General features: G+C 43.6%; 3 protein-coding genes, 3 long non-coding RNA genes and 1 pseudogene across 10 annotated transcripts in view; all 7 read left to right on the top strand.

The window, feature by feature from the left end:
- LOC144383585 (deoxynucleoside triphosphate triphosphohydrolase SAMHD1-like) overlaps window positions 1-435 on the top strand; it is a 10,544-nt gene extending 10,109 nt beyond the window's left edge. For both annotated transcript variants that reach the window (XM_078081669.1, XM_078081665.1), the window contains exon 16: window positions 1-435. This exon is cut by the window's left edge and continues 259 nt beyond it. The gene's annotated coding sequence lies outside the window, so the exon portion shown is untranslated.
- A 9,942-nt stretch (window positions 436-10,377) lies between these two features.
- On the top strand, window positions 10,378-11,395 carry LOC144383591 (uncharacterized). The gene is made up of 3 exons (XR_013451027.1): window positions 10,378-10,509; window positions 10,654-10,840; window positions 11,231-11,395. It is a non-coding gene; the product is annotated as an uncharacterized LOC144383591 (long non-coding RNA).
- Window positions 11,396-11,909: 514 nt separating this feature from the next.
- Window positions 11,910-19,436, top strand: LOC120828925 (deoxynucleoside triphosphate triphosphohydrolase SAMHD1-like). The gene is made up of 14 exons (XM_078081733.1): window positions 11,910-12,076; window positions 13,184-13,344; window positions 13,757-13,872; window positions 13,960-14,030; window positions 14,665-14,859; window positions 14,975-15,051; window positions 15,128-15,236; window positions 15,498-15,589; window positions 15,665-15,780; window positions 16,493-16,692; window positions 16,952-17,044; window positions 17,131-17,235; window positions 17,412-17,549; window positions 18,035-19,436. The coding sequence occupies exons 1-14, from the start codon at window positions 12,050-12,052 to the stop codon at window positions 18,068-18,070; spliced, it is 1,536 nt and encodes a 511-aa protein (XP_077937859.1). The 5' UTR covers window positions 11,910-12,049; the 3' UTR covers window positions 18,071-19,436.
- A 3,376-nt stretch (window positions 19,437-22,812) lies between these two features.
- LOC144383587 (deoxynucleoside triphosphate triphosphohydrolase SAMHD1-like) lies at window positions 22,813-32,666 on the top strand (annotated as a pseudogene). Its single transcript, XR_013451020.1, has 15 exons — window positions 22,813-22,993; window positions 23,368-23,440; window positions 23,755-23,915; window positions 27,224-27,339; window positions 27,427-27,497; window positions 28,055-28,213; window positions 28,305-28,405; window positions 28,482-28,590; window positions 29,436-29,527; window positions 29,606-29,721; window positions 30,597-30,736; window positions 31,195-31,278; window positions 31,365-31,469; window positions 31,631-31,768; window positions 31,974-32,666. The product of XR_013451020.1 is annotated as a deoxynucleoside triphosphate triphosphohydrolase SAMHD1-like (transcript).
- A 7,074-nt stretch (window positions 32,667-39,740) lies between these two features.
- LOC144383593 (uncharacterized) lies at window positions 39,741-41,703 on the top strand. The gene is made up of 4 exons (XR_013451028.1): window positions 39,741-39,877; window positions 40,381-40,454; window positions 41,350-41,409; window positions 41,571-41,703. It is a non-coding gene; the product is annotated as an uncharacterized LOC144383593 (long non-coding RNA).
- A 143-nt stretch (window positions 41,704-41,846) lies between these two features.
- On the top strand, window positions 41,847-42,768 carry LOC144383595 (uncharacterized). The gene is made up of 2 exons (XR_013451030.1): window positions 41,847-42,011; window positions 42,402-42,768. It is a non-coding gene; the product is annotated as an uncharacterized LOC144383595 (long non-coding RNA).
- A 527-nt stretch (window positions 42,769-43,295) lies between these two features.
- LOC144383584 (deoxynucleoside triphosphate triphosphohydrolase SAMHD1-like) lies at window positions 43,296-59,360 on the top strand. 3 transcript variants are annotated; one of them, XM_078081658.1, is made up of 20 exons: window positions 43,296-43,522; window positions 46,431-46,524; window positions 46,628-46,694; window positions 47,069-47,141; window positions 51,616-51,721; window positions 51,861-51,927; window positions 52,302-52,374; window positions 52,689-52,849; window positions 53,261-53,376; window positions 53,464-53,534; window positions 54,255-54,407; window positions 54,830-54,930; window positions 55,007-55,115; window positions 55,379-55,470; window positions 55,548-55,663; window positions 56,424-56,617; window positions 56,887-56,970; window positions 57,054-57,158; window positions 57,335-57,472; window positions 57,959-59,360. In XM_078081658.1, exons 1-20 carry the CDS (start codon window positions 43,466-43,468, stop codon window positions 57,992-57,994), a joined length of 2,013 nt encoding a protein of 670 aa, XP_077937784.1. In that variant the 5' UTR covers window positions 43,296-43,465; the 3' UTR covers window positions 57,995-59,360. The 3 variants fall into 3 exon arrangements, with proteins under 3 accessions (XP_077937784.1, XP_077937780.1, XP_077937786.1); XM_078081654.1 differs by having other exon boundaries at window positions 43,339-43,537; XM_078081660.1 differs by lacking the exons at window positions 47,069-47,141; window positions 51,616-51,721; window positions 51,861-51,927 and having other exon boundaries at window positions 43,339-43,537.
- Window positions 59,361-61,729: the final 2,369 nt, after the last annotated feature.

Genomic DNA, 61,729 nt, shown 5'->3' on the forward strand with positions numbered 1-61,729 from the left:
ATTCACAAATGTTTTTGTTTTAGTTTTATCATTTTTAATGCATGTTTCATTTGAGAGCACGTGTAACTAATCATGCTCATTTTCTTTCAGCTTTAAGAAACTTCTGTCACAACTTTTAAAAGATGTATTTAAATAATTCGTCAGTGAACAGATTTTGACGTGTATTTATTTTTCAGATGTGTGTGATGTTGACTTATTTATAGTTCTGTTAACGAGCGGCTCAACCTAATTATTTTTAAGGTTTTTCTTTTTTTTTATGTCACTTGATGTTTTCCATATTACCAAAATGTAATCTAATGCAAATCTCCTGAGGTTTATTTTATTCTTGGCTGCTTTTGTAAAAATGATAAAAAGAAAAGAGAAATATTTTTGCGTGCAAAGGGAAACTTAAAGATGCTGTGTGGTGCTCCAAAGAAATAAAACGGGTTCTTCTCAGATTGTCCTCGTGTAATGACACTTGTTGAACACCAGGGGGCACCATGCTCCCTTAGACCAGAGGATGGTGGTTTAAGAAGAAGCCATTTTTATTATATTGCACATACAGGAAATTGTTCTCTGCATTAATCCCATCCCACACAGTGGAAGCAGCGGGCTGCTGTAAAGGCGCCGGGGAGCAGTTAGGAGTCTTGCTCAGGGGCGATCGAACCGCCTGAGGTTCCTGGCGCAGCCTCTGTACTCCAACGCGCCACGGTCGCCTCCATAACAATTGTTTTATTGAAACAAGCAGAAAACATCCAACCAACAAAGTAATGTCAAATTAAGAAAAGAGACAACAGGTTAATAAGTTGAAAATAGGCCTGTCAATATATTAAAATTAACTAATTAATCGCATTTTGGAATTCATAAATTGTGATTAATCTCAACAATGTTATTAATGAATGTTTTTTCTTCTAAAGAGGAAATCTTATTTTATAATGTGTGTATTTTAGACACAGTTGTTTAATTATTTCAAACACAACACACATTTCATCATCTTGGAGGCATAATTCCACAGGGTGGAACATGTTTATAACCTGGTTGGTTGGTGTTTAATCCACTTTATTCTCCAACTCTCAGAAGTAATTGCGCTCTCGCCATCCGGATCCCTCGTGTGACTTCTCTCTCCCCTCCGCCACTACTACTTAAATAGACAGGGATACAAACTATTCATGCCATTGAATGCAGCTGAGGCCAATTGCTCAGGGAACGGTGGCAGGTGACGCCTCCACCTGCCACCTGACATTTAAACATAAAGTTATGAATTTAAACGTAACATAACCGGTAAACAAACACCAGTCTCAGATTAAAAGTTATGAACACTCAGCTTAGTTTTACTATAGTATCTTATGTATAACCGCTACAGAAAAGCGGATAGAAGCGGAGAATTTCGTAGAAGTAGAACGGCTGACAGTCAGACAGTCAAGTTTGGTTCTGCTTTAGTTCTGGACTGTTCCTTTGTCCTTTTGTCCTTTTTGCGTCCATTTGGGAGACTTCAAGGTGGAAGGCGTGTAAACGAAACAAAAAGGAGTGAACAGGAAGTTAAACCAGCTGACGGGCATCCTTCATCATCTCTCAGGATCAGCATCCTGTTCAACAGGTTTGCTTTTTAATAAACATGCAAGAATGTTTTAATTATTAGTCATCAGTGGTGGCTGGTGGAAAATGTCCGGACATAAAAGCACATTAAAGAAGGCCGTAAGATTGGTGCTTTTCACTGTTCAAAATCTGCCCTCTTTGCTTCAGATTTCACTCATACACACTAGTGAGATGCTCTTATACACACTAGTGAGATGCTCTTATACACACTAGTGAGATGCTCTTACGCACAGCTGATCAGCAGTGGATTAAATGGCTGTGCCAAGCCAGAGTGGGGTGTTGCTACAGTGGAAGCCAGAGCGGAACCACAGAGGTGTTGGGTGCTGCCTTGAGGAGTTTCTGCGAGCCAGTGAAGAAGGAGCCGTACCCCAAACCCGTCTTCCTTTCGGAGATTATTTTCAGTTGCCTTGTGTTGAGTTTTCCATCATTAAATACCCTTTTTTGCCGTTAGTCAAGATCTCCCGGGTTTATTATTTGAACTTGTTTACATCCTCCAGCCCTAGACACTGGTGAGATGTTCATGAGTGTTTCATTAGTACGCGGAAGAGTGTCTCAGTAGTCAAGTCCTAAACGGCCCCTCATACTTATGTTTCGCTTTGGGTCGTCCTATAGTTTCCACCCTGTGTTCCGCCCGCTGCCACGCACCATGGCTCATCCCGTAGACGTTTCTCTGGCTCGCCGTCAGTCTGTCCGGTTACCAGGCTGGTCTCAGGGGCCGTTTGACTCTGCGCCCGCTCAGTCGTAACCTGTCTGCATGTTTTATTTCCCGGTCCTGCAGCGTCATCCCCGCGTAGTACCACGGAGTACACCGGTCTAAGTTCTGTGGTCTCGCTTATTGTGTCGGACCTCGGGCCTCCACACCACAAACGCCGCTCAGTCCCTCCAGACCGTGAGAGATCGGTGGAGTTTTGTGCACTTATGTTTGTTTTTTTTAGTTTGATTAATCGAAAAATAATCAACTCCTTAATCGATTATCAAAATAATTGTTTGTTGCAGCCCTACTGTCAACCTAGAGTTGTGTATTATTATTAACTTCACACCATGTAGTAAAACCAAGGGAAAAATACTGATTTATTTCAGTTGACTTTGGCTCTTTCGGGGTCCATCGATCCGGCGATCTGTTCCTTGATGAAGTCCAGATAACCAATTTAAAGTAAGAATGAAAGTGGGGTGAACTGTGTCCTTGTGGTCAGAGACAGCTGAGGTGAGAGGATTTGTAAATCCCAGTCGATCGTGATGCAAACAGTATTTAGGTTACAGTGGAGCAGATAAAATAACTTTAACAGAGAAATCTCAGGCCTTACAGACAAAAACAGGCAATTAAAGTAATTGTCTGACTTTCTAGTTGTTCACGTTCTGCTTTTGTTGGAGCGGCAACACCCTTCTAAAACTTGTAAACTCACCACTTCAACTGCGAGTCATAGAAGTTGTTTGTGTTCTTCTCCTTGACTTGATTCACTCGTTTTATTAACCTGAAAATACTTATTAGGGCAACGACAGGGAGTTTTCTGGCCTGACACGTTCTTGTTAGTTGTTTATGGCAAAGCTTCATCTTTGAGTCCCGATAATTTGAAAACCTTATGAGATCAACAATTGCTAGTTGTCCTTTTACAGTGTAACGCTTCATGACGAGTACTCGAACGTTCGGTTCTGGCCTGTTTTTTTGTCCTTTTTGCGTCTGTGGCATCGCACGGGGACAAGTGGTAGAAGGGTGCTACTTCCCCTGTAAACGCTGGCGCATGTTTCTGCGTCTTTACGCTCCGTCGTGTCGACGCACTCGTTTCACTTCCTGGTTGTAAAGTCTTGCGTGTGTCGCAGAGCGATTCACCTCCAGAACAACAGGTGGAGTAATGTGTTTTGTTGAAGACGACCTAGAGAGTCCAGTGGTTCTGGACTGTTCCTTTGTCCTTTTGTCCTTTTTGCGTCCATTTGGGAGACTTCAAGGTGGAAGGCGTGTAAACGAACAAAAAGGAGTGAACAGGAAGTTAAACCAGCTGACGGGCATCCTTCATCATCTCTCAGGATCAGCATCCTGTTCAACAGGTTTGCTTTTTAATAAACAAACATGCAAGAATGTTTTAATTATTAGTCATCAGTGGTGGCTGGTGGAAAATGTCCGGACATAAAAGCACATTAAAGAAGGCCGTAAGATTGGTGCTTTTCACTGTTCAAAATCTGCCCTCTTTGCTTCAGATTTTACTCATACACACTAGTGAGATGCTCTTATACACACTAGTGAGATGCTCTTATACACACTAGTGAGATGCTCTTACGCACAGCTGATTAGCAGTGGATTAAATGGCTGTGCCAAGCCAGAGTGGGGTGTTGCTACAGTGGAAGCCGGAGCGGAACCACAGAGGTGTTGGGTGCTGCCTTGAGGAGTTTCTGCGAGCCAGTGAAGAAGGAGCCGTACCCCAAACCCGTCTTCCTTTCGGAGATTATTTTCAGTTGCCTTGTGTTGAGTTTTCCATCATTAAATACCCTTTTTTGCCGTTAGTCAAGATCTCCCGGGTTTATTATTTGAACTTGTTTACATCCTCCACCCCTAGACACTGGTGAGATGCGCATGAGTGTTTCATCAGTACGCGGAAGAGTGTCTCAGTAGTCAAGTCCTAAACGGCCCCTCATACTTATGTTTCGCTTTGGGTCGTCCTATAGTTTCCACCCTGTGTTCCGCCCGCTGCCACGCACCATGGCTCATCCCGTAGACGTTTCTCTGGCTCGCCGTCAGTCTGTCCGGTTACCAGGCTGGTCTCAGGGGCCGTTTGACTCTGCGCCCGCTCAGTCGTAACCTGTCTGCATGTTTTATTTCCCGGTCCTGCAGCGCCATCCCCGCGTAGTACCACGGAGTACACCGGTCTAAGTTCTGTGGTCTCGCTTATTGTGTCGGACCTCGGGCCTCCACACCAGAACGCCGCTCAGTCCCTCCAGGCCGTGAGAGATCGGTGGAGTTTTGTGCACTTATGTTTGTTTTTTTTAGTTTGATTAATCGAAAAATAATCAACTCCTTAATCGATTATCAAAATAATTGTTTGTTGCAGCCCTACTGTCAACCTAGAGTTGTGTATTATTATTAACTTCACACCATGTAGTAAAACCAGGGGAAAAATACTGATTTATTTCGGTTGACTTTGGCTCCTTCGGGGTCCATCGATCCGGCGATCTGTTCCTTGATGAAGTCCAGATTACCGATTTAAAGTAAGAATGAAAGTGGGGTGAACTGTGTCCTTGTGGTCAGAGACAGCTGAGGTGAGAGGATTTGTAAATCCCAGTCGATCGTGATGCAAACAGTATTTAGGTTACAGTGGAGCAGATAAAATAACTTTAACAGAGAAATCTCAGGCCTTACAGACAAAAACAGGCAATTAAAGTAATTGTCTGACTTTCTAGTTGTTCACGTTCTGCTTTTGTTGGAGCGGCAACACCCTTCTAAAACTTGTAAACTCATCACTTCAACTGCGAGTCATAGAAGTTGTTTGTGTTCTTCTCCTTGACTTGATTTACTCGTTTTATTAACCTGAAAATACTTATTAGGGCAACGACAGGGAGTTTTCTGGCCTGACACGTTCTTGTTAGTTGTTTATGGCAAAGCTTCATCTTTGAGTCACGATAATTTGAAAACCTTATGAGATTAACAATTGCTAGTTGTCTTTTTACAGTGTAACGCTTCATGACGAGTACTCGAACGTTCGGTTCTGGCCTGTTTTTTTGTCCTTTTTGCGTCTGTGGCATCGCACGGGGACAAGTGGTAGAAGGGTGCTACTTCCCCTGTAAACGCTGGCGCATGTTTCTGCGTCTTTACGCTCCGTCGTGTCGACGCACTCGTTTCACTTCCTGGTTGTAAAGTCTTGCGTGTGTCGCAGAGCGATTCACCTCCAGAACAACAGGTGGAGTAATGTGTTTTGTTGAAGACGACCTAGAGAGTCCAGTGGTTCTGGACTGTTCCTTTGTCCTTTTGTCCTTTTTGCGTCCATTTGGGAGACTTCAAGGTGGAAGGCGTGTAAACGAACAAAAAGGAGTGAACAGGAAGTTAAACCAGCTGACGGGCATCCTTCATCATCTCTCAGGATCAGCATCCTGTTCAACAGGTTTGCTTTTTAATAAACAAACATGCAAGAATGTTTTAATTATTAGTCATCAGTGGTGGCTGGTGGAAAATGTCCGGACATAAAAGCACATTAAAGAAGGGCGTAAGATTGGTGCTTTTCGCTGTTCAAAATCTGCCCTCTTTGCTTCAGATTTTACTCATACACACTGGTGAGATGCTCTTACCTTCACTAGTGAGATGCTCTTATTCACACTAGTGAGATGCTCTTACGTTCACTAGTGACATGCTCTTATACACACTAATGAGATGCTCTTATACACACTAGTGACATGCTCTTATACACACTAGTGAGATGCTCTTACGTTCACTAGTGACATGCTCTTATACACACTAATGAGATGCTCTTATACACACTAGTGTGATGCTCTTATACACACTAGTGAGATGTTCTTACGTTCGCTAGTGGCATGCTCTTATACACACTAGTGAGATGCTCTTACGTTCACTAGTGACATGCTCTTATACACACTAGTGAGATGCTCTTATACACACTAGTGAGATGCTCTTACGTTCGCTAGTGGCATGCTCTTATACACACTAGTGAGATGCTCTTACGTTCACTAGTGACATGCTTATACACACTAGTGAGATGCTCTTACGTTCAATAGCGAGATGCTCTTACGTTCACTAGTGACATGCTCTTATACACACTAGTGAGATGCTCTTACGTTCACTAGTGACATGCTCTTATACACACTAGTGAGATGCTCTTACGTTCAATAGCGAGATGCTCTTACGTTCACTAGTGACATGCTCTTATACACACTAGTGAGATGCTCTTACGTTCACTAGTGACATGCTCTTATACACACTAGTGAGATGCTCTTATACACACTAGTGAGATGCTCTTACGTTCACTAGTGACATGCTCTTATACACACTAGTGAGATGCTCTTATACACACTAGTGAGATGCTCTTACGTTCGCTAGTGGCATGCTCTTACACACTAGTGAGATGCTCTTACGTTCACTAGTGACATGCTTATACACACTAGTGAGATGCTCTTACGTTCAATAGTGAGATGCTCTTACGTTCACTAGTGACATGCTCTTATACACACTAGTGAGATGCTCTTACGTTCACTAGTGAGATGCTCTTACGTTCAATAGTGAGATGCTCTTATACACACTAGTGAGATGCTCTTATACACACTAGTGAGATGCTCTTACGTACACTAGTGAGATGCTCTTATGTTCGCTAGTGACATGCTCTTATACACACTAGTGAGATGCTCTTATACACACTAGTGAGATGCTCTTACGTTCACTAGTGACATGCTCTTACGTTAATCAACTAATTAACTGATTAATGTTAGGTCTCTTAATAACAAATCGTTTTTAGTCAATGATTTTATTACCACTTCTAAACTTGATTTTATGTTTTTAACTGAAACATGGCTAGAACAAAATAACAGTGCAAGCATTCTGATTGAGGCAGCACCCCCCAACTATAACTTTATTGATGTATGTAGATCTGGAAAAAGAGGTGGAGGGGTTGCTGCTATATTTAAAAATATATTTCAGGGGAAACAGATGTCACTTAGTGATTTTCCATCATTCGAATATCTTTGTGTTGTATTGAAAGGTTCTCCCAGAGTTCTCCTGTTAATTATTTACAGGCCACCTAAATATTCTGCACATTTTTTAGATGATTTTACTGAATTATTTTCTAGCATCTCTACCGACTTTGACTGTCTAGTTATAACTGGTGACTTTAATTTTCATACTGACGATTTGAATGACAAGGGTGCAAAAGAACTTTTGACTATTTTAGACACATTTGAACTGTCTCAACATGTGAAAGAGGCTACTCATTGTAGGGGACACACCCTGGACCTGATTATCACAAAAGGTCTCATTGTTTCGGATGTTTTTGTGGAGCAGATGAAATAACTTTAACAATGAGATCTCAGGCCTTACAGACAAAAACAGGCAATTAAAGTAATTGTCTGACTTTCCAGTTGTTCACGTTCTGCTTTTGTTGGAGCGGCAGGGAGTTTTCTGGCCTGACACGTTCTTGTTAGTTGTTTATGGCAAAGCTTCATCTTTGAGTCCCGATAATTTGAAAACCTTATGAGATCAACAATTGCGAGTTGTCTTTTTACAGTGTAACGCTTCATGACGAGTACTCGAACGTTCGGTTCTGGCCTGTTTTTTTGTCCTTTTTGCGTCTGTGGCATCGCACAGGGACAAGTGGTAGAAGGGTGCTACTTCCCCTGTAAACGCTGGCGCATGTTTCTGCGTCTTTACGCTCCGTCGTGTCGACGCACTCGTTTCACTTCCTGGTTGTAAAGTCTTGCGTGTGTCGCAGAGCGATTCACCTCCAGAACAACAGGTGGAGTAATGTGTTTTGTTGAAGACGACCTAGAGAGTCCAGTGGTTCTGGACTGTTCCTTTGTCCTTTTGTCCTTTTTGCGTCCATTTGGGAGACTTCAAGGTGGAAGGCGTGTAAACGAAACAAAAAGGAGTGAACAGGAAGTTAAACCAGCTGAACGGCATCCTTCATCATCTCTCAGGATCAGCATCCTGTTCAACAGGTTTGCTTTTTAATAAACAAACATGCAAGAATGTTTTAATTATTAGTCATCAGTGGTGGCTGGTGGAAAATGTCCGGACATAAAAGCACATTAAAGAAGGGCGTAAGATTGGTGCTTTTCGCTGTTCAAAATCTGCCCTCTTTGCTTCAAATTTTACTCATACACACTAGTGAGATGCTCTTACCTTCACTAGTAACATGCTCTTATACACACTAGTGACATGCTCTTATACACACTAGTGAGAAAAGGCCAACAGGCAAAAACGCACACAGGAACCGGGGGAAAAAAGGCAGGCAGGAACTAACGAACATCCAGGACGATAGACAACGACGCGACAAGTGACAAGAGACATACACAGCTTAAATACACTAGGGAGGTGCAGGTTATTGAACACAGGTGGAAACAATCAGACAATGAAAGGGGATGACAGGACCAGGCAGGAAGTGAAGTTACCCAGGGAGACAAGAAGCAGAAACTACAAAATAAAATCAGGAAATAAAACCACACCGTGACACGACCCAGCTACCCAGATAGCAAAAAACATCGGCACGGCTTCTATTTGCCGCCGGCGCTAAGCTGACGGCTATAGAACATTTTTTAAAGTCCCTGAAAAAAAAGAAAAAAAATCTAAGCACATTATAAATGTTATTGATACAACGCATAGAAGGAACTGCAGCGTTTTTTGTGTTCAGAAGTGTTTTTGGCGGGGCTAAGACGGTGGTGACTTTTCCCCAAAACAAGGTTCGCCTTTTCCCCCACAGGTTATACTGTTACTACGCATGCGCAAGGGTTCTGTTCTGTGCGCGACCATCAGTGGAACAGCTAGCTAGCAAAACAACCCAGCCCGCCGGGACATGAAGTCGATGATTGTCTTTCCAGCGGGAGGGGCGGGACATGTGCATACAATCGCCATCTTTACCGTTTACGCATTTTTCTTAAAAACACATGTTGAAGTGGCGTGTCTCCTACTTGGTTCTACTCGAAGTTGCTACAGCCTTGAGTCTGAAGTCATCGACGTTGACTACCATCGTTTAGGTAAGTACATTTTTCCTTTGTGTTTAACGCAATAATATGTTTATATTCTTTTCAGTTTAATTATTAAAATATGCTGTCTGGTAGTAATCACCTCAGCATTTAGTAAAAATGTGTTTTAATCAGTAGTGTAAACTGTGGATACACGGTTCATTCGGAGCGCGGGGGTGCCGGGCTAATGCCATTGTAGTTATTATGAAGAAAAAAAAGTTCAAATGTAATATGAAGTCAAACCCTTCTTAAATATAGTTGTTTTGCCAAGTTTCGAAGTGCTGCCCTCTGTTTATCTGCACAGAAAAAAACGACGTCACCAGCCCACAACCCACCGGTTACCTTTTGGTGTTTTCTAACAAACAGATTTGTAATTCTGTGAACTGCTGTACATTTCATGTTAGGTGACAATTCAATGAAGACATTTGGAGGATCTTTTTTTCCCCCACGGCATAACAACTGATTCCTAACGTTAACAATGCGTTTTGTTGCCTTTGTTTGACATTTTCTTGCAGATACCTTGACCAGAGCATTACCGGTTATCTTCACCCAAGAGGCCTACTGTTGGACAATCTTTTTGGATTTAAAGGTAAATGCATTGTTAGTCACAATGTCTAGTTACTGGGCCAAAAGGAGAAGAATATCGAAAGGAGTCGAGATGGATAAAAAGGAAATTGCGGCTGCAAACATTGCTCTACTTGCTCTTTTTCCTGACTTTGACCAAGTAAATCCCCGTGTTAATGAACATCTACATGGAATGGCTACAACAAGCCATGTACAAACTGTAACCCCTGTAGCACAGGAAATAATTGTTGATGAGGCATGTGAAGCTGGTGAGATGGTTTCCTCAAGCACAGAAGATGAAGATGAGGAAGAGGATTGCCTAAGGACACAATTGGCAGGGTGGGATATTGACAACATGATCCCCCATGTGCAGCCTGATCTCCAAAACCTGAAAATCTTGAACATACAAATTCGTAGTGATACATACGAAATAAATACGGACTGCAACTGATGACGTCACCCTATTCAAAGTGAACGGGGACCTGCGCCCCATAGACACACTTTGTGAAGTCTAACCGTGTTGTCCAATTCAGTAAATATATGCAATAACTTGTTGTCAATTTATCCAAGCCCAGAGGGAGGAGAACCAAGCCTGGAGGGCAAGCAATGCACGAGCAGCTTCGGATGACTGCAGCTCACTTCACGAGCAGGTGAAGCAAGTTGGGACAATGATCAAGACGTTTGCTCGCACTGGGCAATCAGGTACGACTTGCAAACACCTGTGTTTGTTTGATTAATTCCCCCTGGGGCAACCTATACATGTTGTATACCAACATGTAAATATCATAGTTTAGTAGCTGAGGGACCAGGACTGACTATGTTCTTTCATTTTGGGAATCCCTTTAGGTGCAGATCAGACCCTAATGCTGCGACCTCTTGGAGAGTTTGGCGATGTTGTGCGTAGCATGGAAAACAAAATGGACACATTGCTGCAACATTTCAGTGCCAATGTGTCTGTTGGAGAGTTATCGCTGCCCGGTGGTCTTTTCCTCCCCATAAACACAGGCAGGATAGCGAGCTCCAGGAACCATTTGTAAGTGTGCTGCTATTGTTTCTAACGCTGTAGGTTAATCTAAAGTCAAATTAAGATTGTACACTGCATATTTGACAGTCTGAATTCACAGCCTGTCACGTTTGATATTTATGTATGAGACTCTTCAGTGAAATGTAATTTGGAGCACTTTTTGGGATTTTCGGCTCCGGTTTTTGGCCATCAAATGTGGGAAGGACCTGAAGACAACCGTGTGGAGAATGCTTCAGAGTATCTTCTCAAATCGCCTTTCAATTTCTACAACTTGGACTGGTGTAGGGGCTAAAGCTTGTTTTAAAGACCTGTTTCTGAAGCCCATTGTTCAAAGTAAGTTAGATATTCTCTTAATTAGATGTGTATTCAAAAGGAATGACAGATCTGTATTTTCTACAGGGGCCATACGGAAGAATCCGGCAACCCAGGATGCCACTGATGAGGCGGTCCAGGTTAATGTAATGCGTTTCCTGAAAGGAGCATCTGACCGCGAAGGTGGAGAAAGGCGCCGCACAACAGAGAGGGACCCACAGCCGACTCCTTAAACCTAGACCATAGGCTTGTTTTATATATTTATTTAATGATTTAATATATTATATATTTTTTATATAATATTTATATATAAATATATTACAGATGGCTCCGCAATAGCGTTTGCCTCCGGCGGGTAAAGCTGCGTTTGCTATAACTGCGGCGGATCGGCGGTTGACCTGCTGTCCGTCCGCGAAAGGAAGGCGGTCCGCCGACTCGTTGCTATCTGGGTTGAGGAGGACGACTGTGCCCCCCACTCACCCACAAGCGCTCAGGTTCACTTTGTATCACCTGGATACAATTTGTTCAATCAAATAAAACAAATTCACTCATCAGATCTTTGAAGAGATGATGATGCAGGACGATGAGTCGCCTGTCAGCTGCTTTAACGTCGTGTTCACTGCTTTTTGTTAGTTTATTAATAAGCAAACCTGTTGAACGGGATGCAGAACAATGTTCTAAATCAACGTCATCAAGTCAACCCAAAGCCGCGTGTGGCCCCGCCCCCCTCGTTCACCGGGACGGGGAATAAAAACCGGTGATTCTCGCCGGTCGCGGTGTCTTCTTGCCGCTTCTCCCGATCAGCTGTTGCGGTTCGACGTCGCTTCATCGCCGGCTGTGATTCAGCGCGTCTCTCTCTCACCACGCGGGACTCACCAAAGCTTCTGCCCGGTTCCCCGGTCCATCATGGCGAGCGACGACCTCCTCGGCAAGGTAACATCTGCACAGGTTCAGGGCGCAGACGTTTAGTTCTACAGATGTTGGTGCGTCTCAGCATCCTGGGCTGCATCATCAGCTTTACCTCCGCGGCTCCCGTTGCTTAGTAACCTGCTTAAGATCCTTAAAACCCGAAACACGTATAAAGTACCGATGGAGAAGACTTCTTATTTCATTTCATTCATAAAGACATGCCTCTCCTCCAGAGCACGACCTATTTCAGGCTTCAAATGATATCAGTTAATGTGCTTTTAAGTAATAATGCAATCTAATGAAGATGAAATCAATACTGTCAATAAAAACACAACAGCAAACACATTTATTAACCTGTATGCAAGGACCTGTTATTATTGTCTTGCATGTAAGAGTTATTTTAACTGTAAGATGTTAGAATATGTCAGTAGAATGTTAGTCAGCCTCTAGAACAGAAGTATTCAACTAAAATGTGAAGAGGTCCAGTTAGAGGAAAATTCTAGAAGGCCAGAAAGGTCCAGAAGATCATAATGTGACTACTTAGTGTGATTAAATAGATGAGTAGAGTTGTATCAACATGTGCATGTAATCAACACACCACTAATAACTGAATTGGATTCAGTAACGTAACAAAGAACTGAACAAATATGTGTGACTGCAAATATAAAAAATATTCTCTCAATTATCTGAATAAAAGTAGGGCCAGATAAAAAAATTAAAAAAAGAAAATGTGAAGATTTGTTCAAATAAAGTCAGTAAATTCAGAAAAAATGAAATAACAGGAAGAAAAGCTTCAACTTCCCCTTTTCTGCTTTACACTTGGACTTCACAGTCTGAGCAAGTTAAAAAATAAATAATAAATTAATTTGAACAAATATAATAATATATTTGTAAGGGGTCGACGAATGCGTCCTTAAGGATGCAGCCTGGCGACCTTGAGACAAACCCTGTATGAAGACCCGACAAACCAGTTCCCACATTTGTGTTTCTATTTAATGACATTTTACCTGCTTCTGATCTGCATCTCGTACTCTGATCCTTACCAACACTCCGGCTTCCTGCTACTTTGGAACCGGCTTTGGGGGTTAAATCTTGTTCTAGACGCGTCTCTCAGCTGCTTGTGTCTTCCAGGTGTTCAACGATCCCATCCACGGCCACATGGAGATGCACCCTCTGCTCATCAGAATCATCGACACGCCTCAGTTCCAGAGGCTCCGTCACATCAAGCAGCTCGGGGGGGCCTACTTTGTTTTCCCCGGAGCGTCCCACAACCGCTTCGAACACTCCCTCGGGTATGTCCTCCACTAGGGGCGCTGGTCTGTTGACCCGGCATCGCTCCGCTGGTCACTACCGTCATAAAGCCGTGAACCAACGAGTCCTATCACCACGTTAAGCGCCGTATAGAGCAGCGTCAGCTGGTGAGACCAGACTCCCCAAAGTAATAAAAGAAACAACGTTCTCTCATGCTGCTTTCCACAAGGTCGTCTCAGTTGAAATGTAATGTTAAAAGAAGATTTTTTAAACCGTTTTAGACATCTGTGAATTAAATGGATTAATCAATTAATCATCACTATTGTAGGAGAGGAAGGCCGTAGACCCACAAATGGATGAACATGACTCCTTGTTAGGCTATAAACGTGAAGAAAACGCTCCGATGAGTCTCTTCATCCGGTGTAGCTCATTGGTGTTCGTCCTCGTCCTCAGGGTGGCGCATCTGGCAGGAGAACTGGTCCGAGCTCTGAAACGGAGGCAGCCAGATCTCAACATCACCGACAGAGACGTCCTCTGTGTGCAGATCGCCGGGCTCTGCCACGACCTCGGTGAGTTCAGTTCAGTGTCGGGGGCTTAATGGCGGCTTATCGGGACCAGAAGTGATGGCGTGTTGATTACATCCTCTTCCCCTCCAGGACACGGGCCCTTCTCCCACATGTTTGACAGGAAGTTCATCCCCAAAGCGCGCCCAGGTCTCACCTGGAAGGTAGGACACAATGACACGTATATTTTAGTGTTTATAGATCACTTCCTGTGCATTGGGTTCTTTCCTGCAGTTTTTTTAATTGTCACAAATTATAATGTCTTTTAAAGCAGCATTAACGTGAATGAAACACAGTGTAGCGAATGGATAAATGGAGGCAGAAGACCTTATACTGTATACTGGGCCATTTCTCATTTCTACATTCTATGTTCTCATAAACTTTTATGATTCACAATTGAACTGGTGAGATTACAAGTTTTAAAAGGGCATCTCCGCTCCAAAATGCAGAATGTGAACAATCTGAAAAGTCCGAAAATGACTTCTGCCTCAGCTGGTCTGTGACCACGAAGACACAGTTCGCCCCACTTTCATTCTTACTTTAGATCTGGTGTTATTCCCCTGCTTTTAACCTAAAGATACAGTAATAAAGACGTATGTTGACAGAGGCAATTTTATATAAGCTGCCATAATTCATTTGTAATGTAATTTGACTTCATGGAACGAGATAAAGATAAGACAAGATAAAGGACACAGTAGAGTGTTTAACATCTACTCACCTGAGAACTTTCTATTTGAGTCATCTTACTTTCACCTTCACATCCTGACCATTTTCCTTTTCTGATTTTTGATGTCGCAGCATGAGAAGGCCTCCGTGGAGATGTTTGACCACCTGGTGGCTGACAACGATCTCAAGCCCGTGATGGAGGAGCACGGCCTGGTGCTGCCAGTGGACCTGGACTTCATCAAGGAACTGATGGACCCGAAGGACCCGAAGGACCCGAAGGACCCGGAGGACCCGAAGGACCCGAAGGACCCGAAGAAAAAGCTGGAGGTAGTCGAATTAAATGTTTTGGGTCTCCAGGTGGAAGAATGATCACGTTGTTCTATTCGTTCCTGACGTCACTGTGGTCTCATCTCCCCAGGGGTCCTATGAAGACCGTCCAGAGGACAAGTCCTTCCTCTATGAAATCGTGTCCAACAAAAGAAACGGCGTCGATGTGGACAAGTGGGACTACTTTGCCAGGTGGGGTCTGTACCCTGAATGTTCCTTATTCATCTGTTAACTTGGTCTTCTCACCACGACGTGTCTTCATCCTCAGGGACTGCTACCACCTGGGCATCAAGAACAACTTTGACTACGGCCGCTGCCTGATGTTCGCCAGAGTGTGTGATGTGAAGGGGCAGAAGCAGATCTGCTTCAGAGACAAGGTGCTTCTAACCCACCGGAGATCCAAAGCCCATCGGCTCAAAATGAGAATCCATCTTAGGGTTAGGGGGAGTGAGGTACAAAAGCCGTATACATTTCTGGTAGAGACCGGTCAATCAGCATGTAGCCCCCTATCCGGGCACTCAAGCGTTTGCTCTACGTTTACATTTTGTGTGCATTTATTTCAGATGTGAGTCTCTTTGAAAACACCTTGTCAGAACTTCCGTCCTCCATGCGTCCTCTAATCGGTTGTCTCTTAACAGGAAGTGGGAAATCTGTACGACATGTTCTACACAAGGATTTGTCTCCACCGGAGAGCCTACAAGCACAAAGCGGTCAACATCGTGGAGACTATGTGAGGAGCTTGTTGTCTTTTCTTCATGACCCCCACGTGTGTTACGTTTTTACAGCGATCATGTGATTTTCTCAGGATCACTGAGGCCTTTTTGAACGCAGACAAGTTAATCCTGTTTGAAGGCTCTGGAGGGCAGATTTTCACTCTCTCCACGGCAATCGATGACATGGAGGCCTACACCAAGGTGACCGGTGAGTAGAAACACGCCGTTACTTCGATTTCCGCCTAAAGTTTTTCCATGTGAAGCACAAAGTTAGACTGCTGATTGTTATCTGCCAATATCCACTGATATGTGATGAAGGGATCAGTGTTCGTGATCTCTGATCATGTGACATTGTAAGCAACCAATTGGTGTTTAGATCGACAGGAGGCGGAGCTAGCAACGTTATGTGTAATTAATACATTAGTATGGGACCTTTAAATGTACTTTCTATTTTGAAGATGTTTTTATATATATATATATATATATATATATATTAGAGATGAAATATGACGTGTTACAATTCCAGAAAACACCCAAAACAGATTATAATAAATCAGATCACCGAGCAATGAGGAAACAAACTCAAAGTTTTCAAAAGGTTCTCTTATAAAATAGGAATAAGTAATGTTCTGGGACGGAGCTTTTTGTCAAAACATCCTCACTACAAATTTAAACTACTAAGTGTAACTTGTATATGATGTGAATTGATCAATATCAAGACTCCTGTAAAGAAATAATATTAATCTATTGCAGAAACTATTTTGGTCCCTTCTTTGTAAGATTGCAATGAAGGCCACTGTGTATTTAATGTACTTTCACTTTTTTACCTTTTTTAAAAGTAACAAATATATTGGCTGGATGATCACGTGAATGTTCTGTTGTCTGTGTTTACTGCCCCCTCTCCTCCCCTTTCTTCCTAGATGACGTCTTTCAAAAAATACTCAACACATCCTTTGATGAGTTGAACGCCTTGAGGGAGATTCTCAACCGTGCAAACCCAATTGAGATTCTCAACCCCACAAACCTGGAGAACTCGAAGGAGATTCTTAAAAACGTTGTGTGTCGACATCTCTGCAAATGTCTCGGACAAGCCCTCCCGCCCGAGCACGTGAACGTCACTGTCAGTGTGATTAAAGCTCAGTTACATTCAGTTATTTTAACTTTGGAGAAGCTGGAACCAGTAAATGTTTAACGATGGAAGTGTCTTTGTTCATGTTTGGATGCAGATAACTTAAATTAAGTTGAGTTAATCTACAAAAACATGATTTACCTGAATTGTATAAAAAATAAGTAGAATGCGCATAATATTTTAGCTTAGAGGTGGTTCATATTATGGTTAAATAAGCAACCTCCACCTCCTGCTCTTTCTCCTCTGAAAGGAGGTGGAAGCGAGCTGGGAGGACGCTCTGGCTCGTCGGGCTCGTCGGGTCCCTCAGGACGTGGTTCTGAATCCACAGGACTTCTTTGTTGATGTGAGTCTTTTTAATCTGATCAGTCCTCGTGCTCCCTGCTCTATTATGTGTCTGTAGGCTTCATTAGGACCTTCTCACTCTTTTAGGTCATCAACTTGGACTATGGGATGAAGGAGAAGAACCCCATCGACAGCGTGCGCTTCTACAGCAAGGACGACCCGAACACAGGCTTCCGTATCAGCGAGAAACAGGTCAGAACCGAACCAGAAGCCCAGACTTCAGATCTCAGGACTGGCTTCAGGTTGTTTATGTCCAACTCTTCCCAATGAAGATGGAGCTTCAAGTTGAAAACGTCCCATCTTCCTACTTTATTGTGTTAAATGAAGAAAACTAAGTACATTGTGCACCTCCTTCTCCTCCTCTCCAGGTGTCTAAACTTCTCCCGCCGCAGTTTTCCGAGCAGCTGATCCAGGTTTACTGCAAGAAGCTTGACAGCAGGAGTCTGAAGGCGGCAAAGGAGAACTTTGACCAGTGGTGCTCTGATAATGGTTTCCGGGTGATTCAGGTAATCTGCACCTGCGGAGACGATAGTTACAATGTAGCAACGCAACTGTAACAAGCTGGAAAACAGTGACACAATCAGAGAAAATAAGCGCAATTCTGTAGAAGTCTGAGGAAATGACTCTACTTCTCTCTGGATTTATTCCCTCAGTAAACATTGTAAACATGAGTTTATGGTCTCAGTCTCTAGTTTCAAGTCTTCTTCAATACAGGTGATGTTTATTTGGTACATTATGGTCCATTTAGATTCAAACAGACCATAAAGTAGGGGCTGCTTTAGGGCGGGGCTACATGCTGATTGACAGGTTATCAGTGGAAGCCAGAGACATATAAAAGTAGCCGACATGAGGGATTAAAGATGGAAATAAAGAATGTGATTGTGACAGAATTATATGTAATGTAATATGTGTCCAAAAGTCTGATCCGGTGGAAGTGGACTTTTGAACCCTTTGAGCCTCATTGTCTCCTGTTGTTTGGTTCCTCACACAGGATGAAGACATGTTGCCCCCGATGAGACTCCTGTGAAGTCCAGCGGGACGACATGAAGGAAGTAAACTCAGTTGGTACTAATGTAGACAAATATAATCTATATTATAAATCTCTTTCTACGAGGTGTTGGTGAGCACAGCAAAGATTATAATATCTTTGCACCAAAAAGAGGGATGCGGTACTCAGGGCCCTTTGCTTGTGTTTTTAAACTCTTTATTATAATACTCACAAACATTTAGTTTTAGTTTTACCCTTTTTAATGTTGGTTTTATTTGATATCAAGTGTAACAGATCGTGCTCCCTTCTTCTGTCACAACCTTTAAAACATATATTTAAATGTAAGCTGCGAGCAGCGATGGACGGGTCCTCGCTGCTCTGCACACGTCGGGAATCTGGCCAGACGACTACAAACGCGGCCAAGAACGCCTGTGGTCGCCGGACAAAGCGACCGCGAGTCAGTAATGGCAGCGAGCGCCGCTGGGAAGGAATCTTTGTCAAATCTATCGTTAACATTATCAAGTTCTTAAGTCTTTTCATTTGAGAGGGATCAGATTAACCTGTAAGGAGCAGGCTGGAAAATAAAAAACATTTAACTTCCTGTTGCCACCAAATTATGAAAATGTGCAAAATAATAAGCAAGTCATGTGTAAGATATGTGTCTTGCCATATTAAGCCACACGTCTTGGAAGTTTGTTGGTCGATATCTTCTAAAATCACTGAGAAATCAACAAGCAACAAAGATTTTCAGGTGATATTGAACCAATAATGATCCACAAAATATTCTGTGATAATCGGACAGAGAATTTAGGAGAGATGGACAATAATGTGTTTTTGACTAAATTCCAAATAAGGGAAAATCTAATTCGGCGTATTTAAATGCCATGATTGTACTTTGTGTTACCCGAGAGCACATGTGTGCCAAATGTCAATCAGGCATTGGGGGGAAAATGGAGCTACTGTGATACTTCTCTCATTTCTAGGAGGTGCTACAGAGACGCTTCTTTATACCCAAATAATATATATTAATAATAATTCCTTGAAATACAATAGGTTCCTCTACGACGAGTCGTAGCGAGGACCTTATTAATTCGGCTCAAACGTTGATGTGAACAGATTTTGGCGTGTGAGTGTTTATTTTTCAGATGTGTGTGACGTTGTTGACTTTATTGTTTATTGTTCTGATACTGAGTGGCTCAACTTTAAGATATTTACATTATTTTTTTCTTCTTTATTAATGTCACCATCTTTTCCATCTTACCTAAATGTAATCTCAAGGAAATCTCTGACGGCGTATTTTATGTTTTGACGATTATGCAAAAAAAAAAAGATTATTTCTGTGTGCAAAGGGAAACTTAAAGATGCTGTGTGTGGTGCTCCAAAGAAATAAAACAGGTTCCTCTCAGCTTGTCCTCGTGTAATGACCCTTGTTGAGCACCAGGGGGCGCCATGCTCTCAGACCAGAGGATAACGGATCTGTATGAAAATAACTGTTTCATACAAATAAGCAGAAAACATCCAAAAAAGAAATTTAATTGGATGATGTAACGTCAAAAAGGAAAGTTCAAGATTTTTAAATTTGCTAAAGAAAACAGACAACCGGTTAATAATAAAGTGAAAGTAACAAATAAATGTCAGCATGAAACTTTGTTCGTTAGAAACATTTTCTTCTGAAAATATTATAAGATGCAAATTTGACTGTGATCATTTTCATACATAACCAGATTCTAAATATGAACATCGGATGAGGGAATGTAGGATTTCTCTACGACATCATGAACCAGGAAATACCGTCAACAAGCTTAAGAAACGTACATTCGCTCCACGTAGAATAGAGGAGTCTGTGGACGAGGTGTGAAGAAGCCACCTGTAGAACCTCCACAATCCAGAGGGGAACGAAGCTGTGAGTGTAGCGTCCCTTCAACTTGGAAGAAACAGGCTTGGGAGTGTTTCCAGACGGGTGTACTTTCATTCAGATGAGTGTGCATAGCACCAACACCAGCACCGTGACAACGAAAAAGGGAAATAAAGGCAATTTAGCCAGATACAAAATAGTCCTTTGACAAATGCACTTTAGCATACATGGATAACCGCATAGCAACAGTCATTATATGAAATGAATTTACATGAAATACAATGAAATACAATCACAATGAACCACATGTCCGCATATCGAAGGCTGCTATAAAGTGGTAATCCAGGGAAATCCGCCGCCATTAGCTTAATTTATTAAGTTGCTAGCTAGCTTCTCGCGTCTTCTATTGAACAAATGTGAGCGCGAGCGATTGATCACGTGAGCAGATAGTATGATGTCTATCTGTAGATAGTATGATGATAGTATGAAGATAAAAGTCACATAAAATCTAAGTAGGAAACAGGATCATCAAAATAAAAGAACACTGCTAGTGGTCATTTAGAGTGAGGTTTGGTGATGTAAGAAGTACTGAAGGAGACTCTTGCAGGTGTAGTTGTCACGTGCAAAGAGGCAGAGGCAGGACTCCAGCGCAGAGTTCATATCAAAAACTACTTTATTAAACCCAAAATACACCAGCGGACGGGACAGGCATTCCGGGTAGACCTGATGAAGACACTACAGGTGGACAGGGTCAAAGAATTTAAGAGTCGAAATCAACATGAAACGTCACCACCACTTCCGCTACAATTTTGTTATTCAGTTTATGTCTATGTTCTTATTTCAATTTAAAGGTGCTATATACGTGAATGTATTATTAGTATCTTTTTACTCTGCACCAGTTGTGAAATCAATATTCTGAACATTAATTCTGGCAAGAAGGAGAATAATATGGTCGCATAAAGGTTACGCGTTCAGTGGCTGCTCAGAGAGCATCTGTCTCATTTATACACAGTCACAACAACAACAAGCGACACAACAAGGCGATTTGTGGGTTTCGCCCTGAACCAGTTCTTCTTTATCTCTATGAAACAGGTGTAGATCGTCACTGTTATATCAAGGGTGGTATTTCTCTTCTAAAATATGCTGAGATGGTCGTAGTTGTAACCGAGCTTTTCTTTATTCATTCAGTCATGTTCACTCCTTTTTGTTGGTTAATGAAACCGAGAACAAAGTGCTGAATCAACGTCATTGGGATCAGGGCTGTAGTGGAGGATAAACGCATGTGAACGCCGTTTACGCACCTCTAGAATTTGGAAATAGCGTTTACGCACCTATAAATAGCGTTTACGCACCTCTAAGTGGCGTTTACGCACCTCAAAGTTCCCTGCGCCTTGTATAATCCGAAATAAATTTGGTGTAATTTTAAAACAGCTAAGACTACGTTTCCTATTGTTGAACATATAAACGCCGTAGTCTGAATCATGTTCATCTGCGTTGTATTACGGTCTGTGAGCATCCAATCAGCTCCTTGCGGCTGCAGCAGCGACCAATCAGGATCCAGGAGGCACATACACGCTGTGGATCAGCCCAGTGGTCCCCAACCTTTCTTACCTCACGGACCGGTTTCATGTCAGACAATATTTCGCGGACCGGTCGTGAAGGTCCGACGGGGGGACAAGGACAAGAAAAACGCCTGGTGACGCGTAGATTAAAAAACAAGTCAGTTCTCAACGTGAAAAAAACCCTGCTGTATAGGCTATTTATGATGACGTAGGTAGTACATAAGTGCTCCTTTAACTTGTGTTGTCAGTGTAATTGACAGGCTGCTTAACTGGTTAACTCTTAAATTCAACATATTTGTTCAGGCAATGAGAGGACAGGCAATGATGCAGAGAGCACAGGGAGAGGAGAGACACCAGGTCCAATAGAGAGAGAAGAAGCACAGAGGAGCCATGAACCCCAGAACACCGTTCTGGGGTTCATGGCTCCTCTGTGCGAGGCAGGACCTGACGTGGAGGACAAGGAGGCCCTCTGGGCACTACTGTAAAAAGGAGACTCCATATGTAGGTAGTTCTTAATCTGCAATTGTGTTGTTGTGTTGTGTTGACATACTTTTCTTTACTGTTTTCTTAATAAAATTAAATAATAAAATTAATTAAATAAAATGTAATAAACTACTAACACATGTATTCATTGTCATTGATTGTATATGACTTTTACTGATAACATAATGCAATATACCCAGGACAGCCTTACAGAGTCGCAACGCTTTGTGTTGCGTTGCTTCGCATCGCGTCGAGGTCTGAATGATCACAAAATTCAGAGTTTACCCACCTCTAATTTTACCACTACAGCACTGATTGGGATGTAATCCGGGGTTTATCTGTCTATAAATGTCAACCTACGTTTTCTCCCGGCGGCTTGTTGCTCCGCCCTCCTCGTCCCAGCCAATCGGAAGCCACGCCCATCAAGCTGTAGCCAAACAGCAAGTAAAGTACCGGAAGTAAGTTGTTTTACTTTAAAATGAATCCGTAAATATGTCCACATCTTTAATAGATATATAATAAATATCTTTATTATTTATTAATTTCATCACTTCTAAAACCATATTTCCAATTGATGACAATATTTATGTATTTCATGGAACAAAAAAATACATCTTTGGCGAACACTGCACGTTATCCGTCCGTCGTGTTTTATTTTGAAAACCATCCACCGGAAACGTTGCCCGTGTCGGATGAGCTTGACACACCGGTGAGGAAACAAAACCCGGGTGATTCTCGCCGGTCGCGGTGTCTTCCTGCCGCGCGGTTCCGATCAGCTGCTGCGGTTCGACGTCGCTTCATCGCCGGCTGTGATTCAGCGGGTCTCCCTCTCTCACCGCGCGGGACTCACCAACTCTTCTGACCCGGTTCCCCGGTCCATCATGGCGAGCCGAAAGCGATCGTTTCCCCCCGATAGCAGCCTCAGCGCGCCGGGGAAGAGAGCACCGGGGCCCGGAGCGCCACAGACGGACTACGCGGGATGGGGAGCAGAAGAAACGTGTCGGTACCTGCGGGCGGAAGGTCTTGCCTGGCGGATGCTGATCTGGAGAAGATGGGCTTGAAGTAAGTTTGTTGAACATGAAACCCTGAGGGTCTCACATGACGTCAGCAGGTCCATAGCTTCAGCGCGAGGGCTGCGACCTGTCAGGGGACCACGACTACCTCAGAACGCATCACACGCTATTTATTGGTACTTATGGGCTCTCTTCATGAGGTCTTACCCACCAGAACGCTCACAGGGGTTCCCCTTCATCCTGACAGGAAACAATGTCCAGATGGACAAAGTAGGTCCAGAGTTCTTACACTTGTAATCATGGTATGAATCTTCAGAGCAGAGGCCATAAACCAGGTTGGGTCGCAGAGGGGTTAACTGGGGATTGGCTTTAATGTTCCCTCACCATTTGTTTCTGTCTCCTCATGGACGGGTTCACGTCCAGGTTCCTCGGGGACCGCCTGCGAGTTCTACACAGCCTCAGGAAGCTGTGGCAGATCGAAGCGGAGCCGAGCAAGGTAACATCTGGACAAGTTCAGGGCCGAAGGGCCGATGAAGACACAATAGAGCGAAGGAGAGGAACTTGTGTGATTAACCCGAGAGGAAGTGAAGATTGTTTCTGTTCCCTTTTCCAAACAAACCGTTGAAGTCTGTGAAGAGACGACAAACCAGTTCCCACATTTGTGTTTCTATTTAATGACATTTTACCTGCTTCTGATCTGCATCTCGTACTCTGATCCTTACCAACACTCCGGCTTCCTGCTACTTTGGAACCGGCTTTGGGGGTTAATTCTTGTTCTAGACGCGTCTCTCAGCTGCTTGTGTCTTCCAGGTGTTCAACGATCCCATCCACGGCCACATGGAGATGCACCCTCTGCTCATCAGAATCATCGACACGCCTCAGTTCCAGAGGCTCCGTCACATCAAGCAGCTCGGGGGGACCTACTTTGTTTTCCCCGGAGCGTCCCACAACCGCTTCGAACACTCCCTCGGGTATGTCCTCCACTAGGGGCGCTGATCTGTTGACCCGGCATCGCTCCGCTGGTCACTACCGTCATAACGCCGTGAACCAACGAGTCCTATCACCACGTTAAGCGATTAAGAACAAGTTCTCATTTACAAGGATGAGCTGGCCAAGAGGCAGCAGCACCGTCCACACAAGTGACACAAACGGACACAATACAGTATGACAAACAAATGGCTAAAAACAACATTGTTAAATTAATAAACACTATGTAGAAAAAAGGCAGATTACTGGAAGTACTTTGTAAAAATGGAAGCGAGAGAAGTGCCTACAACAGTCAACTATGGCTCGGTGCAGCTTTTGTTTGAACATGTCGAGAGACGTGAGGGCTGTAAGTTTGAGCGTGTTTTGTAATGAGTTCCAATCATTTGCAGTTGCAAAATGAAAGGAGTTACGACCAAACGCAGTACGGACTTTTGGAATCATCAGTCACTGGATCTTAAATGGCGTTTGCTGTCCGAAATGTGCAGAAGATTTGAGCGGTATCGGGGGGTCATTCCCAAAATGATTTGTAGACCATGTAAGAATACGTGTTCAAGATTTGGAGCCCGGTCGGGGTTATCAAAAATTCAGCCGAACAACTTCTCTCGTTGTGGGAGATTTATTTGTCAGATCACAGGTCAAGTATCAGCGCTGCGTTTGCAAAGGCAGGAGCAGTTCAGGCAGCACACAGGCCGACAACCAACTAACATCAGCAAGAACATCATGTTTTGTCTAAACTGGCGTAGAGGAGGACCTTCCACCCCCCCGCATCTACTAGTTGACCTGCAGACCTTACATTCCTCAGCCAGGACATAAACTGACTCCCCATCCTGTCAGACTCGTGTCTGCCTGCTCGGCACATCCTGCTCCCCCCCCTTACCCAACTCCTAAATCAAGTCAAGACAGCGAACCCCCAACTAAGCCCATGAAAAGAACTTTTGATCATCAACCACGAGCAGCCATGTTTTAGCCGCCAGGTGTGAAGGGGGGGCCAATCCACCAAGCCAAAGATCACAGTGGTGGGTGGTGAAGGCTGCACTTGGGGATTGCTGAGTGGTGGAGGGTGTCCAGTTTTCTGAGGGTGGTCTTTGATGCCATTTTATAAATTATATTGCCAGAGTCAAATAGAGGAAGGATGGTCATTTTCACAAGTGTGAATTTGGCAGAGTGTGTGAAAGAGGCCTTGTTTCAATACAGGAAACCCCGTCTTTGACTTTAGCCAGAAGGATTTTGATGTGTATGTTGGAGTCCAACCAGTAGCAGAGAAACTCCATCTCCGATCCATCAGCACTGTAGATCTTGGGAGGGCCGGGGCTGATGAGGTTTTTCCGGTCAAACCGCATTTTATTTTAACATAAGTGAGAATTACATTAGAAAAACACAATTAACAGAATCCAGTTACTCTTGCAATTACAACAGGAAACACACATTTGCACAAAATATACAATACAAAAGAACAATATACAAATAAAATATGGAATAAATATTGTAAATAGCACAAATTCTTCATCACACAAATGTGGAAACACACTAAATACAATCGAACTGTTTCACTATTGCACTAAGAACAGAAAACACAAACAAAATCTAAAACCTGACGTTTCTGGCCTTCCTTGATTTGCAATTGAAATTGAAATCCAAAGACCGTAGGATTATGTTTATACAGCTAAAACAGCCTGGGGCCAAATTGACCCCAAACATAATATAGTAGGGTTAATTAACATGCCCTTACACTAAATGTCTTTCATTACATGCTATATTAATCTAACTTTTAGGGAGGAAACATTAGCTCCTTGGTTACAGCCTTGAATTCTATGCATGGCACACTTTTAGTTCTGACTGTTAAACAATACTTTGTCACAAAATACAGTTGTAGCAAATAGCAAATGTCCGTCTTTAAAACTACCCACAGATTTGAGAATTCCGTTGGTTAATGACAGGACCTAACTTTAAACCAAATGATGGAAATAAATAATAACTGAACTTGTAAGAGTTTTGTTGCAAAGCACATATTATGGTGAAATTACAAACCTTGTGTTTGTTGAGTTAAAACCGAATTATTGTTTTATAAGCATTAAGCAACATAGCAAAAAGGCTAACAGACGAAAGAGTTACCCCACCAATTAATGTATGACACATGTATAATCATACAGAGAGACAACATATTTGCATACCTCCATCTTCTCCTCCTCTTCTTTTCTTTTCTTTCTGTAGTGGGAACCTGATGATTTTAACCTTTTTCTGTCCATCTGTTTTTATTTGCCTCTGACGCGACAAGCAACAGATTTCCCCCCAACACTGTCAGTCACGACCAGAAGTCAAGACTAAACCAATTAACCTTGGTGACAGGTGACACATAATCGTTTTGTATTACCAATTTTTATTGGCCATTTCACACAATTCCTAAAAAACAAAAATGTGCAGGAACTAACTATTCATTTATCATTATTGAAATGTGTGTTATTTCTAAGAAAGTCGGTGTGTGACTGACTTTAGCCCACTAATTACATTAGCGTATTAAACAGTGAATCCCCGACCCCTGCCCCCCCCCCTTATCCGACCGTTCCATTTGGGTGACCCAGAGGTGAACTGCCCCCGCGCGCCCCTCCCTTTTCCCCTTCCCCAGCTTCTTTGCACAGCACCTCCAACAAGCAGGGCGCCTGCAGCCGCAGGGGGCGCCAATCTGCCAATTCCCCACACAGTGAAACGATCGATGATAGAAAACTGCTTCGCGGAGCAGAGGATTTTTTTTTTTTTTCAGCGCTCGTGCCGCCCCCCATGAGCCATGAAAAAATGCCGGCCCGGGCGGCTGACCGGTTCGCCCGTGCCCAGAACCGCCACTGCATATGGTCTTTTTGGAGTTGAGGACCGGGTGGAGGTTGTGGAAAGGATGGAAGTGAGGCTTTGTTGAATGGACAGAGTGGAGTGAGGGACCAGCTGAATATATGATGGTGTCATCCGCATACAGATGAATAGAGGAATTTCCAGCAGCTTTGGCCACATCATTAATATAAATAGAGAACAAAATAGGGCCTAAAATGGAGCCTTGAGGCACACCTTTTGAAATGTTAAGAAGTTCAGACGTGATGTTTTCCGTCTTAACCCGCTGGACACGAACAGCCATGTAGCTATAAAACCAGTTGCAACATCCACTGGACAAGCCGACGCTGGGAAGTCTTACCGTAGACCCACAAATGGATGAACATGACTTCTTGTTAGGCTATAAACGTGAAGAAAACGCTCCGATGAGTCTCTTCATCCGGTGTAGCTCATTGGTGTTTGTCCTCGTCCTCAGGGTGGGGCATCTGGCCGGACAACTGGTCCGAGCTCTGGACCAGAGGCAGCCAGAGCTCCACATCACCCGCAGAGACGTCCTCTGTGTGCAGATCGCCGGGCTCTGCCACGACCTCGGTGAGTTCAGTTCAGTGTCGGGGGCTTAATGGCGACTTATCGGGACCAGAAGTGATGGCGTGTTGATTACATCCTCTTCCCCTCCAGGACACGGGCCCTTCTCCCACATGTTTGACGGAAAGTTCATCCCCAAAGCGCGCCCAGGTCTCACCTGGAAGGTAGGACACAATGACACTTATATTTTACTGTTTATAGATCACTTCCTGTGCATTGGGTTCTTTCCTTCATTTCTTTTTTATGTGTTATTTTATTTGGAGTCTCTGCTCCTAAAAAAAAAAAGCAGAAAAAAAAAAGCACAATGTGAACAACTGGAAAAGTTACTTCTGCCTGTTTTTGTCTGTGAGGCCCTGAGATCTCAGTTAAATTCTTTTTAAACTTTTATCTGCTCCACTTTAACCTAAAGACTCCGTTTGCATCACAATCAGCTGGGATTCACAAATCCTCTCACCTGGTCTCACCTCGCCCCACTTCCATTCTTACTTTAGATCTGGTGTTATTCCCCTGCTTTTAACCTAAAGATACAGTAACAAAGACGTATGTTGACAGAGGCCTTTTTTATATAAGCTGCCATAATTCATTTGTAATGTAATTTGACTTCATGGAACGACAGTAAGTACAAGATAAGGGACACAGTGGAGTGGACTTTCTATTTGAGTCATCTTACTTTCACTTTCACGTCCTGACCATTTTCCTTTTCTGATTTTTGATGTTGCAGCATGAGGACGCCTCCGTGAAGATGTTTGACCACCTGGTGGCTGACAACAATCTGCAGCCCGTGATGGAGGAGCACGGCCTGGTGCTGCCAGAGGACCTGGACTTCATCAAGGAACAGATCGCCGGACCGATGGACCCAAAGGACATGAAGAAGCTGGAGGTAGTCGAATTAAATGTTTTGGGTCTCCAGGTGGAAGAATGAGCACGTTGTTCTATTCGTTCCTGACGTCACTGTGGTCTCATCTCCCCAGTGGCCCTATAGAGGCCGTCCAGAGGACAAGTCCTTCCTCTATGAAATCGTGTCCAACAAAAGAAACGGCATCGATGTGGACAAGTGGGACTACTTTGCCAGGTGGGGTCTGTACCCTGAATGTTCCTTATTGATCTGTTAACTTGGTCTTCTCACCACGACGTGTCTTCATCCTCAGGGACTGCTACCACCTGGGCATCAAGAACAACTTTGACTACGGCCGCTGCCTGATGTTCGCCAGAGTGTGTGAGGTAGACGGGCAGAAGCACATCTGCACCAGAGACAAGGTGCTTCTAACCCACCGGAGATCCAAAGGCTCAATTTGAGAAGCGTGCTCTCTTTAAACAGTCGCCCAAACTACACCTGTTCATCACAAGCTGTAGAATAAATATTCTTGTCAGATTTTTAAAAACTTTTCAACTATAAAAAAAACCCTAATCAACGTTATCCTCAAGTTTATCATTTATGTAGTCGCCATCTTTGGTTCTTTGCAAGCAGCGAAAAGGAAGAGCCCATATTGGGAGGAGAAGGCGTATGTCTCTGGTAAAGACCTGTATATTTTCTAAATATTTACCGGAACCCGACGGGTACCGACGGGTTGGGCCGGGTATCCACCCTCTAGTTTATAAGAAAGAAATCCAGCCTTGCAGGACCAAATACAGGGGAATTTGGGCGATTTTGATGCACAAAAGGATGTTTCCGTCTGAAAGTTGCAATTCTGTTTCAAACGGTACATTCTGCGAATCCCGTCTGTTTTCTGTTATCGTGGACATTTTCTCCCCCTGAACCACTTCGCGTACCCTTCCCCAGTCTTGGAACCGAGGTTCTACGTCATTACTTATTAAGATATTTTATATATGGAATGTTCAATGCCTTATCGATGTGTCCGAGCCCGACTATATTTTCTAAATATTTATCCGAACCCGGCCCCACCCGACGGGCTCGGGCCGGGTATCCACCCTCTGATGGGAGCAGAGGAGTCGCCCCCTGCTGGTCAGTAGGGAGGATCCGGGCACTCAAGCGTTCTACGTTTACATTTTGTGTGCATTCATTTCAGATGTGAGTCTCTTTGAAAACACCTTGTCAGAACTTCCGTCCTCCGTGCGTCCTCTAATCGGTTGTCTCTTAACAGGAAGTGGGAAATCTGTACGACATGTTCCACACAAGGAACTGTCTCCACCGGAGAGCCTACCAGCACAAAGTGGCCAAAATCGTGGAGACTATGTGAGGAGCTTGTTGTCTTTTCTTCATGACCCCCCACGTGTGCTACGTTTTTACACAGCGATCATGTGATTTTCTCAGGATCACTGAGGCCTTTTTGAAAGCAGACGGGCACATCCTGTTTGAAGGCTCTAAAGGGAAGATGTTCTCTCTCTCCACGGCAATCGATGACATGGAGGCCTACACCAAGGTGACCGGTGAGTAGAAACACGCCGTCACTTTGATTTCCACCTGAATGTTTTCCATGTGAAGCAGAAATTGATAACAACAAGTTTGACGTTATGTGCTGATATCCACTGAAACGAGGCGATGAGGGATCAGTGTGTGTGTGACACTGTGAACAACAAGAGTCGTGGGTCTCAATGAAGAAACTTCAAAGGCTCAGAGCAAACGCTTTTATTTACTTTATGAGAAAAATTCAGATTATAACAAGTTAGAGGAAAAAAGGAGAATGAAGTGTTGAACTTAGAAAGTCCGGACTCGTTCCTGAGGCAGATCTTATTCTACAGCTTCTCTCACCGCAAGAACCACCCCAAAAACCAACAACCAGCTCCAACTGTCCCTTTTACACCAGAAAGACACTAAGTGTGTAAATAAGGCTGACATTATACCTCTTATAATACCCTGGTTAAGTCTATTTTATATGTTCTCCATAAAATGGCTGATGATATTATCAACAGTGTTTGGTCTTACTCATAAGGTTAAAACATACGCACCTCAGATATATGTCCCCTTTTCCGTCCTAAACCCTTAATAGTTCTTCCTCCTTAAAACGTCAGACGACAACATTATCAATTTTGCATATCCTGCTGTCCTCTCAACACCCCCTCGCGCTAAATTGGAAATGTTGCCTCCCATATTCCATCACAATGCTAGATCGCATCCATCCCATCATCCGTGCTAATTCAGACTTCTAACAAGACAAACTCAGAAGAAACAACAAAGTGCAATTTCATCAAATAAGCCCATTTACAACTTGTTACAGATAAGAAGCATTAGAAGTACAACGTGAGTGCTACAGTCAGTGTCTTAGTGGAGGTCGAGTCTGAAGAGCTCCCTGCTCTCTTTCTAGATAACGTCTTTGAACAAATACTCAACTCGTCCTCCGCGGCGCTGAAGGACTCGAGGGAGATTCTTAAAAACGTCGTGTGTCGACGCCTCTACAAATGTCTCGGCCACACCCAGGCGGACCAACACGAGAACGTCCCTCAGGTGTGTGTGTGTGTGTGTGTGTGTGTGTGTGTGTGTGTGTGTGTGTGTGTGTGTGTGTGTGTGTGTGTGTGTGTGTGTGTGCGCGCGTGCCACATTGCTCGAGTAGCTGCATGCGCCGCTGTGTGTGTGTGTGTGTGTGTGTGTGTGTGTGCGCGTCACATTGCTCGAGTAGCTGCATGCGCCGCTTCTACGTGTACTGAGATGACAGTGACTTTCATTATCGGGTCATGGATCATTTCTGGGATCCAGGTTTTTTTATTTATTTACCAGATTGTCAGTAAAGTGAAGAATTACTGATGATTTCCAGCTGACCGTCAGTCTGAATACGGCTAAATAGAACATTTAAGCCGAGGGGTGAATGTATTATTTCAAACTGCATAAATTGATGTGATGCATCGTAACCCCCCCCCCATGGTTAAATAAGCAACCTCCACCTCCTGCTCTTTCCCCTCTGAAAGGAGAGGATTGCGAGCTGGGAAGCCGATCTGGCTCGATGCGCCTCTCAGGACGTGGTTCTGAATCCAGAGGACTTCATCATCGATGTGAGGCTTATTGATCTGATCAGTCCTCGTGCTCCCTGCGCTACCATGTGTCTGCAGGCTTCACTACAACCTTCTCACTCTTTTAGGTCATCAACTTGGACTACGGGATGAAGGAGAAGAACCCCATCAACAGCGTGCGCTTCTACAGCAAGGACGACCCGAGCAAAGCCGTCCAGATCCGCAAGAACCAGGTCAGACCCGAACCAGAAGCCCCGACTTCAGATCTCAGGAGTATAGAGGGTGACATGAAGATACTGTTGTCATGGAAACCGCGAAGAAGAAGCAGCTTTGTGGACTCTGACCGTTTTCACCTGTCCTCAAAACTAAGCCGCCTGCTTCTCCTCCTCGCCAGGTGTCTAAACTTCTCCCGGAGCAGTTTGCCGAGCAGCTGATCCGGGTTTACTGCAAGAAGCTTGACAGCAGGAGTCTGGAGGCGGCAAAGAAGAACTTTGTCCAGTGGTGCATGGACGAGAACTTCTCGAAGCCTCAGGTAATCTGCACCTGCAGAGACGATCGGTTACAATGCAGGAACAGGAAAAAAACACCTGCAACAAGCTGGAAAACGGTGACAAAATCACAGAAAATAAGCAATTGTATAAAAGTCTGACAAAATAACTACTTCTCTCTTGATTTTTTTGTCCCTCAGTAAACCGTTTATGGTCCCAATCTGTCCTGTTGTTTTGTTCCTCACACAGGACGGAGACATAATCGCCCCCGAGCTGACTCCTCTGAAGCCCAGCCGGCAGGAAGACGACGACGACGACAACAAGAAGGAAGTAAACCCAGTTGGTAAAGCCAGAATTCAGCTTTTTGAAAGATGAGAGAGAGCAGAGAATCCTCCGTCACACAAATATAATCTATATTATCAATATTTTGTGCAAAGATATATCTTTGCACCAAAAGAGGATGCGGTGTTCAGGGCCCTTTGCTTAGGATTTTAAACTCTTTGTAACGTTCACAAACGTTTTTGTTTTAGTTTTATCATTTTTAATGCATGTTTCATTTGAGAGCACGTGTAACTAATCATGCTCATTTTCTTTCAGCTTTAAGAAACTTCTGTCACAACTTTTAAAAGATATATTTAAATAATTCGTCAGTGAACAGATTTTGACGTGTATTTATTTTTCAGATGTGTGTGATGTTGACTTATTTATAGTTCTGTTAACGAGTGGCTCAACCTAATTATTTTTAAGGTTTTTCTTTTTTTTAATGTCACTTGATGTTTTCCATATTACCAAAATGTAATCTAATGCAAATCTCCTGAGGTTTATTTTATTCTTGGCTGCTTTTGTAAAAATGATAAAAAGAAAAGAGAAATATTTTTGCGTGCAAAGGGAAACTTAAAGATGCTGTGTGGTGCTCCAAAGAAATAAAACGGGTTCCTCTCAGCTTGTCCTCGTGTAATGACCCTTGTTGAACACCAAGGGGCGCCATGCTCCCTTAGAGCAGAGGATGGTGGTTTAAGAAGAAGCCATTTTTATTATATTGCACATACAGGAAATTGTTCTCTGCATTAATCCCATCCCACACAGTGGAAGCAGTGGGCTGCTGTAAAGGCGCCGGGGAGCAGTTAGGAGTCTTGCTCAGGGGCGATCGAACCGCCTGAGGTTCCTGGCGCAGCCTCTGTACTCCAACGCGCCACGGTCGCCTCCATAACAATTGTTTTATTGAAACAAGCAGAAAACATCCAACCAACAAAGTAATGTCAAATTAAGAAAAGAGACAACAGGTTAATAAGTTGAAAATAGGCCTGTCAATATATTAAAATTAACTAATTAATCGCATTTTGGAATTCATAAATTGTGATTAATCTCAACAATGTTATTAATGAATGTTTTTTCTTCTAAAGAGGAAATCTTATTTTATAATGTGTGTATTTTATACACAGTTGTTTAATTATTTTAAACACAAAACTCATTTCATCATCTTGGAGGCATAATTCCACAGGGTGGAACATGTTTATAACCTGGTTGGTTGGTGTTTAATCCACTTTATTCTCCAACTCTCAGAAGTAATTGCGCTCTCGCCATCCGGATCCCTCGTGTGACTTCTCTCTCCCCTCCGCCACTACTACTTAAATAGACAGGCATACAAACTATTCATGCCATTGAATGCAGCTGAGGCCAATTGCTCAGGGAACGGTGGCAGGTGACGCCTCCACCTGCCACCTGACATTTAAACATAAAGTTATGAATTTAAACGTAACATAACCGGTAAACAAACACCAGTCTCAGATTAAAAGTTATGAACACTCAGCTTAGTTTTACTATAGTATCTTATGTATAACCGCTACAGAAAAGCGGATAGAAGCGGAGAATTTCGTAGAAGTAGAACGGCTGACAGTCAGACAGTCAAGTTTGGTTCTGCTTTGGTTCTGGACTGTTCCTTTGTCCTTTTGTCCTTTTTGCGTCCATTTGGGAGACTTCAAGGTGGAAGGCGTGTAAACGAAACAAAAAGGAGTGAACAGGAAGTTAAACCAGCTGACCGGCATCCTTCATCATCTCTCAGGATCAGCATCCTGTTCAACAGGTTTGCTTTTTAATAAACAAACATGCAAGAATGTTTTAATTATTAGTCATCAGTGGTGGCTGGTGGAAAATGTCCGGACATAAAAGCACATTAAAGAAGGGCGTAAGATTGGTGCTTTTCGCTGTTCAAAATCTGCCCTCTTTGCTTCAGATTTTACTCATACACACTAGTGAGATGCTCTTACCTTCACTAGTGAGATGCTCTTACCTTCACTAGTGAGATGCTCTTACCTTCACTAGTGAGATGCTCTTACCTTCACTAGTGAGATGCTCTTACCTTCACTAGTGAGATGCTCTTATACACACTAGTGAGATACTCTTATGCACACTAGTGAGATGCTCTTACGCACAGCTGATCAGCAGTGGATTAAATGGCTGTGCCAAGCCAGAGTGGGGTGTTGCTACAGTGGAAGCCAGAGCGGAACCACAGAGGTGTTGGGTGCTGCCTTGAGGAGTTTCTGCGAGCCAGTGAAGAAGGAGCCGTACCCCAAACCCGTCTTCCTTTTGGAGATTATTTTCAGTTGCCTTGTGTTGAGTTTTCCATCATTAAATACCCTTTTTTGCCGTTAGTCAAGATCTCCCGGGTTTATTATTTGAACTTGTTTACATCCTCCACCCCTAGACACTGGTGAGATGCGCATGAGTGTTTCATCAGTACGCGGAAGAGTGTCTCAGTAGTCAAGTCCTAAACGGCCCCTCATACTTATGTTTCGCTTTGGGTCGTCCTATAGTTTCCACCCTGTGTTCCGCCCGCTGCCACGCCCCATGGCTCATCCCGTAGACGTTTCTCTGGCTCGCCGTCAGTCTGTCCGGTTACCAGGCTGGTCTCAGGGGCCGTTTGACTCTGCGCCCGCTCAGTCGTAACCTGTCTGCATGTTTTATTTCCCGGTCCTGCAGCGCCATCCCCGCGTAGTACCACGGAGTACACCGGTCTAAGTTCTGTGGTCTCGCTTATTGTGTCGGACCTCGGGCCTCCACAGCAGAACGCCACTCAGTTCCTCCAGGCCGTGAGAGATCGGTGGAGTTTTGTGCACTTATGTTTGTTTTTTTTAGTTTGATTAATCGAAAAATAATCAACTCCTTAATCGATTATCAAAATAATTGTTTGTTGCAGCCCTACTGTCAACCTAGAGTTGTGTATTATTATTAACTTCACACCATGTAGTAAAACCAGGGGAAAAATACTGATTTATTTCGGTTGACTTTGGCTCCTTCGGGGTCCATCGATCCGGCGATCTGTTCCTTGATGAAGTCCAGATTACCGATTTAAAGTAAGAATGAAAGTGGGGTGAACTGTGTCCTTGTGGTCAGAGACAGCTGAGGTGAGAGGATTTGTAAATCCCAGTCGATCGTGATGCAAACAGTATTTAGGTTACAGTGGAGCAGATAAAATAACTTTAACAAAGAGATCTCAGGCCTTACAGACAAAAACAGGCAATTAAAGTAATTGTCTGACTTTCTAGTTGTTCACGTTCTGCTTTTGTTGGAGCGGCAACACCCTTCTAAAACTTGTAAACTCACCACTTCAACTGCGAGTCATAGAAGTTGTTTGTGTTCTTCTCCTTGACTTGATTCACTCGTTTTATTAACCTGAAAATACTTATTAGGGCAACGACAGGGAGTTTTCTGGCCTGACACGTTCTTGTTAGTTGTTTATGGCAAAGCTTCATCTTTGAGTCACGATAATTTGAAAACCTTATGAGATTAACAATTGCTAGTTGTCTTTTTACAGTGTAACGCTTCATGACGAGTACTCGAACGTTCGGTTCTGGCCTGTTTTTTTGTCCTTTTTGCGTCTGTGGCATCGCACGGGGACAAGTGGTAGAAGGGTGCTACTTCCCCTGTAAACGCTGGCGCGTGTTTCTGCGTCTTTACGCTCCGTCGTGTCGACGCACTCGTTTCACTTCCTGGTTGTAAAGTCTTGCGTGTGTCGCAGAGCGATTCACCTCCAGAACAACAGGTGGAGTAACGTGTTTTGTTGAAGACGACCTAGAGAGTCCAGTGGTTCTGGACTGTTCCTTTGTCCTTTTGTCCTTTTTGCGTCCATTTGGGAGACTTCAAGGTGGAAGGCGTGTAAACGAACAAAAAGGAGTGAACAGGAAGTTAAACCAGCTGACGGGCATCCTTCATCATCTCTCAGGATCAGCATCCTGTTCAACAGGTTTGCTTTTTAATAAACAAACATGCAAGAATGTTTTAATTATTAGTCATCAGTGGTGGCTGGTGGAAAATGTCCGGACATAAAAGCACATTAAAGAAGGGCGTAAGATTGGTGCTTTTCACTGTTCAAAATCTGCCCTCTTTGCTTCAGATTTTACTCATACACACTAGTGAGATGCTCTTACCTTCACTAGTGAGATGCTCTTATACACACTAGTGAGATGCTCTTACGTTCACTAGTGACATGCTCTTATACACACTAATGAGATGCTCTTATACACACTAGTGACATGCTCTTGTACACACTAGTGAGATGCTCTTACGTTCACTAGTGACATGCTCTTATACACACTAATGAGATGCTCTTATACACACTAGTGACATGCTCTTATACACACTAGTGAGATGCTCTTACGTTCACTAGTGACATGCTCTTATACACACTAATGAGATGCTCTTATACACACTAGTGTGATGCTCTTATACACACTAGTGAGATGCTCTTACGTTCGCTAGTGACATGCTCTTATACACACTAGTGAGATGCTCTTATACACACTAGTGAGATGCTCTTATACACACTAGTGAGATGCTCTTACGTTCGCTAGTGGCATGCTCTTATACACACTAGTGAGATGCTCTTACGTTCACTAGTGACATGCTCTTATACACACTAGTGAGATGCTCTTATACACACTAGTGAGATGCTCTTACGTTCACTAGTGACATGCTTATACACACTAGTGAGATGCTCTTACGTTCAATAGCGAGATGCTCTTACGTTCACTAGTGACATGCTCTTATACACACTAGTGAGATGCTCTTACGTTCACTAGTGACATGCTCTTATACACACTAGTGAGATGCTCTTATACACACTAGTGAGATGCTCTTACGTTCACTAGTGACATGCTCTTATACACACTAGTGAGATGCTCTTATACACACTAGTGAGATGCTCTTACGTTCGCTAGTGGCATGCTCTTACACACTAGTGAGATGCTCTTACGTTCACTAGTGACATGCTTATACACACTAGTGAGATGCTCTTACGTTCAATAGTGAGATGCTCTTATACACACTAGTGAGATGCTCTTATACACACTAGTGAGATGCTCTTACGTTCGCTAGTGGCATGCTCTTACACACTAGTGAGATGCTCTTACGTTCAATAGTGAGATGCTCTTATACACACTAGTGAGATGCTCTTATACACACTAGTGAGATGCTCTTACGTTCGCTAGTGGCATGCTCTTACACACTAGTGAGATGCTCTTACGTTCACTAGTGACATGCTTATACACACTAGTGAGATGCTCTTACGTTCAATAGTGAGATGCTCTTACGTTCACTAGTGACATGCTCTTATACACACTAGTGAGATGCTCTTACGTTCAATAGTGAGATGCTCTTATACACACTAGTGAGATGCTCTTACATTCACTAGTGACATGCTCTTATACACACTAGTGAGATGCTCTTATACACACTAGTGAGATGCTCTTACGTACACTAGTGAGATGCTCTTACGTTCGCTAGTGACATGCTCTTATACACACTAGTGAGATGCTCTTATACACACTAGTGAGATGCTCTTACGTTCACTAATGACATGCTCTTACGTTAATCAACTAATTAACTGATTAATGTTAGGTCTCTTAATAACAAATCGTTTTTAGTCAATGATTTTATTACCACTTGTAAACTTGATTTTATGTTTTTAACTGAAACATGGCTAGAACAAAATAACAGTGCAAGCATTCTGATTGAGGCAGCACCCCCCAACTATAACTTTATTGATGTATGTAGATCTGGAAAAAGAGGTGGAGGGGTTGCTGCTATATTTAAAAATATATTTCAGGGGAAACAGATGTCACTTAGTGATTTTCCATCATTCGAATATCTTTGTGTTGTATTGAAAGGTTCTCCCAGAGTTCTCCTGTTAATTATTTACAGGCCACCTAAATATTCTGCACATTTTTTAGATGATTTTACTGAATTATTTTCTAGCATCTCTACCGACTTTGACTGTCTAGTTAAAACTGGTGACTTTAATTTTCATACTGACGATTTGAATGACAAGGGTGCAAAAGAACTTTTGACTATTTTAGACACATTTGAACTGTCTCAACATGTGAAAGAGGCTACTTACAATGGTAAGGGACACACCCTGGACCTGATTATCACAAAAGGTCTCATTGTTTCGGATGTTTTTGTGGAGCAGATGAAATAACTTTAACAATGAGATCTCAGGCCTTACAGACAAAAACAGGCAATTAAAGTAATTGTCTGACTTTCCAGTTGTTCACGTTCTGCTTTTGTTGGAGCGGCAGGGAGTTTTCTGGCCTGACACGTTCTTGTTAGTTGTTTATGGCAAAGCTTCATCTTTGAGTCCCGATAATTTGAAAACCTTATGAGATCAACAATTGCGAGTTGTCTTTTTACAGTGTAACGCTTCATGACGAGTACTCGAACGTTCGGTTCTGGCCTGTTTTTTTGTCCTTTTTGCGTCTGTGGCATCGCACGGGGACAAGTGGTAGAAGGGTGCTACTTCCCCTGTAAACGCTGGCGCATGTTTCTGCGTCTTTACGCTCCGTCGTGTCGACGCACTCGTTTCACTTCCTGGTTGTAAAGTCTTGCGTGTGTCGCAGAGCGATTCACCTCCAGAACAACAGGTGGAGTAATGTGTTTTGTTGAAGACGACCTAGAGAGTCCAGTGGTTCTGGACTGTTCCTTTGTCCTTTTGTCCTTTTTGCGTCCATTTGGGAGACTTCAAGGTGGAAGGCGTGTAAACGAAACAAAAAGGAGTGAACAGGAAGTTAAACCAGCTGAACGGCATCCTTCATCATCTCTCAGGATCAGCATCCTGTTCAACAGGTTTGCTTTTTAATAAACAAACATGCAAGAATGTTTTAATTATTAGTCATCAGTGGTGGCTGGTGGAAAATGTCCGGACATAAAAGCACATTAAAGAAGGGCGTAAGATTGGTGCTTTTCGCTGTTCAAAATCTGCCCTCTTTGCTTCAGATTTTACTCATACACACTAGTGAGATGCTCTTACCTTCACTAGTAACATGCTCTTATACACACTAGTAACATGCTCTTATACACACTAGTGAGAAAAGGCCAACAGGCAAAAACGCACACAGGAACCGGGGGAAAAAAGGCAGGCAGGAACTAACGAACATCCAGGACGATAGACAACGACGCGACAAGTGACAAGAGACATACACAGCTTAAATACACTAGGGAGGTGCAGGTTATTGAACACAGGTGGAAACAATCAGACAATGAAAGGGGATGACAGGACCAGGCAGGAAGTGAAGTTACCCAGGGAGACAAGAAGCAGAAACTACAAAATAAAATCAGGAAATAAAACCACACCGTGACACGACCCAGCTACCCAGATAGCAAAAAACATCGGCACGGCTTCTATTTGCCGCCGGCGCTAAGCTGACGGCTATAGAACATTTTAAAAGTCCCTGAAAAAAAAAAAAAAAAATCTAAGCACATTATAAATGTTATTGATACAACGCATAGAAGGAACTGCAGCGTTTTTTGTGTTCAGAAGTGTTTTTGGCGGGGCTAAGACGGTGGTGACTTTTCCCCAAAACAAGGTTCGCCTTTTCCCCCACAGGTTATACTGTTACTACGCATGCGCAAGGGTTCTGTTCTGTGCGCGACCGTCAGTGGAACAGCTAGCTAGCAAAACAACCCAGCCCGCCGGGACATGAAGTCGATGATTGTCTTTCCAGCGGGAGGGGCGGGACATGTGCATACAATCGCCATCTTTACCGTTTACGCATTTTTCTTAAAAACACATGTTGAAGTGGCGTGTCTCCTACTTGGTTCTACGCGAAGTTGCTACAGCCTTGAGTCTGAAGTCATCGACGTTGACTACCATCGTTTAGGTAAGTACATTTTTCCTTTGTGTTTAACGCAATAATATGTTTATATTCTTTTCAGTTTAATTATTAAAATATGCTGTCTGGTAGTAATCACCTCAGCATTTAGTAAAAATGTGTTTTAATCAGTAGTGTAAACTGTGGATACACGGTTCATTCGGAGCGCGGGGGCGCCGGGCTAATGCCATTGTAGTTATTATGAAGAAAAAAAAGTTCAAATGTAATATGAAGTCAAACCCTTCTTAAATATAGTTGTTTTGCCAAGTTTCGAAGTGCTGCCGTCTGTTTATCTGCACAGAAAAAAACGACGTCACCAGCCCACAACCCACCGGTTACCTTTTGGTGTTTTCTAACAAACAGATTTGTAATTCTGTGAACTGCTGTACATTTCATGTTAGAGGACAATTCAATGAAGACATTTGGAGGATCTTTTTTTCCCCCACGGCATAACAACTGATTCCTAACGTTAACAATGCGTTTTGTTGCCTTTGTTTGACATTTTCTTGCAGATACCTTGACCAGAGCATTACCGGTTATCTTCACCCAAGAGGCCTACTGTTGGACAATCTTTTTGGATTTAAAGGTAAATGCATTGTTAGTCACAATGTCTAGTTACTGGGCCAAAAGGAGAAGAATATCGAAAGGAGTCGAGATGGATAAAAAGGAAATTGCGGCTGCAAACATTGCTCTACTTGCTCTTTTTCCTGACTTTGACCAAGTAAATCCCCGTGTTAATGAACATCTACATGAAATGGCTACAACAAGCCATGTACAAACTGTAACCCCTGTAGCACAGGAAATAATTGTTGATGAGGCATGTGAAGCTGGTGAGATGGTTTCCTCAAGCACAGAAGATGAAGATGAGGAAGAGGATTGCCTAAGGACACAATTGGCAGGGTGGGATATTGACAACATGATCCCCCATGTGCAGCCTGATCTCCAAAACCTGAAAATCTTGAACATACAAATTCGTAGTGATACATACGAAATAAATACGGACTGCAACTGATGACGTCACCCTATTCAAAGTGAACGGGGACCTGCGCCCCATAGACACACTTTGTGAAGTCTAACCATGTAAAATAAACGTGTTATGATTGCATTTTTAACGAGAAATCAACGATAACTTGTAAGAATAGAATACTAACCCTAACCCCCTCAAAAAATCCAACATGGCGGAGAGACGTTCGCTCAAGAATCCGACATGTTGTTCACTCAGGGGGCATTTCGTATACATTTTTACGAACAGGTTTTGGAGATCACGTTGCCATGTGGCACTTGGTAAGCTTTTAACCATTTTGTCCAAGGATCATCCAACCCTTCCTAAAGACCCAAGAACCCTTCTAACGGTGACTTGTGTTAAAACAACAGAACTCTCAGGTGGTGTATTTTTAGTTTGGTGTGATGCTTAATTTGTGATCCTGCCACTAAATTATACCATTTGTTAGATTTTCACATTTCTGTTTCCTATTTTACAGAACAAGGTTTCTCACCAGTGGTCCAGTCTCCACTTCTAAGAGCCAAGAGTTTGAGTACAAGTAAGTGACGTTTGTCTAAAACTATTGCTTCTATTTAAGATTAGGAATCCTTTTATGCATAATCTGTTCTTCATTACGGCACTTGACTGCCCTGGGTGAAAGGTGTCTAGGTGTGTTGTCCAATTCAGTAAATATATGCAATAGTTGTCAATTTATCCAAGCCCAGAGGGAGGAGAACCAAGCCTGGAGGGCAAGCAATGCACGAGCAGCTTCGGATGACTGCAGCTCACTTCACGAGCAGGTGAAGCAAGTTGGGACAATGATCAAGACGTTTGCTCGCACTGGGCAATCAGGCACGACTTGCAAACACCTGTGTTTGTTTGATTAATTCCCCCTGGGGCAACCTATACATGTTGTATACCAACATGTATATATCATAGTTTAGTAGTTGAGGGACCAGGACTGACTATGTTCTTTCATTTTGGGAATCCTTTTAGGTGCAGATCAGACCCTAATGCTGCGACCTCTTGGAGAGTTTGGCGATGTTTGGCGACATTGCTGCAACATTTCAGTGCCAATGTGTCTGTTGGAGAGTTATCGCTGCCCGGTGGTCTTTTCCTCCCCATAAACACAGGCAGGATAGCGAGCTCCAGGAACCATTTGTAAGTGTGCTGCTATTGTTTATAACGCTGTAGGTTAATCTAAAGTCAAATTAAGATTGTACACTGCATATTTGACAGTCTGAATTCACAGCCTGTCACATTTGATACTTATGTATGAGACTCTTCAGTGAAATGTAATTTGGAGCACTTTTTTGGATTTTCGGCTCCGGTTTTTGGCCATCAAATGTGGGAAGGACCTGAAGACAACCGTGTGGAGAATGCTTCAGAGTATCTTCTCAAATCGCCTTTCAATTTCTACAACTTGGACTGGTGTAGGGGCTAAAGCTTGTTTTAAAGACCTGTTTCTGAAGCCCATTGTTCAAAGTAAGTTAGATATTCTCTTAATTAGATGTGTATTCAAAAGGAATGACAGATCTGTATTTTCTACAGGGGCCATACGGAAGAATCCGGCAACCCAGGATGCCACTGATGAGGCGGTCCAGGTTAATGTAATGCGTTTCCTGAAAGGAGCATCTGACCGCGAAGGTGGAGAAAGGCGCCGCACAACAGAGAGGGACCCACAGCCGACTCCTTAAACCTAGACCATAGGCTTGTCTAGACTACTGACACCCAGCATGTTCTCTGTGTGTATATATTTTATGTATATATATATATATATATATATATATATATATATATATATATATATATATATATATATATGTCTTTTGTTTTCTTTTTTATTTATATTTCAGTGTGCTGACAGATCTTGTTTCAATACTGTACTGAAATGTGGAATTAAAACGTCAAATAGAAATTTGTCTGGTTTGATCAATCATTATTCTAGATAAACTGCATGCTATAAACATTTTATTTATATATATATATATAATATATATATATATATATATACATATATAAATATATGACAGATGGCTCCGCAATAGCGTTTGCCTCCGGCGGGTAAAGCTGCGTTTGCTATAACTGCGGCGGATCGGCGGTTGACCTGCTGTCCGTCCGCGAAAGGAAGGCGGTCCGCCGACTCGTTGCTATCTGGGTTGAGGAGGACGACTGTGCCCCCCACTCACCCACAAGCGCTCAGGTTCACTTTGTATCACCTGGATACAATTTGTTCAATCAAATAAAACAAATTCACTCATCAGATCTTTGAAGAGATGATGATGCAGGACGATGAGTCGCCTGTCAGCTGCTTTAACGTCGTGTTCACTGCTTTTTGTTAGTTTATTAATAAGCAAACCTGTTGAACGGGATGCAGAACAATGTTCTAAATCAACGTCATCAAGTCAACCCAAAGCCGCGTGTGGCCCCGCCCCCCTCGTTCACCGGGACGGGGAATAAAAACCGGTGATTCTCGCCGGTCGCGGTGTCTTCTTGCCGCTTCTCCCGATCAGCTGTTGCGGTTCGACGTCGGTTCATCGCCGGCTGTGATTCAGCGCGTCTCTCTCTCACCACGCGGGACTCACCAAAGCTTCTGCCCGGTTCCCCGGTCCATCATGGCGGGCCGACCGTCCGACGACCATCCGCCGACCTATGTTGACGTCCCCAGCACGGTAACATCTGCACAGGTTCAGATATCCAGATGTTGGTGCGTCTCAGCATCCTGGGCTGCATCATCAGTCTACTTGAGCTCCTTTATCTGTTTCTGTTTCTGTTCATAATATGAAGTATAAACTAAATATAAAACCGTCACAGCGTCAGTAGAATGTTCAGCCTCACCCAGTGAGCATTTTTTGGTTGAAAAGACGTTTAAAAGACGTCTATGCCCGACGTTGAAAAGACGTTGCAAAATGGTTTTTAAAGTGAAAGTTGTTTCAACGTGATTTTTTATAGGGTAAAATGTCTTATTCTCTTGTGTGCTATATCATTATTTTGGAGGTTTAAAAATAAACTACGTCCACATTTGTAAGATTACCACCGATATTATAAATCACGTTGAAAACGGGTCTATACGCGAACGTCTTTTCAACGTCTACGAATAGACGTTGAAAGAACTTTCACTTTTAAACCATTTTGCAACGTCTTTTCAACGTCGGGCCACAGACGTATTTTAAACGTTAAATAAAAGATTAGATAAATTGCTCGCTGGAAAGTTACATACTTAGTCACAGTTGTCATGTTAACATCCCTTAACAAGGACAAACGCATTATGTTATTAATTTGCATTTATTATAAATATAACACTATACATATAACAACACTTTTCCTAATGAAAAACAATACAAAAATAAAATATATATTTCAGGGAAATAAACTATGGAATTAAAAGTGCAGAAAAAACATGGACAGGTTAGTTTAGAATTCTGTGTTTCTAGCCCATTTTTCTGGATCATTGGAACTTCATTTTTAGATTCTGTAACAAGATGTGGATCTGTGTCACTTGAGTTGGGATAGTATACCTGAAATCAGCTGCGTCTCCCTCATCCTCACTTGATGATTCTTTGTGTAAAGGGAGTCAGAGTGCAGAGAACACCCTTCAATTGCAGATTCCTCTGGTCAACGTGTTTATTCAATTCAAATCATTTTATTTTGTTCAGCTTTGCAATCTGTAAACATGCAAGCATGCAAGTAGGTGTGTAGAGTATGAACAACTTAAAGATGTACAGTGCTTTCAAATCCTTTGACAGAAATTATTCTAATATTGAGAGTAGTAAGCCAGGTGTAAGGCAGGACCACTGCAGGCACAACCTCCATCAGATGTAACCTCCGTCAGATGCAACCACCACCCACAGAAACCTGTGAGGAGGGAAAGCACAAAGACTTCAAGGAAAAGGCAAAGTTGGTCATTTGGGTTTATGATGACAGTAATAAACTAGTAATAATAACAGCAGCAGGTGTGTTAGAACCCTCATTCATAGATTGTTTACTCATTACATTATAATCAAGATAATTCATCTGCAACTTATGGCATTTCTGGAGTAACATGTCCAGGTATATTACACAGTATCATGCTTTAAGCAGCAGTAACTTACAATGTGTTGGCCCTCTTGTTTACAGACCACAACTTGTTGAATTCAGCCCTTCACCCTTGCAATCTGTATTTAGCCCCCATTGCTTTAAAAACGTATTTTCAATGTGAAATGCAAAAAAATTAATGGGTACGCATTAGCAACATCAAACACACAAAAAATATTCTGCGATGTTTACTTTTGGTCCAGGTCATCATGCTGCACGCTAGCATGCTCCAAGCTAGCATGCTAACTAGCAAACTACCTGCGCTAACGCTAACAAGCTTAACAAAAAGGACCGTCTTTCCTGTATCGAGTCGGCACCACAAGTGAAACAACCAGGCCCGTTTGAAGGAATTTGGGGGCCCCAAGCAAAATGGACATGGAGGCCCCCCCCAAGTCCCCGCCGCGCGCACGCAAAACCTACAGGAACCACAGCACAGCTATAAAGTTTAAGTTCACCCACACTTTATATAAATAAAAAAGGGTTTACAGTGCATAAACCTAATGTGCATGATATTTGAACATTTAACAATTTAACATTTGCACACTACCATAAAATCAAGTGCCAGTCCTGTGAGCCTCTCCTCTTCACGATGCCGGGCTAGGGTTGCCAACTGTCTGGGACGAATCACGAATTATGGGCATTTTTGATTTGTCCCGACCGTGACAGCTCCAGTTCTGTTTTCCAATCACAGCCTCCTAAGTCAATGACGCGCGAAAAACTGTTTGGTTGTTGTGACCAACAACCAGATGATGATGATGATGTTCATAAGAAGCAGTACATGGACCCAGGGGGGGTCCAGGTGAGGGGGGATCTGGGTCAGAGGTGTGAAGGCAAATCTATGTTAAAATCCGAGAGTGCAAATCCATGTGCACACAAATCAAACATTCACGAGCAAAATTCCGTCTTGTGTGAGAATCGGGATAAAAAATGAAAAACTTTTCATTTCCTTACAGGTGTATTTTTCAACAACTGTAGGCCGACTTCACAAAGACAAGTTTCCACAGTGACAAGCTTTTGAAATATGCATTAATACCACAAAACAGACGAGGTTTGTAACCAATTAAATGTAGAAACCATGGTGACTCCGCCCCTTACTGTCAAAACGGAAAACAGCGAGCGAGCAACGAACGAGGTTCAGGTTTCCAATGTTTGAATTCCGCGCGCGTGGACCTGATTTGTGCTTTTGATTCTGACATTGATTTGCCTTCATACCTCAGTTACCAACATCACGTAACAATATTATAAAAAAACATTTATATCGGTAGATATAAAAGTGAATTATATTTCTTAACGTTACACTTAAAAGTGAACTCTCACCCGCCTCCTTCCTGAATAAATTAAATCCTCATGGGCCGCACTGCATGCTGGGATATACTGGGGCACAAAGGACAGATCAGATGTGTCCTCCAAATCAGCTCCTGGAGGACAGCGTCCCTCGACTGCGTTCAGTGGAGCCGACAGAACGAGACACGACAAACTAGTTTCCCCATTGTTTTTTTCCTTCAGGAGCCACAGACGGACTACGCGGGATGGGGAGTAGAAGAAACGTGTCGGTACCTGCGGGCGGAAGGTCTTGGAGAGTGGGAGGATGCGTTTAGAGGTTGGTCCTCTTTGTTGGAAATCTTAATTATAGATGTTGATATTTATACAAAAGCTATTTTTAAATATTTCTTCTCATCTGTGTTTTTGTCTCCGGCATCCAGAGCACAGAATCACCGGGGTGGGGCTCCGCTACCTGGCGGATGCTGATCTGGAGAAGATGGGCTTGAAGTAAGTTTGTTGAACATGAAACCCTGAGGGTCTCACATGATGTCAGCAGGTCCATAGCTTCAGCGCGAGGGCTGCGACCTGTCAGGGGACCTCGACTACCTCAGAACGCATCACACGCTATTTATTGGTACTTATGGGCTCTCTTCATGAGGTCTTACCCACCAGAACGCTCACAGGGGTTCCCCTTCATCCTGACAGGAAACAATGTCCAGATGGACAAAGTAGGTCCAGAGTTCTTACACTTGTTATCATGGTATGAATCTTCAGAGCAGAGGCCATAAACCAGGTTGGGTCGCAGAGGGGTTAACTGGGGATTGGCTTTAATGTTCCCTCACCATTTGTTTCTGTCTCCTCATGGACGGGTTCACGTCCAGGCTCCACGAGGACCGCCTGCGAGTTCTACACATCCTCAGGAAGCTGTGGCAGATCGAAGTGGAGCCGAGCAAGGTAACATCTGCACAAGTCCAGGGCTGAAGGGCCGATGAAGACACAATAGAGCGAAGGAGAGGAACCCCCAAATTTCGCCGACCAGTTCATTAATTCTCATGAAAATTTGAACGATAATACCGTCTCTTTCAACATTAGGTTGCAACCAGTGCTGTAGTGGTAGAATTAGAGGTGGGTAAACTCTGAATTTTGTGATCATACAGACCTCGACGCGATGCGAAGCAACGCAACACAAAGCGTCGCGACTCTGTAAGGCTGTCCTGGCTATATTGCATTATGTTATCAGTAAAAGTCATATACAACATCAATGAAAATGGATAAATGTGTAAGTAGTTTGTAGTTTATTAAATCTAAGAAAACAGTGAAGAAAAGTATGTCAACACAACACAACAAGACAATTGCAGATTAAGAACTATCTACATACGGAGTCTCCTTTTTACAGTAGTGCCCAGAGGGCCTCCTTGTCCTCCACGTCAGGTCCTGCCTCGCACAGAGGAGCCATGAACCCCAGAACACGTGTTCTGGGGTTCATGGCTCCTCTGTGCTTCTCTCTCTATTGGACCTGGTGTTTCTCCTCTTCCTGTGCTCTCTGCATCATTGCCTGTCCTCTCACTGCCTGAACAAATATGTTGAATTTAAGAGTTAACCAGTTAAGCAGTCTGTCAATTACACTGACAACATAAGTTAAAGGAACACTCATGTACTAACTATTTCATCATAAATAGCCTATACAGCATGTTTTTTTTCACGTTGAGAACTGACTTGTTTTTTAATCTACGCGTCACCAGGCGTTTTTCTTGTCCTTTTACCGTGCACGACCAGCGAACACAGAGCGCGCGACTACTACCCCCCCCCCGCCGCGAAATATTGTCTGACATAAAACCGGTCCGTGAGGTAAGAAAGGTTGGGGACCACTGGGCTGATCCACAACGTGTGTTTACACACCTCCTGGATCCTGATTGGACGCTGCTGCAGCCGCAAGGCGCTGATTGGATGCTCACAGACCGTAATACAGCGCAGATGAACATGATTCAGACTACGGCGTTTATATGTTCAACAATAGGAAACCTAGTCTTAGCTGTTTTAAAATTACACCAAGTTTATTTCGGATTATTCCAACGGAAGAATACAAGGCGCAGGGAACTTTGAGGTGCGTAAACGCTATTTATAGGTGCATAAACGCTATTTATAGGTGCGTAAACGCTATTTCCAAATTCCAGAGGTGCGTAAACGGCGTTTACGTGCGTTTACCCTCCACTACAGCCCTGGTTACAACCTGACACATTATCAACAAATGTACTTTTTTTTAGCACGTTGATGTTTCGTTCACTTTTTAGGCGGTCTTTGACGTTCAGACCTCATTTCAACCTGATTTCAACCATATTTTATTATTTAGATTTTTAAGTGTTCACAGGGCATGTTTGACTAATCGCCTGTCAGCTGGTTTAACATCGTGTTCACTGCTTTTTGTTAGTTTATTCAGTCAGTCTCCACTCAGTCCAGTCTCTCCTTCTCCCCTGTTCAGTGGTTTGTTTCCCTTCTTATGCTTAAGTGTGTCTTTAGTTTGCGGCGGAAGATGTGAACGCTCTCTGCGGTCCTGGTGTCTTCGGAGAGCTCGTCCCACCATTTCGGAGCACGACAGCAAAGAGTGGTGATCTAGTCAAGTGTTTTGCTCTCAGTGAGGAGGAACAAGCAGTTTATCGGATGCAGAGCGGAGAGTGCGGGTCGGGATGTCGGGTTGGACCATGTCCTGGATGTAAGCTGGACCCGATCCATTCACAGCATGGTACATGAGCACCAGTGTTTAGAACTGGATGAGCCACCGGTAGCCAGTGAAGAGAGCCGAGGAGTGGAGTAGTGTGGGAGAATTTCGGAAGGTTAAAGACCAGTGGAGCTGCTGCATTCTGGATGAGCTGCAGAGGTGGAATGGAGGTAGCAGGAGACCTGCAGGAGAGAGTTACAGTAGTCCAGGTAGGAGATGACAAGAGCCTGAATCAGCACCTGGGCAGCCTTCTGAGTGAGAAGAGGACGTGTTCTCCTGATGTTGTAGAGCGTGTATCTACAGGTTCGTGTTGTCAGTGATGTTGGGAGTCAGGGAGAGTCGGCTGTCGAGTGTGACGCCGAGGTTCCTAGCGGTTAAAGTGGGCGTTAACACGGAGTTGCCAAAGTTGACAGTCAAATCCTGGGTCGGAGAGTCTTTTCCTGGAAAGATAAGTAGTTCAGTCCTGTCGGGGTTGATTTTCAGATGGTGGGCGGACATCCACTGAGAGATGTCAGTCAGACAGGCAGAGATCCGAGCTGCCACCTGGGTGTCCGAGGGAGGGAAGGAGAGAATTAGTTGGGTGTCATCGGCATAGCTGTGGTAGGAGAAGTTATGCGAGCGAATGACAGCCCCGAGAGAGTTGGTGTAGAGCAAGAAGAGAAGGGGACCCAGCACGGAACCCTGAGGAACTCCAGTAGTAAGAGGACAAGGTTCCGACACAGATCCTCGCCAGGTTACCCGGTAGGTGCGGCCGTCGAGGTAGGACGAGAGAAGGGAGAGAGCAGGTTGACTGTGTCAAATGCAGCAGAGAGGTCCAGAAGGACGAGGACAGAGGAGAGAGAGGAGCTCTAGCAGTGTGGAGTTGCTCTGAGACAGCAAGGAGAGCAGTCTCTGTGGAACGGCCTTGAAGCCTGACTGGAGGGGGTCAAGGAGGTTGTTACAGTGGAGATAAGAGGAGAGTTGATTAACGATAGCACGTTCAAGGGTTTTGGACAGAAAGGGAAGAAGAGAGACCGGTCTGTAGTTGTTTTCTTCAGAAGGGTTGAGGGTAGGTTTCTTCAGGAGGTGGTTGACTCTAGCCTCCTTTAGATAATTGGGAAAACAGCCAGATAACAGAGTATTGTTGATGAGACAGGTGAGGAAAGGGAGAAGGTCACAAGCGATAGATTGTAGAAAATGTGATGGAATGGGGTCAAGAGGGCAGGTGGTCGGACGGGCAGAGGTTACTAGGGTAAGAACTTGGTTAAGAGACGGGGGGGTGAAGGAGGAAAGTGAGGGCGATAGAGGTGAAGCCAGTGGGATGCAAGAAGTAGGAGGTGGGTTTGAGAAGGAGGAGCGTATGTCAGCTATTTTCTTGGTAAAGTAGTTGACAAAGTCACCCGGAAGAAGAGTGGAGGGGGGAGGAGGACTAGGGGGTTCGAGGAGGTTGGAGAAGATCGAAAAGAGTTTTTTGGGGTTAGAGAATGAAGATTCGATTCTGGATTGGAAGAAGGAGCTTTTGGCAGCAGATATAGAAGCAGAGAAAGAGGAGAGAAGAGATTGAAATTCAAGCAGGTCATCAGGTCGTTTATATTTACGCCATCTCCTTTCCGACGCTCGCATGGTTGCTCTCATGGCACGGACCGGTTGAGATAGCCACGGAGCCGGAGGGGATTTGCCAGTCCGTCGTGTCGTAAGAGGGCAGAGAGAGTCTAGAGAGGAGGAAAGATTTGAGGAGAGTCTCTGCAGCAGCGTTCGGATGCAAGAGTGAGAAGGAATCAGTTGAAGGGAGAGCTGATAGAACAGAGGATGCCAGAGAGGACGGAGAGAGGGAGCGAATATTGCGCCGAACAGGTACAGAGTCAGTCAATGGGGCCGGGTTGTTAGTTATAGAGTGGGAGAGAGTAAGAGATGAAGAAGTGGTCAGAGACATGAAGTGGAGTTACAGAGAGGTTAGTGGTAGATCAGTTTCTAGTAAAGATGTAGTCGAGGTGATTGCCGGCTTTGTGAGTAGGAGGAGAGGGACTGAGTGACAGAGCGAAAGAAGAAAGTGAGATGACTTCTCTGTCTGGATGTTGAAGTCACCCAGGAGGATGAGCGGAGGTCCATTTTCATTAATCGGTAGATATAAAAGTGAATTCTATTTCTTAACGTTACATTTAAAAGTGAACTCTCACTCGCCTCCATCCTGAATAAATTAAATCCTCGTCGGCCCGCACTACATGCTGGTATATACTGGGCCGCAAAGGTTGGATCAGATGTGCCCTCCAAATCAGCTCCTGGAGGACACCGTCCCGCGACCACGTTCAGAGGAGCCGAACTAGACAGTCGAGTCGCAGCGACGTATGCAGTGGACGAAAGCGTCCTTAAGGATGCACCCTAGAGCGGTGGTCCCCAACCTTTTTTACCTCACGGACCGGTTTCATGTCAGACAATATTTCGCGGAAGAGGTAAGAGGACAATTGTAAACGTGAAGAAAAACGCCTGGTGACGCGTGGTGAATCTGTCAGAGGGACGAGCGCACATAATTAGGAGAAAATCCGGTCAATTTTCAAAATAAAACATTTTTCAGAAAAATAATATATATAAGCTTTCTGTGGTGCGGCCCGGTACCAAACGGCCCACGGACCGGTACCGGTTTGCGGCCCGGTGGTTGGGGACCACTGCCCTAGAGAATTGGGACACACCCTGTGTGAAGACACAACGAACTAGTTCCCGCATTGTTTTTTTCAGAAGCCCGGAGCGCCAGAGATGGCTGGCTACGTGCGATGGGGAGTAGAAGAAACGTGTCAGTACCTGCGGGACGAAGGTCTTGGAGAGTGGGAGGTTACGTTTAGAGGTTGGTCCACTTTGTTGGAAATCTTAATTATAAATGTTGATATATATATATATATATATATATATATATATATATATATATACACAAAAGCTATTTTTAAATATTTCTTCTCATCTGTGTTTTTGTCTCCGGCATCCAGAGCACAGAATCACCGGGGTGGGGCTCCGCTACCTGGCGTACGCTGATCTGGAGAAGATGGGCTTGAAGTAAGTTTGTTGAACATGAAACCCTGAGGGTCTCACATGATGTCAGCAGGTCCATAGCTTCAGCGCGAGGGCTGCGACCTGTCAGGGGACCACGACTACCTCAGAACGCATCACACGCTATTTATTGGTACTTATGGGCTCTCTTCATGAGGTCTTACCCACCAGAACGCTCACAGGGGTTCCCCTTCATCCTGACAGGAAACAATGTCCAGATGGACAAAGTAGGTCCTGAGTTCTTACACTTGTTATCATGGTATGAATCTTCAGAGCAGAGGCCATAAACCAGGTTGGGTCACAGAGGGGTTAACTGGGGATTGGCTTTAATGTTCCCTCACCAGTTCTTTCTGTCTCCTCATGGACGGGTTCACGTCCAGGTTCCTCGGGGACCGCCTGCGAGTTCTACACAGCCTCAGGAAGCTGTGGCAGATCGAAGCGGAGCCGAGCAAGGTAACATCTGCACAAGTTCAGGGCCGAGGGGCCGATGAAGACCCAATAGAGCGAAGGAGAGGAACTTGTGTGATTAACCCGAGAGGAAGTGAAGATTGTTTCTGTTCCCTTTTCCAAACAAACCGTTGAAGTCTGTGAAGAGACGACAAACCAGTTCCCACATTTGTGTTTCTATTCACTGACATTTTACCTGCTTCTGATCTGCATCTCGTACTCTGATCCTTACCAACACTCCGGCTTCCTGCTACTTTGGAACCGGCTTTGGGGGTTAATTCTTGTTCTAGACGCGTCTCTCAGCTGCTTGTGTCTTCCAGGTGTTCAACGATCCCATCCACGGCCACATGGTGATGCACCCTCTGCTCATCAAAATCATCGACACGCCTCAGTTCCAGAGGCTCCGTCACATCAAGCAGCTCGGGGGGGTCTACTTTGTTTTCCCCGGAGCGTCCCACAACCGCTTCGAACACTCCCTCGGGTATGTCCTCCACTAGGGGCGCTGGTCTGTTGACCCGGCATCGCTCCGCTGGTCACTACCGTCATAAAGCCGTGAACCAACGAGTCCTATCACCACGCTAAGCGCCGTATAGAGCAGCGTCAGCTGGTGAGACCAGACTCCCCAAAGTAATAAAAGAAACAACGTTCTCTCATGCTGCTTTCCACGAGGTCGTCTCAGTTGAAATGTAACGTTAAAAGAAGATTTTTTAACCGTTTTAGACATCTGTGAATTAAATGGATTAATCAATTAATCATCACTATTGTAGGAGAGGAAGGCCGTAGACCCACAAATGGATGAACATGACTCCTCGTTAGGCTATAAACGTGAAGAAAACGCTCCGATGAGTCTCTTCATCCGGTGTAGCTCATTGGTGTTCGTCCTCGTCCTCAGGGTGGCGCATCTGGCAGGAGAACTGGTCCGAGCTCTGAAACGGAGGCAGGGAGACCTCGACATCGACGACAGAGACGTCCTCTGTGTGCAGATCGCCGGGCTCTGCCACGACCTCGGTGAGTTCAGTTCAGTGTCGGGGGCTTAATGGCGACCTATCGGGACCAGAAGTGATGGCGTGTTGATTACATCCTCTTCCCCTCCAGGACACGGGCCCTTCTCCCACATGTTTGACGGAAAGTTCATCCCCAAAGCGGGCTCAGATCCCTCCTGGACGGTAGGACACAATGACACTTATATTTTAGTGTTTATAGATCACTTCCTGTGCATTGGGTTCTTTCCTGCATTCTTTTCTCATTTGTCGCAAATTATAATGTCTTATATTTCATTACATTACATGTTATTTAGCTGGTGCTTTTATCCAAAGTGGGGAAACTCCACCGATCTTTCACGGCCTGGAGGGACTGAGCGGCGTTCTGGTGTGGAGGCCCGCGGTCCGACACAATAAGCGAGACCACAGAACTTAGAGCGGTGTACTCGTGGTACGACGCGGGGATGACGCTGCAGGACCGGGAAATAAAACATGCAGACAGGTTACGACTGAACGGGCGCAGAGTCAAACGGCCCCTGAGACCAGCCTGGTAACCGGACAGACAGACGGCGAGCCAGAGAAACGTCTATGGGATGAGCCATGGGGCGTGGCAGCGGGCGGAACACAGGGTGGAAACTATAGGACGACCCAAAGCGAAACATCAGCACACGTCTGTCAAAATAGCACACAGACAGGGGGAAGAAACGGAGGAGTGGACAGGAAACAGTTGCAATGCAGAGGCCTTTTTTATATAAGCTGCCATAATTCATTTGTAATGTAATTTGACTTCATGGAACGACAGTTAGTACAAGATAAGGGACACAGTGGAGTGGACTTTCTATTTGAGTCATCTTACTTTCACTTTCACGTCCTGACCATTTTCCTTTTCTGTTTTTGATGTTGCAGCATGAGAAGGCCTCCGTGCAGATGTTTGACCACCTGGTGGCTGACAACAATCTGAAGTCGGAGATGGAGAAGAAGCACGGCCTGGTGCTGCCAGAGGACCTGGACTTCATCAAGGAAATGATCGCCGGACTGATGGACCCAAAGGACCCGAAGGTAGCCAAAATAACAGATGCCAAACACAAACTCTAAAAAACAGTAGTCCACAAACCAAAAGGGTGACTTCATAATATAACATTGAATATGAATAGATAAATCACATCTTTGCTAGTATTCATTTTTAGTTTAGAATTATTGCTATTAGATTTTATTCTTATTATCTTTACGCAAATAACGACGGACTGCTCATGAAAAGAAATATTTAGTTGGTCGAAAATAAACATACAATGATTACAAAACTCCTGAACAGAGCACCGTGAACCCAGGTGACACCAGACCAGTACCTTGAAGGTGGGCAGCATGAGGAACATGTGACCTCCTCTGGAGATCAGGCCGATGGAGACGGTGCATTGCAGAGATGGAAGAATGATCACGTTGTTCTATTCGTTCCTGACGTCACTGTGGTTTCATCTCCCCAGTGGCCCTATAAAGGCCGTCCAAAGGACAAGTCCTTCCTCTATGAAATCGTGTCCAACAAAAGAAACGGCATCGATGTGGACAAGTGGGACTACTTTGCCAGGTGGGGTCTGTACCCTGAATGTTCCTTATTCATCTGTTAACTTGGTCTTCTCACCACAGCGTGTCTTCATCCTCAGGGACTGCTACCACCTGGGCATCAAGAACAACTTTGACTACGGCCGCTGCCTGATGTTCGCCAGAGTGTGTGAGGTGAAGGGGCGGAAGCAGATCTGCTTCAGAGACAAGGTGCTTCTAACCAGCCGGAGATCCAAAGCCTATCGGCTCAAAATGAGAATCCATCTTAGGGTTAGGGGGAGTGAGGTACAAAAGCCGCATACATTTCTGGTAGAGACCGGGCAATCAGCATGTAGCCCCCTTTAGTAAAGGTATAGTCTGAAGATGTAAAGGCTCTCTGCATTCATTTCAGATGTGAGTCTCTTTGAAAACGCCTTGTCAGAACTTCTGTCCTCCGTCCTCCATGCGTCCTCTAATCGGTTGTCTCTTAACAGGAAGTGGGAAATCTGTACGACATGTTCTACACAAGGGACTGTCTCCACCGGAGAGCCTACAAGCACAAAGCGGTCAACATCGTGGAGACTATGTGAGGAGCTTGTTGTCTTTTCTTCATGACCCCCACGTGTGCTACGTTTTTACACAGCGATCATGTGATTTTCTCAGGATCACTGAGGCCTTTTGGAACGCAGACAAGTTCATCAGGTTTGAAGGCTCTAAAGGGAAGATGTTCAAGCTCTCCGAGACCATCGATGACATGGAGGCCTACACCAAGGTGACCGGTGAGTAGAAACACGCCGTTACTTCGATTTCCGCCTAAAGTTTTTCCATGTGAAGCAGAAAGTTAGACTGCTGATTGTTATCTGCCAATATCCACTGATATGTGATGAAGGGATCAGTGTTCGTGATCTCTGATCATGTGACATTGTAAGCAACCAATTGGTGTTTAGATCGACAGGAGGCGGAGCTAGCAACGTTATGTGTAATTAATACATTAGTATGGGACCTTTAAATGTACTTTCTATTTTGAAGATGTTTTTATATATATATATATATATATATATATATATATATATATATATATATATATATATATATATATATATATATATATATTAGAGATGAAATATGACGTGTTACAATTCCAGAAAACACCCAAAACAGATTATAATAAATCAGATCACCGAGCAATGAGGAAACAAACTCAAAGTTTTCAAAAGGTTCTCTTATAAAATAGGGATAAGTAATGTTCTGGGACGGAGCTTTTTGTCAAAACATCCTCACTATAAATTTAAACTACTAAGTGTAACTTGTATATGATGTGAATTGATCAATATCAAGACTCCTGTAAAGAAATAATATTAATCTATTGCAGAAACTATTTTGGTCCCTTCTTTGTAAGATTGCAATGAAGGCCACTGTGTATTTAATGTACTTTCACTTTTTTACCTTTTTTAAAAGTAACAAATATATTGGCTGGATGATCACGTGAATGTTCTGTTGTCTGTGTTTACTGCCCCCTCTCCTCCCCTTTCTTCCTAGATGACGTCTTTCAAAAAATACTCAACACATCCTTTGATGAGTTGAACGCCTTGAGGGAGATTCTCAACCGTGCAAACCCAATTGAGATTCTCAACCCCAAAAACCTGGAGAACTCGAAGGAGATTCTTAAAAACGTTGTGTGTCGAAATCTCTACAAATGTCTCGGACAAGCCCTCCCGCCCAAGCACGTGAACGTCAGTGTGATTAAAGCTCAGTTATATTCAGTTATTTTAACTTTGGAGAAGCTGGAAGCAGTAAATGTTTAACGATGGAAGCGTCTTTGTTCATGTTTGGATGAACATAATGAACTACAAAATCTACAAAAACACGATTTATCTGAATTGTATAAAAAAGAAATAGAATGCAAATAACATTTTAGGTTCGAGGTGACTCGTGTTGTATTATCCCCCCCCCCCATGGTTAAATAAGCAACCTCCACCTCCTGCTCTTTCCCCTCTGAAAGGAGAAGATTGCGAGCTGGGAAGACGATCTGGCTCAATGCATCCCTCAGGACGTGGTTCTGAATCCAGAGGACTTCATCATCGATGTGAGGCTTATTGATCTGATCAGTCCTCGTGCTCCCTGCTCTATGTGTCTGCAGGCTTCACTACAACCTTCTCACTCTTTTAGGTCATCAACTTTGACTACGGGATGAAGAAGAAGAACCCCATCAACAGCGTGCGCTTCTACAGCAAGGACGACCCGAACAAAGGCTTCCGTATCAGCAAGGAACAGGTCAGAACCGAACAAGAAGCCCCGACTTCAGATCTCAGGACCGGCTTCAGGTTGTTTATGTCCAACTCTTCCCAATGAAGATGGAGCTTCAAGTTGAAAACGTCCCATCTTCCTACTTTATTGTGTTAAATGAAGTAAACTAAGTACATTGTGCACCTCCTTCTCCTCCTCTCCAGGTGTCTAAACTTCTCCCGCAGCAGTTATCCAAGCAGCTGATCCAGGTCTCCTGCAAGAAGCTTGACAGCAGGAGTCTGGAGGCGGCAAAGGAGAACTTTGAACTGTGGTGCTCTCATAATGATTTCTGGGTGATTCAGGTAATCTGCACCTGCGGAGACGATAGTTACAATGTAGCAACGCAACTGTAACAAGCTGGAAAACAGTGACACAATCAGAGAAAATAAGCGCAATTCTGTAGAAGTCTGAGAAAATGACTCTACTTCTCTCTGGATTTATTCCCTCAGTAAACATTGTAAACATGAGTTTATGGTCTCAGTCTCTAGTTTCAGGTCTTCTTCAACACAACATGATGTTTATTTGGTACATTATGGTCCATTTAGATTCAAACAGACCATAAAGCAGGGGCTGCTTTAGGGCGGGGCTACATGCTGATTGACAGGTTATCAGTGGAAGCCAGAGACATATAAAAGTAGCCGACATGAGGGATTAAAGATGGAAATAAAGAATGTGATTGTGACAGAATTATATGTAATGTAATATGTGTCCAAAAGTCTGATCCGGTGGAAGTGGACTTTTGAACCCTTTGAGCCTCATTGTCTCCTGTTGTTTGGTTCCTCACACAGGATGAAGACATCTTGCCCCCGCTGGGACTCCTGTGAAGTCCAGCGGGACGACATGAAGGAAGTAAACTCAGTTGGTACTAATGTAGACAAATATAATCTATATTATAAATCTCTTTCTACGAGGTGTTGGTGAGCACAGCAAAGATTATAATATCTTTGCACCAAAAAGAGGGATGCGGTACTCGGGGCCCTTTGCTTGTGTTTTTAAACTCTTTATTATAATACTCACAAACATTTAGTTTTAGTTTTACCCTTTTTAATGTTGGTTTTATTTGATATCAAGTGTAACAGATCGTGCTCCCTTCTTCTGTCACAACCTTTAAAACATATATTTAAATGTAAGCTGCGAGCAGCGATGGACGGGTCCTCGCTGCTCTGCACACGTCGGCAATCTGGCCAGACGACTACAAACGGCCAAGAACGCCTGTGGTCGTCGGACAAAGCGACCGCGAGTCAGTAACGGCAGCGAGCGCCGCTGGGAAGGAATCTTTGTCAAATCTATCGTTAACATTATCAAGTTCTTAAGTCTTTTCATTTGAGAGGGATCAGATTAACCTGTGAGGAGCAGGCTGGAAAATAAAAAACATTTAACTTCCTGTTGCCACCAAATTATGAAAATGTGCAAAATAATAAGCAAGTCATGTGTAAGATATGTGTCTTGCCATATTAAGCCACACGTCTTGGAAGTTTGTTGGTCGATATCTTCTAAAATCACTGAGACAACAAGCAACAAAGATTTTCAGGTGATATTGAACCAATAATGATCCACAAAATATTCTGTGATAATCGGACAGAGAATTTAGGAGAGATGGACAATAATGTGTTTTTGACTAAATTCCAAATGAGGGAAAATCTAACTCGGCGTATTTAAATGCCATGATTGTACTTTGTGTTACCCGAGAGCACATGTGTGCCAAATGTCAATCAGGCATTGGGGGGAAAATGGAGCTACTGTGATACTTCTCTCATTTCTAGGAGGTGCTACAGAGACGCTTCTTTATACCCAAATAATATATATTAATAATTCCTTGAAATACAATGTTCCTCTACGACGAGTCGTAGCGAGGACCTTATTAATTCGGCTCAAACGTTTATGTGAACAGATTTTGGCGCGTGAGTGTTTATTTTTCAGATGTGTGTGACGTTGTTGACTTTATTGTTTATTGTTCTGATGCTGAGTGGCTCAACTTTAAGATATTTGCATTATTTTTTCCTTCTTTTCTAATGTCACCGTGTCATCTTTTCCATCTTACCTAAATGTAATCTCAAGGAAATCTCTGACTGCGTATTTTATGTTTGGCCGATTATGCAAAAAAAAAAGAATGGCAATATTTCTGTGTGCAAAGGGAAACTTAAAGATGCTGTGTGTGGTGCTCCAAAGAAATAAAACGGGTTCCTCTCAGCTTGTCCTCGTGTAATGACCCTTGTTGAGCACCAGGGGGCGCCATGCTCCCTTAGACCAGAGGATAACGGATCTGTATGAAAATAACTGTTTCATACAAATAAGCAGAAAACATCCAAAAAAGAAATTTAATTGGATGATGTAACACAAAAAGGAAAGTTCAAGATTTTTAAATTTGCTAAAGAAAACAGACAACCGGTTAATAATAAAGTGAAAGTAACAAATAAATGTCAGCATGAAACTTTGTTCATTAGAAACATTTTCTTCTGAAAATATTATAAGATGCAAATTTGACTGTGATCATTTTCATACATAACCAGATTCTAAATATGAACATCGGATGAGGGAATGTAGGATTTCTCTACGACATCATGAACCAGGAAATACCGTCAACAAGCTTAAGAAACGTACATTCGCTCCACGTAGAATAGAGGAGTCTGTGGACGAGGTGTGAAGAAGCCACCTGTAGAACCTCCACAATCCAGAGGGGAACGAAGCTGTGAGTGTAGCGTCCCTTCAACTTGGAAGAAACAGGCTTGGGAGTGTTTCCAGACGGGTGTACTTTCATTCAGATGAGTGTGCATAGCACCAACACCAGCACCGTGACAACGAAAAAGGGAAATAACAAAGGCAATTTAGCCGGATACAAAATAGTCTTTGACAAATGCACTTTAGCATACATGGATAACAGCATAGCAACAGTCATTATATTAAATTAATTTACATGAAATACAATGAAATACAATCACAATGAACCACATGTCCGCATATCGAAGGCTGTTATAAAGTGGTAATCCAGGGAAGTCCGCCGCCATTAGCTTAATTTATTAAGTTGCTAGCTAGCTTCTCGCGTCTTCTATTGAACAAATGTGAGCGCGAGCGATTGATCACGTGAGCAGATAGTATGATGTCAAAATAAAAGTCACATAAAATCTAAGTAGGAAACAGGATCATCAAAATAAAAGAACACTGCTAGTGGTCATTTAGAGTGAGGTTTGGTGATGTAAGAAGTACTGAAGGAGACTCCTGCAGGTGTAGTTGTCACGAGCAAAGAGGCAGAGGCAGGACTCCAGCGCAGAGTTCATATCAAAAACTACTTTATTAAACCCAAAATACACCAGCAGACGGGACAGGCATTCCGGGTAGACCTGATGAAGACACTACAGGTGGACAGGGTCAAAGAACGAAAGAGTCAAAATCAACATGAAACGTCACCACTTCATCGCTACAATTTTGTTATTCAGTTTATGTCTCTGTTCTTATTTCAATTTAAAGGTGCTATATACGTAAAGTTATTACTAGTATCTTTTTACTCTGCACCAGTTGTGAAATCAATATTCTGAACATTAATTCTGGCAAGAAGGAGAATAATAAGGTCGCATAAAGGTTAAGCGTTCAGTGGCTGCTCAGAGAGCATCTGTCTCATTTATACACAGTCACAACAACAACAAGCGACACAACAAGGCGATTTGTGGGTTTCACCCTGAACCAGTTCTTCTTTATCTCTATGAAACAGGTGTAGATCGTCACTGTTATATCAAGGGTGGTATTTCTCTTCTAAAATATGCTGAGATGGTCGTAGTTGTAACCGAGCTTTTCTTTATTCATTCAGTCATGTTCACTCCTTTTTGTTGGTTAATGAAACCGAGAACAAAGTGCTAAATCAACGTCATTGGGATCAGGGCTGTAGTGGAGGATAAACGCACGTGAACGCCGTTTACGCACCTCTAGAATTTGGAAATAGCGTTTACGCACCTATAAATAGCGTTTACGCACCTCTAAGTGGCGTTTACGCACCTCAAAGTTCCCTGCGCCTTGTATAATCCGAAATAAATTTGGTGTAATTTTAAAACAGCTAAGACTACGTTTCCTATTGTTGAACATATAAACGCCGTAGTCTGAATCATGTTCATCTGCGTTGTATTACGGTCTGTGAGCATCCAATCAGCGCCTTGCGGCTGCAGCAGCGACCAATCAGGATCCAGGAGGCACATACACGCTGTGGATCAGCCCAGTGGTCCCCAACCTTTCTTACCTCACGGACCGGTTTCATGTCAGACAATATTTCGCGGACCGGTCGTGAAGGTCCGACGGGGGGACAAGGACAAGAAAAACGCCTGGTGACGCGTAGATTAAAAAACAAGTCAGTTCTCAACGTGAAAAAAACCCTGCTGTATAGGCTATTTATGATGACGTAGGTAGTACATAAGTGCTCCTTTAACTTGTGTTGTCAGTGTAATTGACAGGCTGCTTAACTGGTTAACTCTTAAATTCAACATATTTGTTCAGGCAATGAGAGGACAGGCAATGATGCAGAGAGCACAGGGAGAGAAACACCAGGTCCAATAGAGAGAGAAGCACAGAGGAGC

The sequence above is a fragment of the Gasterosteus aculeatus genome, chromosome 2 (genome assembly GCF_964276395.1).
Source record: "Gasterosteus aculeatus chromosome 2, fGasAcu3.hap1.1, whole genome shotgun sequence".
NCBI lineage: Eukaryota > Metazoa > Chordata > Actinopteri > Perciformes > Gasterosteidae > Gasterosteus > Gasterosteus aculeatus.

Coding starts and splice junctions, on each gene's coding strand:
- LOC120828925 (XM_078081733.1), top strand. CDS start 12,050: ATGGCGAGCGACGACCTCCTCGGCAAG. Junction 13,345..13,756: donor CGCTTCGAACACTCCCTCGG/GTATGTCCTCCA, acceptor CCTCGTCCTCAG/GGTGGCGCATCTGGCAGGAG. Junction 14,860..14,974: donor ACCCGAAGAAAAAGCTGGAG/GTAGTCGAATTA, acceptor GACCGTCCAGAG/GACAAGTCCTTCCTCTATGA.
- LOC144383584 (XM_078081654.1), top strand. CDS start 43,466: ATGGCGGGCCGACCGTCCGACGACCATCCGCCGACCTATGTTGACGTC. Junction 43,538..46,430: donor GCACGGTAACATCTGCACAG/GTTCAGATATCC, acceptor TTTTTCCTTCAG/GAGCCACAGACGGACTACGC. Junction 46,695..47,068: donor CTGGAGAAGATGGGCTTGAA/GTAAGTTTGTTG, acceptor GTTCACGTCCAG/GCTCCACGAGGACCGCCTGC.